The 56,051-nt window shown below is 42.3% G+C and overlaps 2 protein-coding genes across 2 annotated transcripts; one reads left to right on the top strand and one right to left on the bottom strand.

The window, feature by feature from the left end:
- Window positions 1-466: 466 nt before the first annotated feature.
- On the bottom strand, window positions 467-27,428 carry itpa (inosine triphosphatase (nucleoside triphosphate pyrophosphatase)). Its single transcript, XM_080195907.1, has 8 exons — window positions 27,307-27,428; window positions 22,624-22,681; window positions 22,467-22,531; window positions 20,095-20,168; window positions 9,156-9,187; window positions 3,729-3,844; window positions 829-905; window positions 467-705 (listed from the first exon to the last, which is right to left on the bottom strand). Exons 1-8 carry the CDS (start codon window positions 27,367-27,369, stop codon window positions 573-575), a joined length of 618 nt encoding a protein of 205 aa, XP_080052033.1. The 5' UTR covers window positions 27,370-27,428; the 3' UTR covers window positions 467-572.
- Window positions 27,429-27,513: 85 nt separating this feature from the next.
- mettl13 (methyltransferase 13, eEF1A lysine and N-terminal methyltransferase) lies at window positions 27,514-55,573 on the top strand. The gene is made up of 9 exons (XM_080195906.1): window positions 27,514-27,885; window positions 29,217-29,374; window positions 30,174-30,924; window positions 34,318-34,517; window positions 39,088-39,283; window positions 43,227-43,406; window positions 45,747-45,959; window positions 50,986-51,117; window positions 54,334-55,573. Exons 2-9 carry the CDS (start codon window positions 29,225-29,227, stop codon window positions 54,606-54,608), a joined length of 2,097 nt encoding a protein of 698 aa, XP_080052032.1. The 5' UTR covers window positions 27,514-27,885; window positions 29,217-29,224; the 3' UTR covers window positions 54,609-55,573.
- Window positions 55,574-56,051: the final 478 nt, after the last annotated feature.

Below are 56,051 nucleotides of genomic sequence, written 5' to 3' on the forward strand. Positions count from 1 at the left end.
CCATTTGAGCCATCAAGCCATTATTGACAACAACGCCACCTAAGCCCCATCCCTGCATCCACCCTGCTAATCCTTCTGACACTAAGGAGCAATTTAGCATAGCCAATAAACCTAACCTGCACATCTTTAGAATGTGGGAGGAAACCAGACCACCCAGCAGAAATCCAGGAGGACACAGGGAGAATGTGCAAATTCCACACAGACAGTCACCCACGGCTGAATCCAGGTCCATGGTGCTGTGAGAGAGAAATGCCACCCACTGTGCTGTCCTAAAGGATGGTTTTAGCAAGTCGACAAAGTGATGTGGCAAAATAAACTGCCTGGATTTCTCTGCAAGGATGTGCACCGGGGTGGTCCAACTTTACTTGTCTTCAGAACGTTCCACCTTATCAGGCTTAGCCAAGACTATTTAACACAGATGAGCATATGAACATGGAGTTACTTCGCTAGTCCATTATCATCCAACAACTTTTCCAAAATAGTACCACACTTTAAAATATTTATTGTCACCTTTTTGATACAAATCACTTTAATGCATTTTTTTTTTTACAAAAGATTTTTTACATGCAACATTAATTGCATTCCTCTTCTAGCCTGGCTTTTTTTGTAGAATCATTCTTCTCAATAAAATAATCTGCCAATTCACGAAGTGCTTTGTAACGGTGGGAGATCGAATTCTTTACCGCTTTTGGCATTTCTGCATAACTAGAGAGAGTCAGTGAAAGACACATTATAGTATTGGCAACGAAAATTGGATAAAAAATATCCACGTACACATTTATAAAAGTGTAGGTGTCTCAGTAGCCTGAAACATGTTTCAATACTTACGTCTGATCAAAGCCGTCAGGCTGAAAACAAGGATCCCAACCAAAGTTTCTGGGTCCCCGAGGATCGACTATCTTGCCCTACACGATGGAAAAGATTGAGTCATGTAGATTAAAAAAAAATCAATCATTTTCAATCCATGCCATTGACAATTTTCCAGTGCACTTTATTGCCATCCAGAGCCTTGCATCCATCATCATTTCATTCATGGGTGTTGGCAGCTAGGCTAGCATTTATAGCCCATCCCTAATCAACCACCAGAAGGTGTTAGTGAGCCTTCTTCTTGAACTGGTGTAGTCCATGTATTAGGGAGTGAGTTCCAGGATTCCAATGAAGGAACAGCAATGCAGTTGCAAGCGAGGGTGGTGTTTGGCTCATAGGGAAACTGGCAAGTGGTGGCATTCCCACGTATCTACTGTGCTGGTTCTTCTAGGAGTTAGAGGTTACGGGTTTGGAAAGTGCTGGCTAAGGAGCCTTGGCGAGTTGCTGCAGTGCATCTTGTAGATGGTACACAGTGTTGTGAGTGTGTATCAGTGGCAGAGGGAGTGAATGCTGAAGGGGCGGATGGCCTGCCCATCAAGCGGGCTGCTTTGCCCTAGCTGGTGTGGAGCTTCAGGAGTGTTGTTCGAACTGCGCTCATCCAGGCACCCAGACCATTGCCACCATCTCATCAATTTATTCCTTTCTTGCCGCCAGAGATGACATCTGCTAAACTTTCATTTGTAAATCTGTTCCCGAGAAGAGAAGGGCGTTGTTAGGTGAAAGGGCAAAAACAATAAATGATTCTTTCACAATTTTAAACTTCCCACTCACTTCCCATTCCCTCTCACCTGAAGTCAGAAATTCATCTCATCTATTAATTTGTTGTGAATATGCACATCTGGATTGGACTCTATCCACAGCCAAGACACACAGCTCATTTCATTTAATAGTCATCAGAAGCAAAAAAAGCTTTCTGCAATCACCCCACCCCTTCAAAACTATGAAATGCCAAGGAAAATTATAGTATACCCTCATTCCCTAATGCAGTAAAGAGTGGTTGGCAACACACTCCAGGAGCCAACTCAGCCAATGTCATTTTGACTATTGCTCTATGAATCGTATTTACCTAAGATCATCCTAACCTCACAGCCTACCTGCTTTCACTCTTTGGATAGTTTCACAGACAAGAGGGGTTAACACAAGAAATGGACCAGGTAGGCTGGTGGAGACAGGGCCTCAAATTATTCAACAGAAATAGCTTGCCACTTTGGAGACAATGTTGGGTTATTTTTGAATAAAGGGCTGAATGGTCTTTGCCCAGATTTGCCTCAGGATATCCACACAAACTAATGTGACCCATCATTCTCCAGCTCAATGAGCTGCAACGCTCAAGTAGTGAGGGACTTGGCCACAGCCCTTCAATCACCGGGAACAGGCCATTCAGCTGTGGGCTGCATGGTGGCACAGTGGTTAGCACTGCTGTCTCACAGTGCCAGGGACCTGGGTTCGATTCCCGGCTTGGGTCACTGTCAGAGCGGAGTTTGCACGTTCTTGTGTCTGTGTGGGTTTTCTCCCACAGAGCGAAAGACATGCTGGTTAGGTGCATTGACCATGCTAAATTCTCCCTCAGTGTACCCGAACAGATGCTAGAGAGTGTGGTGACTAGGGGATTTTCACAGTAAATTCATTGCAGTATAGGTGTAAGCCTACTTGTGACTAATCATTTTTTTGACTTTTGAGCCCTTCAGCCTGTTTTGGCTATCAATTAAATCATTTCTGATTTGTATTCTGCTTCCATTTACCCACATTGTTCCCGTTGCCTAATACCCTTGCTTAACAAAAAACAAACCATCTCATTTTTGAAATTTTCAAGTTACCAAGACTCAGCAGCGTTTTGGAGGAGAGCGCTCCAGATGACAGATGGCACCTTAGAGAAGGGGGCTGTTCAATTAATAAAATGATTAATTTTAAATCTGAGACTGAAATTTTTGTTATCCACAGGTATTAAGGGATATAGTGCAAAGGTGGGTATGTGGAGTTACATTACAGATTAGTACTGATGTCATTGAATAGTGGATAAGCTCAGGGGTAAAATGTCTATTCATGTTCCTATGTTCTCCTTGTGCCCAGCTGCCAAGAAACACAAAAGGTTTACATTTATTTATACGCCTTTCACAAACTTGGGATGTCCTAAAGCAATTTACAGCCAATGACATGCTTTTGAAGTCTAGTCAACGTTGTAGGAAATCCAGCCAGTTTGCACAGCTAAAAAGAAAATGTACCCCAATTTTGCACAATACAGGTATGAACAATATGGGAGAAAAATCTACAGTATTATGAATAGCTGTTAGCCATGGTTGAGTTGGTTGCACTCGCTTCTGAGTCAAGTTCTGAGTTCAAGTCTCACTCCAGAACTTGAGTACAAAAATCAAAGCTGACACTCCAGCACAATACTGAAGGAGTGCTGTGCTGATGGAGTTGTTGTTTTTGACTGCTGAGATGCTAAACTGAAGCTCCATCTGTATTCTCCGGTGAACGTAAAAGATCCCATGGTACTATTGTGAAGAACAGCAAGGGAGTTATCCCCAGTGTCCTGGCCAATACCTAACCTTCAATCAACACTACAAAATCAGACTAACTAGTCATTATACATTGCTGTTGGTGGGAGCTTCCTGTGCACAAATTGGTTGCCACATTTCCTACTTTACAACATTGATGACACTTCAGAAGTACTTTATTGGCTGCAAACAGTTTTGGGAAGACCTGTGGTCCTGTAATGTGCTATAAAAAAAAAATCAAGGTTTGTTTTTGTTCACTCAACACTGACTGATAATGCATCCTGATTTTGCATGTGTTGCTGTTGAGAGACAAGAAATGGGTACATTCGCACACTACTGCACTGTTCCTTTATAAATACATACCGGCGTTTTCCCTCGAAATAGCTTCACTGGGTCTTTTGGGTTTCCTGTGCTGTACGCAAAGGTACAGAGGGCATATGCTGATTTGTCTTCAAAGCCTGCCAACAGCTTGTACAAACCTGGGAAGACAAATACAAAGGTGGTGCAAATGAACATCAGTTGTATTTTTGTATTACCTCAGTAAAAATTAGGTGTTCTGATCTGTTAACACTAATAACATGAATTCTCCATACAGTTGGAGGGTAGAAAATCCCCTGCTACAAATTCATTTACGACTCGGATCAACATTGCTGTCTGACTGAATGATAGGCGATGCCTTTTATTTTCCTTCTTACAATTTTTAATATTTAATTAAATACTTAATATTCAAAATGATGAGGAGTTTTAATAAATGAGATATGGAGAAACTGTTTGCATTTGCAGAAGGTTCAATGCAACCAGAAGAGCCAGATGAAAAATAATAGGCAAAAAAATTCGTGTGGCATTAAGAAGTTTTATTTACGGGAGGCAGAGGCATAGTGGAATTCTCACTGGACGAATAATTCAGAGACTGGGGACTTGGGCGGGGTGAGGGGGGTAATGCTCTGGGGAACGGGATTCAAATCCCACCATGGCAGATGGTGAAGTGTGAATCCAGTAAGATCTGGAATTAGAAGTCTAGTGAAACTATTTTTTTTCCCCCTACTGACGATCATCTGCCCAGATCCATGGCAACGAGGTTGACTCTTAAATGCCCTCTGAAATTGCCCAGCAAGCCACTCAGTTCAAGGGCAATCGGGAAAGGGCAAAAAATACTGGTCCAGCCAGTGATGCCCATATCCCATCAGTGGATACAAAAACGTGCTCAGCGAGTTATGATGATCATAAAGGCACTGCCTAAAAGGGCAGCAGAAGCAAATTCTTGAACAATTTTCAAAAGGGAAATGGTGTATTCATTCATATGAATGACGAGGAGATGGTGGTGTAATGGCAATGTTATTAGGCTGGCAATCCAGAGGGCCAGGCTAATGTTCTGAGGATATGGGTTCAAATCCCACCACAGCAATTAATAAATGGAATATTAAGATAGCTTCTGTAATAATGACCATGGAACGATCATTGTTTCTCCTGGTATTCAATCTGGTTCACTAATATCCTTTAGGGAACAAAAATCCACAATGTGATTCTAGACCCACAGCAATGCAGTCGCCTCTCAACCGCCTCTGAAATGGTCCAGCCAGCCACTCAGTTTAAGGGCAATTAGGGATGGGCAACAAATCTTGCCCTTGCCCATGATGACCACATCCCATGAAAGAATAAATAAAAACATTATGTACATTAATTATACACACGTGCACATACATGAAGGAAATATTTTCAGAAATACTGGGCAAGTGTGTGGGAATGGAACTAATTTGTAGTTCTTTCACAAGTATCGTGGTCCAAATGGCCTCCTCTGTGCTGTATGGTTCTACTTATTTGTCTCCTCGAGCTCTCATGTACAGTACTCACTCCAGGGACTGTCAACCTGCACCCAGGTTCTTGTAATGCCCATCAGTAGTCTCCATTCTGTATCTCTGTGCACTATTAGAGTCAGTTAAATTTAGAGGATCATAGAAATCCACAGCACAGAGGGAGGACATTTGGTTCATTGTGCCTGTCCCAGCCCAAACAAAAAACTATCCTGAATAATCCCACCTCCCAGATTGATTTTGTTCTGTAACACTGTAGAATGTGGCACGTCATGTTCATATCCTACTATATATTTTTTAAAACTGTGACAAAGATTTTGATCTTTATCACCCTTTCAGGTAACTTGTTCCCAACCTCAACTATGTTCAATCCCCCTACTTATACCAATCGCTTCAAACCTCTCTGCTAATGTTGTCCTTCATATTCTTTCTTATACACCCAAATTAAATCCCCCCTCAGTCTCCTCTGTACCCAATCCTTCACCATAGCTAAAATTCTGTAGTCTTATCCTCTCCAGTGCATTGTATTTTTCTGTAATGCAGAGATCAGAAATGTGCACAGTGCTGTGGCCTAACTAGCTTTTAGTACAGTTCGAGCAAAACCTGTTCACTCCCACTTTACTTCATTAGCTGAGCCATAGGACTTATCACACATGCCTTTTGGACCATTTTATCTGCCTGTCTTGCTACCCTCAAGAATCTATGGATGTGCACTCCAACGCTTCTTGCTTCCTCGAATTCTCAGGATCCTACCAGTTCTTGTGTATGCTCTTGACATTCCTGAGCCGGTTCCACTATTCAGAGATCAATCATGATCTGTGATCTAACTCCACATCCCTGCCTTGGTCCACGTCATTTAATACCTTTGGATAACAGAAATCCTAATCTCAAAGCTAGAATTAATAATTGATTGAGCAGCATTTGCCATTTGCAGAAGAGAGTTCCAAACTTCCACCAATCTTTGCATGTACAAGTGGTTGCTAATTTTGCTCCTGAAAGCTCTGGCTTTAACATTTAGACTACATTCCCCCACTTGTGTTTGACCCATTTAAATGCGTTGTTTCATATTTCTGCAGATTGAATTCTTTTTGCCACTTTTCTGCACCCCTTTACCAGTCCGTTGCTATCTTTCTGCAGACTATAGCTTTCCTAATTATGCTGGCTGTTTTGCCGAGGCAGTGGGAAGTGTAGACAGAGTCAATGGATGGGAGGCTAGTTTGGGTGATGGATTGGGCTACATTCGCCACCTTTTGTATTTCTTTGCGGTCTTGGGCAGAGCAGGAGCCATTCCAAGCTGTGATACAACTAGAAAGAATGCTTTCTATGGTGCATCTGTAAAAGTTGGAAAGAGTTGTAGCTGACATGCCAAATTTCCTTAGTCTTATGAGAAAGTAGAGGCATTGTTGGGTTTTCTTAACTATATAGTGTCAGCATGGGGTGATCAGGACAGGTTGTTGGTTATCTGGACATCTAAAAACGTGAAGCTCTTGATTCTTTCTACTTCATTCCCGCTGATGTAGACCTGTTCTCCTTTACGCTTCCTGAAGTCGATGACAATCTCTCTTGTTTTGTTGAGATTGAGGGAGACATTATTGTTGCCGCATCAGTTCACCAGATTCATGCACAGTTCTCACTCCAGACAGCAGGGCTGGCAACTTGCAGCCAAGCTCCAGGTTCTTATATGCCCACCAACAGTCTCTCTTCCCCATCTCTATACGCTGTTACTAAACCAACTGGCCTGCCAGTAACATTTCTGAACAAACTAATAAAACCTGAAATTCAAAGATCAATTTAGTGCATATTGAATTTATCAATTTATTGTTCTGCCACATCATCATATTATGTGACAAGCTTTCTTTCTTGGGTTTTGTCCCAAATTGCAGTGACTGACGATGGCAGTTCAACTTGTACCCTGTCACCCTTCATTTACAATCTTGGACAATGATCAGCAACAGCGGGGGCGTTGTTGTAAAATTCGATTCTGCCCACACGAGCACAATGGAGAGTATTCAAGATCAGGAACCTCAGCTGGTTTCATTTTTCTTGCCGCTCTCTAAGCCAGAGATGTTCAGTCAACATTAGCTCACGGAAAACAAACGACCAGGGATCGAACGAGGTGGATTTCTGAGTCTGTATTATTCATTATAACAACATGCAATCTAATTAAAGGGTGGTGGCGTGGTGGGTGGGGCTAAGCTGTAGGGTATACACTTTTCTGACGTACAGCTTTGACCAGCAACAAGTTTTTAGATCTTCACCAATTGAATGAGTCAAAACTGAGTTTGATGGAGGGATTATGGAACCAAAATGGATAAATGGATTTAAGATATAGGCCAGCCTTGACCCAGATGAGTAGTGGAGGAGGCTTGAGGGCTGAGTGGCCTACTTCTGCCCCTAACAAACCTCAAACAAGCTTATGATCGATTGCATTAAAATAAAACCATGAAAGAGAGTTGTATCCTCTAAACTTGAGACCAAAAGGAAGCCATGGCTTCTCATAGCAACAGCCAGTCATTCAAATCCACTTCAATTAATCCCGCGTCAGTAAGTGGGAACTGTGCCAATCTATCGAGGAGTTATTCAGAACAGTTGGCATACTTGACTTGAACCACGCCTCTTGCAAGCTGTTGCAGAGTGACATGGCTGGCCGTTACAGAACATACTATCTCCCTTCTGGTATGGAGAGGAAGCATGCTGGCAATTTGTCTGGAAAAAATATACAGGGGAAAATTTCGAAAAACAAACCGCTATCCCTCAATACAGTTTAGCCATGGACTGCCAGATACAGGAGTACACGGGCTTTCTTACACTCTAAAAATGTCACTCTAGACAACATACATTATATATAGTTCTCATAAATAATTGGGTGTTTTATATGTAAATTCCCCCAGTGAGATCTCAACCTGTTTTTTAAACCCAGAGATCAATTATCTGAGTGTCTACTTGATACTTTGCCATTTCTATGACCGTTAACCTCCGATTACCTTATGCTGGAATGCTCATCCTAAATGCAACACAGTCCGCAGCAAACCTCGACCAATCAACACAAAAAACACTTGGAATTAAATGCGACACATGCATGCACATTGGGGGAAACTTATTTTCAATCTGACCACCAAATTTAGATCAGAAACGGTAATGGAATTGGGGTAGCATACGGGCATGGTGGCACAGTGGTTAGCACTGCTTCCTCACACCACCAGGAACCTGGTTCAATTCCAACCTTGGGTAACTGTGTGGAGTTTGCACATTCTCCCGGTGTCAGAGTGGGTTTCCTCTTGGTGCTGTGCTTTCCTTCCACAGTCCAAAGATGTGCAGATGAGGTGGATTAATCATGCTAAACTGCCCTTTTGTGTCCAAAGATGTGTAGGTTAGGTGGATTACAGGGATGAGGTGGGGAAATGGGCCTGGGTAAGATGCACTTTTGGAGAGTTGGTGCAGTCTTGCTGGACTAAATGGCTTTCTTTTGCACTGTAGGGTTCTATGGATTTTATTGTGGACTAAAAACAGTTGCGATAAATGGGTCATTTTTGGATGAACAGGATGTTGAATGTCACAAGCATCAATGTTTGGATATTTACAATCAATATTACTGAGCTTGATAGATGCCAGTGTAAGATAGTAAATAGGCACATTACAATCAGAATTGGATATACCCTCTCTAACACTAACTGGAAGATCTGGGCCTTTGCATTTTTTTTTCCCTCAATCCAATATTCCTTTCTCCCTCTATTTCACTCTTTGTAACTGAATTGACTTTGAATTAACCTACCCTAATTCACCTTTGTCCTTCTAACTTCTCAAAGCGCTCACCTTGTTGGTTAAGGTGAGGAGCTATCAAACACACTAATTACCAAAATCAATACTTTTGATTTGTCATCATCTTATATTGCCTCTCCAACTCATTACTGTATACTTGTATCATTTACAGAAAATTAAGGTTTCAAACAATTGCTTTTAATGCCCTAAAATTACTAACCTTCAGGATGTAACTTTTCCAGGAACCATTTTCTAGAAGGAAATAGAAAAGAAATTATTTAGAAATTCCAAGTATGTCACAGTTACACAAAGTCAGAATTTCTGTTAGGAAAGGGTGTCACAGCGCTAATTGGGGTAAACTGAACAGGTACAAATCAGCAATGATCAAAAAAAGCCCCACAGGAATCAATAGATGTGCCAGGATCTGTTTTCCACCAAAGATGCCTTAATGGCAGGGTATTTCCTCCTTTATTTTTTGTTTTCTTATTTTTATTTTCTTCCACCCTGGTTCTGAGTTAACAGACCTCTGTCAGGTAGTGCCATTTGTCAGTGGCCTGAGATTAGAGAGATATTCAACCTCCCCCGCCCCCACAGTAATTTGTACTTGAAAGGCCACATTTGCGGAGACCAGGCAACACCAGAATCCATCAAAGTAAATTGTCGTACAGTAAACAAGATTAAGGAGTTGAATGCATGGCTACCAAAGATTGTGTGGGAAGAACGGGTTTTAATTCATGGGGCATTGGCACTGATGAAAGTGGAAGCTGTAACACAGGGACAGTCTACACCAGAACCACACTGGACCCATTGTTCTGGCAAGTTGCATAACTAGGGTGGTAGAGAAGGCTCTAAACTAACTAGTGGGGGTAATGGATCATACAAAGGAAGCTTAGTAACTTAAGAGGAAAGGGGAAGTCAATAGAACAAGATAACAATAAGGACAATGATAATTAGAATGTAGCAGGAAGGAACAGATGTACGAACTTAAGAGTATGACAGTGGACAAGACCAGAGTTTGCAAAAATATTAAAAAGACAGAATTAAAGGCTCTGAATCTGAACACATGCAACATTTGTAACTATTTGAATTGAACTGTCAGCACAAATAGAATATATTTGGCATGATAGCCATTATAGAGATATGGCCACAAGATGACCATTGGGACCTGAATACGTATGAGTATTTGATATGTCAGAATGATAGGAAACTAGGAAAAGGAGGTAGGGAATCTCTGCTAATTAAGGATAACATTAGTGCAATAATGAGATATAAACTTGGTTCTAAGGATCAAATGGAATCAGTTTAGATTGAGATACGAAACAGTAAAGATTTTCCAAAATTCCCTAGATTCTGGAAAGGTCAAATCTGATTGGAAAAAGTGAACATCACTCATCCATTCAGGAAAAAAGAAGGAAACAGAAAGCAGGAAACAATAAGCCAGTTTGCTTAACATCTGTCATAGGAAAAATGATTGAATCTATTACTAAGGAGGCATAGCAGCAGGGTTTAGAAAATCTTCAAGCTATCAGGCAAGTTTTGTGAAAGGGAAATTGTGTTGATTAATTTATTAGAACTCTTTGAGGAAGTAATAAGTAATGTGAATAAAAAGGAACCTGTAGATTTGCTGCACTTGGATTTCCAAAGTTGTCACTTCATAGGTTGCGACATAAGATTAGAATTCATGGTGCAGGAGTTAACATATTAGCAAGAAGAATTGGTTAGCTAACAGAAAGGAGAGAGTTGGGAAAAATGGGTCAATTTTGGTTTGGCAAGCTCTATGTAATGGAGTGCCATAGTGATCAGGGCTAGGGTCTCAACTATTTACAATTCACATCAATGACAGATGAAATTTGTTACGGTTGTTATGACAGAATGTATGATTATTAAATTTTATGATATGAAAATAGGTAGGAAAATAAGTTGTGAAGAGGACATATGGAGTCTACAGAAGGGATACAGATAGTTTAAACGAGAGGGCAAAAATTCAAACAAACGGGAGTATAATGCGAGAAAATGTGAACTTGCCCATTTTGGTAGGAAGAATAAAAAAGGCAGCGTAATACTTAAATGGAGAGAGATTGCAGAACTCCGAGGTTCAGAGGAATCTGGGTGTCCTGGTACATGAACCAGAAAATACTGATATGCAGGTACAGCAAGTGATTCTAAAGCCAAATAAAATGTTGGGGCAAGGGGAATGGAATATGAAAGCACGGAAGTTCTGCAACAATTGTACAGGATGTTGGTGAGACCCCATCTGGAGCAGAGTACAGTTTTGGTTTCCTTACTTAAGAAAGGATATAACTGCATTAGAAACTATTCAGAGAGGGAACAGGGTTGGGCTTTTATCCATCGGAGTTTAGAAAATCGAGAGGTGATTTTATTGAAACATACAACATCCTAAAGGGACTTGACAGCATAAATGCTGAGAGGATATTTCCCCTTGTGAGGGAATCTGGAAATAGGAAACATGTTTTAAAAATAATGGGTCTCCCATTTTAGACAGATGAGGAGAATTTTTTCTTTCTCATTGGGTCATTAGTCCGTGGAACTTTCTTCCCTACACAGCAATGAAGGCAGAGCCACAATAATTTTAAGGTTGAGTTTGATAAATTCTTGACTGACAAGGGAGTCAAAAGTTATGGGGCTGGGGAAGACAGAGGGCCGGATTCTCTGACCTCATCTGCTGCTGGGAATCTTTGGTCCCGCTGCGGTGAATGGAGATATGGCCAAGGGCCAAATTTTCCGTTCTTGCTGGCAGTGGGGAGTGAACGGCTGGAGAACTCCGGTCAGAACAATAGATTTGTGGCCACAATCAAATCAAGCATATTATCAAATGGTGGGGCAGGCTTGATGGGCTGAATGGCTTACATTCCTGCTCCTACTTTGCATGTTTGCACTTCTGCCAACACTCACCATCAAGGTTTGGTTCAAGATCTAATGCAAAACCAAAGTGGAACAGCCTACGCCAGCAATAGAGCCACTCCACACTAAACCTCCAGTATTTCCTGTGGGGTTCTCATATTTGTCCCTGATTATATAGTTCTCAATGGTTTACAACTAGTCTCCGTGACTCATCACCACTTAGTCACATCAATAATGCGACTGTAAGGACAAAGGCTACAGGCTTCTCAGTTGACTGGTTTATCTTTGACCTCTAAAAACCTGTCTAAATCAGGAGTGCAATGAAACAACTCTCTGCATGGGTGCAGTGGCAACAGATTTCAAGAAAACTTGACCATTTGATTTACAGGATGCTCCCACCACAACAACTCCAATCTATGATTCCCACCAATCAGCAGGGCTAGATTGAGTCAAATATCTAGCATTCCCTACCCAACTTCATTGCGGGAGGACTAGTAGAAAGATGCTAATGCTGCAAGTAGGTCCAAACACCACTTCCACAGGACAACTAAGGTTGGGAATAAATATGACCTTGCCAGTATAGTTCGCATCCCGAGATCCAAGAAAAAATATCTTTGATGATATGCAGAATGGTGACCATTTAGGAGATTTTGTATAGAATTTATATAGTACAGAAACAGGCCAAAGCCCAGCAGATCCATGCTGTTGTTTATGTTTCACACCAGCCTCCTTCACCAGAGCTCATTTCACTAGAAGCATACCCAACTTTGGCTTTCCCTCTCCTTTACTTAGTTAGCTTCCTCTTAAATGCATCTATGCTAGCCACCTCAGCTATGAGTTTCGGCTTTGAGGGGAGGTGATGGCCGAGTGATATTGTCATTAGACTATTAATCCAGAAACTCAGCTAATGTTCTGGGGACCCGGGTTCAAATCTCGCAGTGGCAGATGGTGGAATTTGAATTCAATTTTTTAAAAATCTGGAATTAAGAATCTACTGATGACCACGAAACCATTGTTGATTATTAGAGAAACCCATCTGCGGCACTACTGTCCCTTTAGCGAAGAAAATCCCAGTCTGGCCTAAAGTGACTCCAGAACCACAGCAATGTGATTGACCCTCAATTGCCCTCAGACAACTAGGAATGGGCAATAAATGCTGGCCAGCCATATCCACGTCCCACAGATGAATTAAAAGAAACTCTCCTTTGGTAAAGAAGTTTCTCCTCAGTCACTTGAGCAGTGAGAAAGGAATCCTGTTCATCAGCGAGGGGCTCTTTCTTTTTCTTCAGTTGGCTCTAAATAAGGATAGCAGTCCTTTGTTCGAGGAGATGACCACAAGAATAAAACTTGAGTTGGTCAAGTCTAATGACACCCGATCTGCACTGCACACCAGTGGCTTTGACAGTTTGGGGGTTGCATACATTGTCCTCAGAAAATCACTTGGGTGAATTTGGGAGTATTCAGCCTCACTCAAAAAGAATCTCTCAACCATATGCTGCAAAAGGATTTTCAAATCAATAAATTCCCAAAGAGAATTCTGAACCAATAAAAAAGTTCTAGAGTCATTGCTGAAGCAAGCACACTCAGCAGTAGGTCTTCCTTGCTCTGGCCTCATATGATACTCGGACTGGACTGTTAGAACAATTTCCAACCTAAAAGCAGCCAAACGATGCAAGCTTGACTTGGAAGATCAGGATGTTGGCAGCAGTGACCAGCATAACTTTCAGGATGCTTTTCAAAATCTTCCAAAGTGACTCGATGCCAAGGCAAGTTCCCAGACTCTCGTCTCGGAGCTTTGACTGGAATCCGGAGATGCTGAAAACATGGATAAATGGACAATTGCGGGATTCCTCAGGGTGTTCTGGTTTGCTCCCACAATCCAAAGATTTAGGGGGAATCAGTGAAGTAAATATATGGGGTTACCAAGGTAGAGCTGCTCTGTTGGGAGAGTCTGTACAGACTCATGGGTCAAGTGGCCTCCTCCTGGTCTGGAGGGATTTTAAGGTTTAAACATGAAAAACATGTTCAGACAGATCCCTAAATACCACTGTTACTTTAATCCTCTGAAGCCAACCCATCCCTGTCACTGAAGGTGCTCCAGTGCACATTATCCAGACCTTGCCAACAGAATATAACTATTTTTAGTGTCTTATGATTAAGTCACATTTTTACATATCTAAAATGTATACTTGGCCTTTTGTCTAAGATCAATTGTAGTATTGATATGCTGCACTTGATTAAAGTCATTAGATTACATTTTAGCTTCATTTGAAGCAATTTTTTAAAAACGGCATCTCGGTCTTTTGGCTAAGATGCAAATGAGATCAAGCCTTGGAGGAGGAGCTATGCCTACTCCAATCAGCTTGGATCATGTAGATCAAGCCCAAGACAGGTAAGAGCCCTGTCTTGTCAGCTTGGATCGGGAATATCTCAACTTGTTGAGACTCTGAATTGGATGCGATTTGATTGAATTGGAATAAAAACAATATATATAAAATACCGATCTCCATTTCTCCTCGCTCCAGCCTGGTATTAGCAGAACATGCAGTTCACTAAACTCACTTGCAACCTACAAGGGTATTCCTCCTGCATATATTGCAATGTAATATTTCTGGCTTATGGTTACAGCCAGTAATAAATTCTTACAAAAGTTCCTGTTAAATGTGGCTACAGAAATGTTGTGTGGTCTGGAATGTGTGTTTGCTGCCACCTGATGGTGATGTGCATATTTAGTGAAGAAGCAACAGCATCTCACGCCCTGTTCAGAATCGACCACCTCCAGCACAGCAAGAGTTGTGAATGATAATAAGCTGCACTCTGGTAACTGTCACCTAAAGATTTGGGTTCAGTCAACTGTGACCCTAAATGTGTCTGCGTGTCGGCGAGATGTACAATGCAGTGCACTTCTTATTTTCTGGTCATGGGATCCATTGTCAATTACTGAATATGAAATATACACAGTACTGCAGAATGCTTTTTTCCTCATGTTGAAGCAGAAGTCAATTGACTGATTAACAAAACAGAGAGGGTGAACAATGTAATTTTTTTTTTTAAAATGTACTTCTCCCAAAAATAACTTGATAGTGATCCACTTGGGTCACTAATGTCCTTTAGGGTAGTCTTCTGCCATCCTTATCCGGTCTGCTCTAGATGTGACCCCAGATCCACAGCAATGTGATTGAGTCTCAACTGCTCTTCAAGGGCAACTAGGGAGGGGCAACAAATGCTGGCCAGCCAATGATGCCCATGTCCCATGAATGAATTAAAAAAAAAATGCCAATAAACAAATAGGCTTGCCGGAAACATTAAACTATTTCTAGCCTGTTACCAAGTAAACAGGGATGGGCTCACCTCCTGCCCTCTGGCTATTAATCTCAGTACTTGGGTATAAGTCAGAGACTCAGTCACCGTTGGCATGATTCTCCTGCATATTTCCTGCCCAATAGGATTTCCCAGTCTTCCTGTCCAGTTCATGATGCTTTATCCCACATACAGGTTATACTGAGGCATGAAATGTTCAGCACAGTGATATGTGCTTGAAAAAGTTGTCTGTCATGGTTCATCCCCACCACCAAGTCAGACGTTTGTGGGTTTAAGCCTGACTTCAGCACAAGATCTGGGCTGACACTGAGGGAGTGCTGCTGTCTTTCAGACAACATTTTTAAAATTAATAGAATCCTTACAACGCAGAAGAAAGCCATTCAGCCTAGTGAGCCTGCACTGACAAAAATCCCACCCAGGCTGTATCCGAATAACCACATGTATTTACCCTGCTAATCCCTCTGACACTCAGGGGCAATCAACCTCACCAGCACATCTTTGGACTGTGGGAGAAACCAGAACACCTGGAGGAAACCCATGCAGACAGGGGGAGAACATGCAAGCTCCACACAAATAGTCACTCGAGACTGGAATTGAAGCTGGGTCTGTGGCACTGTGAGGCAGCAGTGCTAACCACTGTGCCAACTGTCACCACAGTGGACTCTAATGGTCCCATGGCAGTATCCAAGGCACAAGGGAGTTCTTTGGGTGTCTTGGCCAACATTTATTGTTCAATCAACATCACTGAAGCAGTAACTGGTCATGATCACACTGCTGTATGTAAGAGCTTGCGGTTGGATACTGTGCTTCTTGACATTACAGCGGCAAGTACTAGTCTCCATCAGTAGTACAAAACTTTGGGGTGCCTGAAGGTTGTGAAAATAAAATTAAAAACTATAAAAACGAATTGCTTTTGCTATGTTTTTTTTAAATCTGCTGAATTATTCTCATTTCTGTACAACTTTAAACAAATGATTTGATAGATTTTAGCCTGGCAAATCAAATTGTCAGACTGGCAATTTTTCAGCATTTTGGAAAGGTCCAAAGAATGGGAATGCTGTTGTATTTCTGGTGCACATCTCAGGGGTAAAAGACTTCACTCCTAAGGCTATGCTATCCCAGTTGTGGTGTTTGCAGGACAAGTTTTGTTTCTATAAGAAGCTTGGCCTTGCTAATGGCATCTAATTTTGTGTGTAATTCCGAAAACGCACTGGTGCGGAGCTCAAATTATAAGAGTACAACCTATGAAATGTAGAAGGTAATCTCATTGAAACGGACAAGATGCTGAGGGGCGTTGATAGGGTCACCATGAATAAGTTGGAGAATCTTGGAGGTAGCATGGTTGAACATGGTGTTCATCATTTAAAGACACAGGTGAAGAGAAATTCTTTCACAGGGTTGCGGGTCTTTGGAATTCTCTATTCTAGAGGGTTATGGATGCTCCATCGTTGAGTCTATGCAGGGTCACAAAAGGCGGATTCTTGGTCTATCAGACAATCAAAGGGACTGGGCGGGAAAGCAGAGTCAAGGCAGAAAATCGGCCATGATCATATTGAGTTGTGAAACAGGCACATGGTGCCACATAGTTTACAGCTCCCATTGTGTGCGTTCTTAGAACCGGCCAATACGAAAGAAAAATCACAAGCAATCCTTCATGCTTTCAAACTCCATCGGTTTCTTCATTCTTTTTTCACATGAGGTAGCAGTCAAACTCTTATTAAAAATAATGCATAACATTAATCAAGGCCACAGTAATCTCCTGGGCTAGATTTGATCACCTAAGAGCAGCACAGAGGCACAGTGATTAGCACTGCTGTCTCAGAGGGCCAAGGACCCAGGTTCGATTCAAGGCTTAGTGTGTGCATGCAGAGTCTGCATGTTCTCCCAGTGTCTGCGTGGGTTTCCACTGGGTGCTCTGGTTTTCTCCCACAGTCTGAAAGACATGCTAGTTAGGTACATTGGCCAGGCTAAATTCTCCCTCAGTGTACCCAAACAGGTACCAGAGTGTGGCACTTAAGGGATTTTCACAGTAATTCATTGCAGTCTTAATGTAAACCTACTTGTGACACCAATAAATAAAACTTTAAACTTAACTGTGTTTGGAGAAGCATTTTCCAGAGTTCCCCCCCAAGCCATTTTTAACCTAATTTCTCACCTCTCCCAGGAGATTCCATGTAGGATGAGGAGTTTGTACTGTGATGTACAGCACATCATGGTTGTGTGGGGTGGATTGCTTCCTGTCATTTAATTCTATCAAACCACCTTGCTTCCATACTCCTTTAATACCTTCGCCTGTCAGCGTCCTTCTATTGAAGTTTCAAAACTTTCAATTGGTCTATCTACAAAAAAATGTTTGGAGTAGAGATAACCAGATTTCCACTCCCCCTTTGCACGAAATACTTACTGACATTATCCCTGAATGATCTAGCTTTAATTTCAAGGGTTTTGACCTCTTATTGTAGACTCTTCTGCCAGAGGGTATAGCTTCTTGCCCCATCTATCTTATCACATCTTTAATGTCATTTGGATTATACATCTCCCTAATCTTCTATAGATAAGGAATTATAGGTCTAGTCTGTACAACCTGATCTTAAGATTTAAACTCTTTTTGCCTCAGTATCTTTCTGACTAACCTGTGCTGCTCTCTCCAAGACCAAAATATCCTTCTTGAGATCTAATGCTAGAACTGAATGTGGTACTCTAGATGGGGTTTAACCAAAGCTGAAACATGACTTCTACCTCTTTGTATTTCATCCCATCAGCTTTAAACTGCGTTTGTACCTGAACACAAGACCTCAGTGATTTCTGTTCTTGTACCAAGTTCCATTCCCCTTTGACCTATGTGCTCCTGACCTACATTGGTTCCTTGTCAAGAAAGGTCTTCATTTTTAAAACACTCACCCTTATATTACTATCCCCTCATGGCCATGCCCCTCCCTATCTCTGTAACCTTGGCCAATGCCACAACTGTAGTGTGGTGTTTGAACTGCTTTAATTCTGACAATTGGGAACGTCCAAGATACAAGTGCTCCAAGCTGGTCCCAAGCTCTAGCATTCACTTCCTCCCTCACTTTCCTCCTTTAAGACATTTCTTAAGACATGCCCCTTTGGCCAAGCTTCTGATCATCTGGCCCAATCTCTCCACTACAGTTTGGTGTCACACCTGATTTCATAACGCTGCTGGGAAGCACCTTGGGACATATTCATTATGTTCAAAACGCCAGGCAAATATATGTTTTGTAGATTCCCAAATCTCTCTATGCCTCCACAGTTCCGAGCTTCTCACCTTTTAGAAAATACACTGAACTCTCTTTTAAGTCCAAAAGTGAATAAACTCACATCTGTGTTTTGAACTCCATCTGCCAGTTTTACTCACTCAATTCATCTATGCCAGTTTGCAACTTTCAATTCTCATAATTTATGTAGTGACACCAGGAAATTTGGATATGTGACTTTCTATTCTTCATCCAATTCATTTAGAAATACACAGTGAAAAGCTGTGGTCCCAAAAATCCCTGGGGGACACACCACTAGTTACAACCTGCTAGAGAGAGAGTATACATCCATTATTTAAGGGGAAGTGGTGTCACAGTCATAATGTCAACAGACCAATAATCCAGAGGCCCAGGTTAATGTTCTGGGAATGTGGGTTCAAATCCTGCCAAGGCAGCTGGTGGAACGTGAAATCAATCAATAAATCTGGGAAACAAAACTACTCTAGATCATTGATGGTGACCATAAAACTAGCATTGATGGTCAGGGATAACCGATCTCATTCACTAGAATCCCCACAGTACAGATGAGGTCAGGTGGCCCATTGAATCTGCACCAACTCTCTGACAGAGTATCTCTCCCCCACCCAATCCCCGAAATGCAGCACATTTATCATGACTAACCCACCTAACTTACACATCTTGGGACATTAAGGGCAATTTAGCATGGCCAATCCATCTAGCCTACACATCTTTTGATTGTGGGAGGAAACGCATGCAGACAAGGGGAGAATGTGCAAACTCCACACAGACAGACACCCAAGGTTGGAATTGAAGCATGGTCCCTGGCATTGTGAGACAGCAGTGCTAACCACTATGCCATTGTGCCAACCTTTAATGCCCTTTAGGGAAGGAAATCTGCCATCCTTGCCTGGTCTGGCCTACAAGTTTTGTAGTAAGTTTTTCACTCAAGAGGGTGGTGGTGCGTGGAACTGGCTGCCGGTGGTGGTAGTGGAGGCGGATTTGATAGGGTTTAAGAGACTTTTGGATAAGTATGTGGGACTTAGTAAGATAGAGGGTTATAGAGAAGCCTAGTAGGTAGGGATACGTTTGGTGCAACTTGTGGGCTGAAGGGCCTGTTTATGCTATAGTTTATTTATGATCTACATGTGACCCTGGATCCACAGTAACGTGGTTGACCCTTAATTACTCGCTGAAATGGTCTAGCGAGCTATTTAGTTTAGGGCAATTATAATGATTACAGTGATGCCCACATCCTATTAAAGAAAAATAAACCCTTATTCAGTCTTTTACATCACAATCAGTTTGCTATTAAATATGGTAATCTAGTACAGTGGCCCTTTGCTCTCCAAAAGCATGGATTCACATTGTGGCATTGTTCCACAGGTACCAGTAGTCCGCACCTTCATATCCAATATTGGCAAGCTAATCAGGTATGGAGGTCGTCACAGCAGAGCTCAACCCTGCCCTCACTGAATACCAATTTTTTTTTTTAAGAACACACCTCTTTGGAAAAATCAATGTATGTTGGGCTGAAACATTAGGTGATACAGTCCAGACGATACTGAAACCAACTGTAATGACTGCTCATCACTACCTCCAACGAGGGCAAGTGCCTCAGCACAGGCTAGACATTAAATCCAGAATTTGTGATCTGTATGGCTTAGCGTAAAGTAATAAATGTCACCTTGAAGAATAAACAGGGAGGAGCAGTGAGTGTTAATACAGCAATATGTTACTTACATATATGGACCAGGCAGTCCGCCAAGAGCATTGAAACATAAACATGTGTCTTCCACTATAACAGGACCCTGAACCTAAAGAAAGAAAACTGAATCTGTTAAAGGTCCCCAATAAAACAGATCTATACTTAAACATTAAATTTGCTTAAAATCAAATTTAAGTTAGAATCCACAGCCAAATGCTCAGTTTAGGCCCACATCTTGCATATTAATTAATGGCAATATCATGAATTGTCCCCAGAGCTAGCAAGCAATGGCAATGCTCAGGGTAGCACTGATCTGAAAGACAGTTTGTTAAATAATCATAGCTAAGCTACAATTATTGTACTGGGCGGCACAGTAGTTAGCACTGCTGTTTCACAGCTCCAGGGTCCTGGGTTCAATTCCCAGCTTGGGTCACTGTCTGTGTGAAATTTGCACGTTCTCCTCATGTCTGCGTGGGTTTCTTCCAGGTGCTCCGGTTTCCTCCCACAGTCCAAAGATGTGCGGGTTAGGTTGATTGGCCATGCTAAGAAATTGCCCCTTAGTATCCAGGGTAGCGGAGGTTAGAGGGCTTAGTGGGTATAATAAGTAGGGATATGGGCGTAGGGCCTGGGTGGGATTGTGTTTGGTGCAGACTCGATGAGCCGAAGGACCTCTTTCTGCACTGTAGGGTTCAGTGATCTATCAACTTGTCAGTGAGAAGAAAATCTGTTCCTGCTGCTAAAGGCTAATCCTGTTAGAAAATAATTGCGCGTGGATGTGGTGCGAATGAGATTGGGTTTGGCTGCAATGCAGCCTGTGGTTGAACAGCCCACTGACATTCACTTTTAAACGAGGTACTGGAGGGTTGCTCATACCCCAGAAATAGTCATCTCAGAAACACTAAGTGACTCCGGCAAGGCATCAGAATCCCTACAGTGCAGAAGGCTGCAGTTTGGCCAATCGAATCTGAACCAACCCTTCGACAGAGCATCTTACTCAGACCCTATCCCCATAACCCCATGTATTTGACCTGCTATTCCCCCTAAACTATGGGACAAATTAGCGTAGCCAATAAAACAAACATTAGTGACAAATTCACACCTTAGTTAATTAAATGTTTCCAAAGAATTAGCAATTTCAGAAAAATTTGCAAATTACCTATAATGAGATCACTAACCAATTTGTAATGTTGTATCAGAAATTATGCAGGGCACGGTGACAGGGGTGGCTGGCATGGTCTGGTTGCAACACAAGTGAAGCATTTTGTGTTCATATTTTGGTTTCTTTCTTCCCATCACAGTACTAGCCTCACTCACAGTAAAACATCTACAACTTGTTTTGATACAATAAAGACCCCAGAACATAGTCACCATCTTTGGTTCGATATCCTAGGAAGGACGCATTAAATATTTTATAGGTTTTGTCCAAATATACTTTTGACTTATAAATTCACGAGTTGGCAGTAAACATTCACTTGGTTGCAGCGCCTCTGGTCACTCATAACTGGACCTATTATCTCAGAGAATGCTTTCCCTATTCAAAATCTAATTAAATTATAGCATGACTCACAGATCATGAGACTTATTATGTGCACTGGATGCTATGAATTTGCACATGTTGCCAACATTTCAAATAATTACAGTTTAATAGTACCAATTGGCTATGAAACACTGGGATGTCCTGAAGTTCTGAAAGGTGCTATTTAATTACAGGTTGTCTTATCTAAAAGCATTAGATAAGCAAAATTCAAAGAGCATGGACTGACAAATAGCACTGAAGGTTCAATGTTGAGTCCAGAAGGCTGTAACATGCCTAATTGGAAGATGAGAGGTTGTTTTTCCAGTTTGCATTGGAAACGACTGGAGTATTGTCATAGGATAAAGAGAAAGTGGGCATGAGCGCAAAATGCTGAATTTCTTTGTACATTGTTTTAAAATATCATTTATGGAATGTGAGTGTTGATGGCCAGGCCAGCATTTAATGCTCAAGTTTAATTGCCCTTGAGAAGATGGTGGTGAGATGTCTTCTTGAGCTGCTGCAGTCCGTGGTGTAAATACACCAAGGTGGCTGTTAGGGAGGGAGTTCCAGGAATTTGAGCCGGAAACATTGAAGGAATGGCAATATCTTTCCAAGTCAGGATGGTGAGTGACTTGGAGGGCAAGTTCCAGATGGTGGTGTTCCCACATGTCAGCTGTCCTTGTTCTTCTAGACGGCAGTGTTTTTGTGTTTGGAAGGTGGCTGTCTAAGGAGCCTTGGTGAGTTGCTTCAGTACATCTTGAAGATGGTACACACTGCTGCCATTATGCATCGATGGTGGAAGGAGTGATAGTATGAATGGCACCCCTTTCTCAAACAAACTAGCAAACATATTGAGACCAAACAAGAAAGGTGTTAGTAATTGGCACTTACTTGTATGGCTGCTTCCTGACATTTCTTTATTGAGATTTCATCAGTTTCCCCCTGGTACTCTGGTACTGGAGAAGAATTAATAATTAACTTATAGGAAGTCTCAGCATCGGATTTTCAAATTTTATGATCAGAATAAATGAAAATGAATCATACTTACAGTCAATCTTTTTGGAAATGAGTGTGAAAGGAAACTTGTCACCCAGAATTTGAACAACCTGTTTTGCAGAGAAAAAGCAAGATTGGTCCCAGCTTAGAACTAAAGGCTTTTTATTTGTAGCAAAAAAGGAGAAGACCCTATTTAGCCAAAATACTAGAAAATTCTGGATAAACTCAGCAGGTCTGGCAGCACAGAGACAGTTAATGTCTTGAGTCCGTAGAAGAGAAACGTATTGAATTATGTACTTGGAGGAGGTGGGGGGTAGAATGGAAAGTCAGTGATAGCTTGGGGTTAAGGAGAGATCGTCTCACGAGGTGGTCCACTTTGGTAGGAAAAATGGTAGGAAGGACTATTATTTGCGAGGCGAAAAACTGCAGCAGGCGACGGTGCAGAGGGACCTCGGGGTCCTTGTGCATGAGTCGCAAAAACCCAGCCTGCAGGTGCAGCAGGTGGTCAGGAAGGCGAATGGGATGCTGGCCTTCATAGCGAGGGGGATTGAATATAAAAGTAGGGAGGTCTTGCTGCAGCTGTATAGGGCATTGGTGAGGCCGCAGCTGGAGTACTGTGTGCAGTTTTGGGCGCCGCACCTGCGCAAGGATATTTTGGCCCTGGAGGGAGTGCAGAGGAGGTTTACTAGGCTGATACCGGAGTTGAGGGGATTGAGCTATGAGGAGAGGCTGAATAAACTAGGCTTGTACTCGTTAGAGTTTAGAAGAATGAGGGGAGATCTCATTGAGACGTATAAGATGATGAATGGGATGGATAGGATAGAGGTGGAGAGACTCTTCCCGCTCAAAAAAGACAGTAGGACTAGGGGGCACAGCCTCAAGATAAAGGGGAGGCGGTTTAGAACGGAGTTGAGGAGGAACTTCTTCACTCAAAGGGTGGTGAATCTCTGGAATTCTCTGCCCGTTGAAGTGGTGGAGGCTGCCTCGCTAAATATTTTTAAGAAGCGGGTTGATGGGTTCTTGATAAGAGAGGGGATTAAGGGTTATGGGGAGAGGGCGGGAAAGTGGAACTGAGCCACGACAGATCAGCCATGATCTTATTGAATGGCGGGGCAGGCTCGAAGGGCTAGATGGCCTACTCCTGCTCCTATTTCTTATGTTCTTATGTACATCTTTGCCAAAGGGGCGGTTAGGTGCCATTAAAGACTGAAGAGTGTTAATAGTGGCAAAGGTAGGATAGCAGAATTTGTTAATAGGAGAACAGAGGTCAGTGCTCAGTGGAAGCAAAACCGAACAACCAGGAAGTGGTCTTATAGGGAAGAGGTGGGCTGTGTTAAGACAAGTCAGGGGAACCAGATGACAGAAAACAAATGGAGGGGAAAGTTCAGTCTAACCTTGTTGAGCTCAATGTTGAGTCCAGATGGCTGTAACATTCCTGATTGAAAGATGAGGGGTTGCGTTGGGCGTGACAGGAGCATTTTAAAAAATTCATTTGAGGCACATGGGCACTGCTGGCTGGCCAGCATCTATTGCCCATCCTTAATTGCCCTTGGAGGCCAGTTTAGAGTCAACTACATTGCTGTGGCTCTGGAGTCACATGTAGGCCAGACCAGGTAAGGACAGCAGATTTCCTTCCCTAAAGGACATTAGTGAATCAGATGGGTTTTCCCCGATAATTGACAATGGTTTCATAGCCATCAGTAGATTCTTAATTCCAGATATTTTTGATTGAATTCAAATTCCACCATCTGCCTTGGTGGGATTCGAACCCAGACTGCCGGATTAATAGTCTAACGATAATACCACTAGGCCATCACCTCCCTGTAGCAGGGCAAGGATGGACAAGTTGGCATGAGAGCATGATACTGAGTTGAAAATGACAAGCAACCATAAGGTTGGGGCCATGCTTGCAGGTGGAGCGAAAGTGTTCCACAAAACAGTCACCCAGTCTGCATTTAGTCATGAGGCTGGATGTGCTGTTGAAAGTAATTCAGCAACAGGATTTCACCCCCCGCTCCAAAACCTAACCTATTGAGGAAAGAGACAGAGACAGACAAGACAGCAATGCATCAAACCATTGCAAAGTAAAACATAAACCCAAGTTGTGTAAATGACTCAAAATTTGCTGGGGCATGTCCTGTTCATTAAACTTTACTCTGCATCCTTCAGCTTAAAACATTGTCCACAAAACTGCTGAGAATACAGCCCAGCAAGAGGAGCAATGTCTGGGAACTTACTGAATGTTAGGATCATTGGTCTAACTCTTTATCCAAGAAGATTTTAAGGACTTGGGAGTGAGGATGAATGAGAAGTGTGTGAAATCAGTGTCAACACAGATACAGAAAAGAGAAAAAGGAGGAAAGAACCATTGGATTTAAAAAAAAGTACAATTATGGAATGATATAGGATCAGCTGTCTGTACATGATAAAGCACCAGAATTGGATGAGATGCATGTCAGAATATTGAGGGAAATGAGGGTTGACACCATGGAGGCAATGGCCATCATTTTCCAATCTGCTTTAGACTCAGGATGGTGCCAGAGGGCTGGAGAATTGCAAATAGTACATTCCAGATCAAAAAAGAATGAAAATAAACCCGGGAACGACAGGCTAGTCACTAACTTCAGCAGTGGGGAAACTTCTAGAAACAATGGTCTCATGAATAAATGCAGATTAATTGGAAAAAAAAAAGCCAACATGTATTTGTTAAGAGAAAATTATGTTCAACTAACTTGCTGGATTTTCCTTGAAGTAGTAACAGACAAGGTTAATGAAGGCAATGTTGTTGATGAGATGTACATGGACTTCAAATAAAGTGCCACACAGACTTGTGAACAAAGTTACAGCTCATGGCTGAGTGACAGGAAACAGGAGAGAGTGACAATTAATGGATGGTTTTTGGGCTGGAGGAATGTATGTAGTCAAGTTCCCAGAGGTCAGTTTTGGAATCCTTGCTCTTCCCAATACATATTAATCACCTAGAGCTTGGTGCACAAGGCACAAATTCAAAATTTGTGGAGGATACATTGGAAGCATCATTAATTGTGAGGAAGGTAGCGTAGAACTTCAAAAGAAGGTTGAGTATTGCATCCAGTCTGGGCACCACATCTTCAGAAAGATGTACAGACGTTGGACAGAGTGCAGAAAAGATTCATGAGACTCATTTCAGGGATGAGGAACTTCAGTTATGAAGACAGAATGGAGAAGTTATTGGAGAAAGTTAAAGAGATTTGAAAAATTTCAAAATCATGCGCGAGCTGGTCAGAGTAACAGATCAGAAACACCAAAGGTATATTTTGAAGCCAGACTGGACCTCAATTTTTTTTTCTATTTTGGCATTGTGAGGATAGGATTTTTCACTCCAAGCATGTTTATGACAAACCAGAAAGCTTTTATCAAAACAAAATTTAACAGCATGGTTTAACTATAATAATAAACTAGCTAAACTTTTAACAATTGAACAAAACTGAAACAATACACAATACTTAAATGCTAATCTATCACCACGAGATCCAATCAAGCAAAATTTATCTTATAGACTTAAATCTCTTTTTAAAATTAGTTAGCAAAACACTAGTAAATAGTTAATAGTCATGGAACTGTCAGAGAGGGGAAAAAAATAGTTTCAGTAGCTTGCTGTAAACTTTTGACTTCAAGCAATTCCTAACCAGAACTCCAATTTAGTTACCAAATACAGGCATATTTGGAGCTATCAGAGCATCTCTGGAGAGAAAGACACTGCTTTCTTCAGGCAGCCAAGGCAGTAATTGCTTACATTTAAAAAATTAAACTGGAACTCTTTCCTTGCAAGCTTAGCGCTTCCCTTTAATCACATGACTCTCTCTCTCCATCAGCCTAATCCTAACTTTACCCTGAAACCCCAGGGGGAACCTAAGCAACGTTAGCTCTGCTTAAACAAACAGTATGTCTAAAATGATTACTTATCTTGTTCTCCCAGCTACTAAGTGTCTATCAAAACCTTTAAATCTGTCACCCTGCAAAACCGAGTTGAACTTTAAACATACCCCTTACAATTTAAGAAATATATTTATATCATGTTTCTTGTATCAGCACAATAGATAGAAACCATTCACACTCCTGAAAGAATGAATGAGGGCACAGAGTTAAAGTAAATGACAAAAAAGTAGTGAAAACTTTTTTTTTTGGGCAGCAAGTGATTAGGATTTCTATTGGAATCCTTAAAATAACTGATAAGTGCCAAAGGAGGCCATTTGGCCCTTCATGTCTGCAGCAACTCTCTGACAGGGCATCTTTTGCAGGCCCCCCACTCCCAACACTATCCCCCTGTCTAAGAATGTTATCAGGGCATATTCAATCAAAGCAATCAAAAGGGAATTATCTGAAAAGGACTGTGCAGACTACAGAGAGAAAGTGGGAGAATAGCACTAGGTGCAGTGTTCATTCAGAGAGTCATCAGACAGGATGGGCCGAATGACCTCCTCCTTTCTGCACTGTGACAATTCTGTTGCACCAAATGCATCAACAGCCATTTGAAAATTAAATACAATTTTCACTCTTGCTACTCTGATATACGTTGCTGCCTGAAAGTAATGACACATCTTGCTCAGAATAGAACCTATTCAGATGAATGAAACTCGTAAAACCTCAGAGGGAACATTTCCTGCATGTTCTCAGCCCAGGAAGGCACTGCAGTGCAGCTAGGAACACATCAGCAAAGGAGAGTGGGTGGAAACAGTGTTTTACCCTGACCTACCTCCTCTAGTTTCCTCACATTACCCGTGACAAACACCACATTACCAGCCGGGTTCACAGCCATTCCAACTTCTCTAGAGAGCGTGGAGCGAGAAAGAACCAACACTTCCGGGTGAAGGTACAGGCAGCGCCTGCCATTGGCCCAGAAATTGTAACTACATGATCGCGTCCTTCCAATGGAACGTTGGTACAGGAAATCAGCCAATGGGGAGCAGACGCCGGTCCAATCAGTTTCTTCACCCGGAAGTGCTGGGAGGAATGGTTATTGTACATGTGATGGGAAAGGAGTAGGGAATGGACAAGATGTTTAAAGTTCACTAGGGCTTCTGTATCCCCCAAAATATCCATTCACATTTCTCCACTCGCACATTGAAATCCATCAAGAAAAGCATTTCGCGTGGAGGAAAAAAAAGACAATATTGAAAAATACAGAGTAAGCCGGTCAGTATCCACAGATCAGAAGTTCAGGTATTCACGCCATACTCTTCATTAGAATGAACTGACCGTCACATTTTGCCAGACCCGGGGCTAACCGTGAGACAGAATCTACCTACAGGCTGTTTGGACCCTTTCCACTAAGGTAGGCACTATGGTTAAGGTGCGTTTGTTAACTAGTGTTTCAATTGTGCATAGCTTTGACTTCAGCCTTTTTGGTTGTTTGCTTATTTTTTAAGACATTTACATAGAGATGACAACTCAATTCAAATCAATTGAATGAGAACCAAGCCATATAAATGAGACTATTGCCAGTGTGGAGCCTTTGAAAATTAAGAGTAACTGATATATACAAAGTGAAATAGCCGCATGTAGAAAGAGTGAAGCCTTGGACTTTAAAAAAAAAACAGTGCCATGATCAGCTTTCATTGTCCTGCCTTTTAGGTTCCAGATGTGCTAGCTTCCCTTTTAAAAGTCAAAATATTCAAAGGATAAGACTAATTAATGATGCTTACCCTTTCTCTGGTTCCTTACTCCCAGCAAAAGAATACCTATTTAACTTTTTTTTTATTCATTAGGGCTAAGTGACTATCGTGGGCTAGACCAGCATTCATTGTCCATCCCTAATTGCCCTCGAGAAGGTGGTGGTAAGCTGCCTTCTTGAACCATTGCAGTCCATGTGGTGTAGGTACACCCACAGTATTGTTAAGGAAGGAGTTCTAGGATGTTGACCCAATGACACTGAAAGAACAGTGATATATTTCCAAGTCAGAGTGGTGAGCGGCTTGGAGGGGACCTTCAAAGTGGTGGACTCTAATGCCCTTGTTCTTCTAGATTGTGGTGATTGTGTGTTTGGAATGTGCTGTGTGAATCAGAAGGTGAAGTGAATCAGGAACAACATGATAAATATTAAGGAGTTTGGAGAGGAATTTTCCAGTAATTAACAACTGAGTAAAAACCATGTTCTATTGCAACAATTCTTTAAACTCTTGTAGTGTTCCATGTGGTGTTACATCTTTCAGGTGAATTTTTCAATGGAGGTGGGCTGAATTTGTCCCTCGGAGGTGGGCTGAATTTGTCCCTCGGAGGTGGGCTGAATTTGTCACTCAGAGCTAGCAAGTCTTAGCAGTGTTTTTGTTGGAGTCTGAGATCAAATAAACCCAGCAGCAAAAATCTAGTTGCTTTGGGTGCTTTTGGTGCAATGTGGTATTTAGTTTAGCCAACCCAATACCAAAATTTAACTTCTCTAGATCCCCAAAATAAATCTTGCACTTATTTGCAGTTTCTATGTCAATGTTTTAAATGGCTTTGCACCTTCCTGCAAAAGCCTTCATTTATAACCTTGCTTCTGGCAGCTTTGAAAATTTAGCTTGTTTTGCCTTGTGCTACTGTTTTACTGAAATGTGAAGATCCTTTTAAAGTTCTGAATTCTGCCACTTATGAAATATTAACATGCCATTTTTAATCTTTACCTAGGTTTGAAAATGAACTTACTGCCAAAGAGCTCAAAAGAGTTCAGTTCTGCTGAATATTGGGAGACGTTCTTCAAAAAACGTCAAAGTGCCTTTGAATGGTATGGAACCTATATGGATCATTGTGCCGTGCTGCACAAGTATATCAAACCTAAAGATAAGGTACAGTCATAACTTTAACCTTGTTTTGTTGTGTGTGGTAAGCGATAATTTCTTTGTTTCAGCAGAAAAGTACCTACAATTTTCGGTCTTAAAAGCATAGCTTTTGCATCACAGGTTTGCCTTGTTTGAAATAAACCAGTTGAGCTCTCCTTTCCTTCCTGTGTAAGAAGCCTTGCATTTTTTGTTTCTAAAAAAAGAACTGGTCATAGCTTCCAAGTGGGTGCTTTGTCCAATAACTTAGCACTGCTTGCTTGTGTACATGTCCAATTTGAGCCTATGCTATAAAAGGGGTTTTTGCTTAGATAAGGTGTGGGTTATCGAGTGAAGCCTAAGCATGCCCTGCTTGGGTCTGAGGCATGTTCAAGGCTGTTGGTGACTGTGTTACTTTCCATCGCCCAGTGCTGTCATTCTTTCTATTTTTATAAATAATCATAGCCAAATTGTGGGCAGCACTTTTGCCTCAGAGTGTCAGGGACCCGATTTTTAATTCCTAGCTTGGGTCACTGTCTGTGCGGTGTCTGCACGTTCTCCGTGTGTCTGCGTGGGTTTCCTCTGAGTGTTCCTGTTTCCTCCCACAATCCGAAAGACATGTTTGTTAGGGGTATTGGCCATGCTAAATTCTCCCTCAGTGTACCCGAACAGGTGCCGCAGTGTGACTCCTTGGGGATTTTCACAGTAACATAATTGCAGTGTTGATGTGAGCCTACTTGTGACACTAATAATTAAGCTTTAAACCTTTTCATTGAAAAAAAATCTTCTTTAATCAAATAATTCAGATTCTCCCTCCTTCCAACTTTAGGTTCTGGTTGTTGGCTGTGGTAACTCAGAACTAAGTGAGCAGATGTACGATGTGGGTTACCAGGGGATCACCAACATTGACATAAGTGAAGTGGTGATAGATCAGATGAAGGAACGCAATGCCACTCGCCGACCGACAATGGTCTTCATGAAAATGGATATGATGCAGATGGAGTTTGAGGACTCCCAGTTTCAGGTTGTGCTGGACAAAGGGACCTTGGATGCCATAATGACGGACGAGAGTGACGGGACTCTGCACAGCGTTGACCAGATGTTTGCGGAGGTGGCGCGTGTCTTGCAGCTTGGAGGCCGCTTTGTGTGCATCTCACTGGCTCAGGAACACATTGCAAAGAAAGCTGTGAGCTACTTCTCGCAGCAGGGCTGGCCAGTAAGGATACACACAGTTGAGGAACAGAGCACAGCTGATAGACAGTTCAAGATGCCAGTGTTCATCTTCATCTTCACCAAGTTCAAGAAGATTCCTGAGGCTGGCCACAAGATCCTGGAAATGTGCATGGAGGAGCAGGACAAGCCTCTGCGGTTAGCCAACATGGAGCAGCTGCTGGAGGCGGTGAAGGGAAGGCAGCAGTATGCACTACTTCGAAACCACTTGACCAAGAACTCCAGCAGTGGTGAGAATGTGTCCCTCACTCTTAGTGACAGTGTGTCTGGGAAACCTCGCTACACCTTTTACGTTGTCGATCTTCCCTCTGTGAAAGCTTCTCGCACTAACCACTTTGGAATTTTCATAGGTGAGCATAATCCTGATGTGCTGCTGGATATTGTAATTCTATATTGGTACAAATCAATAAGTCGTGCTTAAAAAGGTTGTTGGGTGAGAAAATATTGGAGTAGATAACGATAGTTTCACCATCTGCTTTCATGAGCATTACTCTCCACTGAAACTGACAGTAACTTCAGGAACTTAGACACTTGCAGAATAAGGTGACAATCCGGTAAGTTACTGTCAGTGATGCCACTCTTCTGTAGGATAGCAGTACATACAAACTCAAGAAATAGAAACACTAGCAGGTCACCAGGCCGTTCAAGCCTGCCCCGTTATTCAATATGATCGTGGCTGCAATCACATTTCTGTAATAGCTAGTACATCATACTCATACATTGCAATTTGTGCTAGCAATTCATCTGTCTTGTTGCAAATGCTTCATGCATTCAGATAAAGAACATTTAGCTTTAATTTTTTTTACACTTGTTTACAAGTCTGGATTTGCTTTGTGTTGAATATTTCCTACCCTGGACAGTCAAGCACTATGCTGTGCTACCACTCCCTCATGTATTCAGATTTTTTTAAACTTTCCATTCTGGGAACCTCCCTCCTCCTAGTTAGGGTTCTTATGAGTCCTTGCTGTAATATAATGTTCAGGTGATCTGTCCCAACCAGTAGTTTTCTGTTGACACTCAGACTGATCGCTAATCTGCACTCCTATCTTTAACTTTGACTTACCAATTTTCCAAGCAATTGAAACCTCACCCACACCCCCTAGTTTAAAGCCCACTCTATGTCCCTAGTTATATGGTCCACAAGAATACTGGTCCCAGCATGGTTCAGGTGTAGGCCATCCCAGTGGTGCAGCTCCCACTTTCCCCAGTACTGATGCCAGTGTCCTCCGAACTTCTCCCACACCAGTCTTTGAGTCACATATTCACCTCTAATTTTACGTACCTGTTGCCAATTTGCACATGGCTTGGGTAATAATCCAGAGATTATAAAGTTGGAGGTTCTTTAATTTAGTGTCTAACTCCTCAAACTGCCTACACAGAACTTCCTTCCTCGTTCTGCCTATGTCGTTGGTACTGGCATGGAACATGGCCACAGCATCCTCTCTCTTCCATCACAGGTTCCTTTCCAGACCAGAGCAGGTGTCCTGAACCCTGGCACTGGGCAGGCAACACAGCCTTTGAGACTCTCAATCCTTGCTACAGAGAACAGTGTCTATTCCCCTGACTATACTGTCCCCAACTACGACTATGTTTCTCTTTTCTCTCCCCCCACTTGAATGGCTTCCTGAGCCATGGTCGGTTTGCTCATCCACCCTACAGTCCCTGCTTTCATCCACACAGGGAGCAAGGATGTCAGATCGGTTGGACAAGGACAGGGGCTGAGGCCCCTGCAGTGCTATACCTTAGATCCCTTTACCTGCCTCACTCGCAGTCACACACTTTTGTCCTTGACCACTGGCTGAATTCAAGGTCGATAATCTAAGGGATGTGATTGCCTCCTGAAACACAGTGTCCAGGTCCTTGCACTCTTATCCTGTGTCTCGGGTGCTTTCCTCATGCTGCAGCAGTTCCACAGACTGCAATCTCCCTTGCAATCATGAATTGGTGAGAATTTCCACCCTTATGCTGTTGGTCTCCCTATCAAATCCCTTGATAAAGCTACATTTTGGTGAATGTAGTGTAACTTTTTTTTTCACAGTATACTCCTCCTCCAGGTGCTATGTATAAGGAGGGTGATGGCGACTGTGGGTTCCCATTGGATTGATCCATGATTATGCTTGGCAAAGTATTGCAGTTGGGGTTTGGCTGACCAGGAAACTCTCCTGCTCTTGCCACTTGCTATCAGACACACTGGAAGGCTTTACGGGCTGATGTTCACCCTTTTTGTCCACATTATCAGTGCACCTTCCGTAGCCATCAAGTCCTAAGTGGGACTCGAACCTGAAACTTCTGAGCCAGAGATAAGGATGCTATCCACTGTGCCACAAGATCATCATTTAACATGATAATTATGACTAACTGCCCTTATTTGTCCTAATTTTAAATTTTTGGAATGTCATATTTCTCCACAATGATGCTGCATACTCATATTTTTAAAAAGTTTTTTTTGTTAAAAGCCTGTTTACCTTTGACTGCATTAAAATAAAGGCTTTTATTTCATAGAAACATAGTAAATAAGAGCAGGAGGAGGCCATTTGGCCCCTTGAGCTTGCTCTGCCATTCATCACTATCATGGCTGATCGTACAACTCAATAGCCTAATCCTGCTTTCTCCCCACACCTCTGATCCCATTTGCCATAAGTGCTATATCTTGCTTTGTAAGTGCTATATCTAGCATGGAAGAAATTTCTCTATCTGAACATATAGAAGTGAAGGATTTTGAGTACTTTTAACTACCTGGTTAAAATGAAAAGATTTCCAAGTGATTGGTTGCTTACCTACTGGATGCCATCACTGCTGCTGCCCGCCAGCAGATACCTCTGACCTGCTGCCAGATGTAAAATGTCGTCACGGTTTTTAAACGGTGTTTAAAAACAAAATAACTTCAGTTTGAGGGAGAGAGAGAGAGTTGCTAATCACCACAAATTGCTGGAGAATTTGTTCCATTCTACCTTGCAAACACAGAGTATCGTCCTTGGCCTCTACGTTTGCGCCATAACAATAAATTGAGCTCGTGTAGAAACCTAAGGTTGGCATTTCATGGGTTTAAGGGTCCTTTTAATGACCAGATTTATTTTTCTGCGGTGAGACACCATTTCTCGATGCAGAAGCGGGACAATTAAGAACATGAGAAACTGTGACAGCTCAACCTTGCGGCTAGGGAATCGGTCACAAGCTTGAGATCCGAGGTTGCACACCTTCACACTGATATGGGGAGAAGAGGGCATCTCCTGAAACACTAAGTGAGCCGACTTGAACATCTTCAGGTAGCAATCCAGTGGTGGCTCTGGTGGGTGTTGTAGATAGTCAGTCACTTCATGCACTCGTAAGATTTAGGAGCAGAATTAGACCATTTGGCCCATTGTGTCCGCTCCGCCATTCGATCATGGCTGATATGTTCCTCATCCTCAGTTTCCCACCTTCTCCCCAAAACCCTTCAACCCATTACTAATTAAAAATCTGTCTAACTTCTCAAATTTACTTACTATCGCAGCTTCCACCGCACTTTGGGGTAGCGAGTTCCACAGATTCACAAGCCTGAGGGAGAAGTAGATTCTCCTCAACTGTTTTTAAATTTGCTACCTCTTATCCTAAGACTATGACCCCTTGTCCTAGAATGCCCTTACTGGGTGTCTCCCATGTGGCTGGAGAAGTGTGTGTGCTGGAAGCAGGGAGATCGATACAAAACAAGGGGAGGTAGCACAGAGTGCCTTGAATAGTAATCTGATGCAGTTTGACGGCAGTTCCACAGGGCAGGGAGACGGAATGGCTGTTTGGAAGTGACGAAGGCCGGAAGCAGCTTGGAAAATCAGCAGGATTCAAGCGTTTACTGGTGGTGGAGTTACACCGTGACCAGCTGTATGAGAGTATGGAAGCCATTCAGTCAGAACTATCGGGAAAAGTGATGGAGTTCGCTCCTTCAGGACTTCCAGCGAATCAACAGGTAAATACTTACATATTTATTTGTGTGTGTGTTTGTGCATTATCATACTTCAACTATCTCTTTTTGATTAAAAAATGGATTATCTTTGCCTTATTAACTACTGAACCTGTCTTTAGTCTTTCACTCGAGGGGAGAAGGAGCAGGTTGAACTAAAATAGATTATTTCAAGTGTGGTCAGCTATTCATATGTTCACCTTTTATTGGTTTGCCTGGTCACCGGTTTAATTCGTCCTGTCATGGGGAAACCAACCATGGTATATATCATTTCTGACTTTGAGAAAAACACCACCAGTTTCTTTCCCTTGTGCAACTTGAGGACAGCTAGGAGTTTGAAAGTAGCAATTCCCCATAATTTTCCATATTGAATCTCCATCTCTTCCTCTACTGCACTCCTTCCAACCGAGCAAAATTCTCAGCACCTCCAGTCCTGACTATTTTAACCAACTATTGGATGATACCCACATTGTACTTACTGTAATCTTGGGGTCATCCAAATTCCTGCCTATTTCTTACCTTTTCTCCCCCTTTTCTCAATTTTACCTCTCCCCCACCCATCTCCCCACTTCCCTCACATCTTCATCTGTAACAGTTTACCTTCTGATTTCACTTCTCTGCTGTTTGGCCATTCACACCTTCTATTCTCTCTATGGGCTGCCATTAGCACCTCTTAGCATGTCCCCTTGTTTTTGTGGCTACGACTCATCTTTCATTCCCTCACCCTGCGGTATAAATATTTACCACTTTCTATGCCTTTTATCTTTGACAAAGGGCCCTCTGGACTTAAAACAACAGCTCTTTTCTCTCCTTACAGATACTGCCAGTCCTGCTGAGATTTTCCAGCACTCTCTCTTTTGGTTTCAGATTCCAGCAACCACAGTAATTTGCTTTTACCTGCCTATTTCTTAACTGACAGCAAGTCCTTGTTTCACTAACGTTTGTGTGGTCGCTAATTTACATTGGCTCCCCTGCAAGCAGCATCTTGACTTTTATTTTGAACAGCTTAAAATTCCTCATCTTGTTTTCAGATCTCTCTTCAAGCTTTGCCCTTCCTGTTGCCATTATGTCCTCATGCCCCTCAACCCTCCCAGATATCTCTGCTCCTCTAATTCTGGCCTTTTGTACAGTTGGGGTTTTAATCATTCCACCCTGCACCTCTCTTTCGCCTGAGGGGAAAAAAGCTTGCATTTATGTAGTGCTTTTCATAACCTATGCATGTCCCAAAGCGCTTTACAGCCAATTAAGTATTTGTTGAAGTGTGGTCACTGTTGTCAGAAACGTGGCAGCTGATTTGCACTTGACAAACTCCCACAAAGAGCAATGTCTTTTGGTGATGTTGATCGAGTATATATTAATGTAAAAGTTGGATTTTGGAGACTAATTGTTTAGGCTAAATGTCAGGGAGTCCACATTTATGCAGATTTTTTTTGAGGGATTAACATGTGATTGACATATGGGTGGCTTGGTGGCACGGTGGCTGCTTCACAGTGCCAGAGACCCAGGTTCAATTCCTGCCTCAGTTGACTGTCTGTGTGGAGTTTGCATGTTCTCCCCATGTCTGCATGAGTTTCCTCCAGATGCTTCAGTTTTCTCCCACAGTCCAAAGATGTGCAGGTTAGGTTGATAGGCCATATAAAATTGTCCCTTAGTGTCAGGGGGACTAGTGCGGTTACGGGAATAGGGCAAGGTGGGATTGTTGTTGGTGCAGGCTCAATGAGCCAAATGGCCCCCTTCTTCATTATAGTGATCCTATGTGCTTGATTTAGGTCCAAAAATGACCTTCGCAATGAAACAAAGTAAAAACCAACAACACTAAAGAATTCATATTAATTTTCTAACATTTAGTTCTGTACATCGTTTGTAATCTTACTCAACTACATACCATCACAGATTAGTGACAATACATCACATCGAAATCCTTCAAATTGAAGTCTTCTTCATGCATGCTACAACTTTTGTTTTTAATTGATCAGCCTACTTGTTAAATTTTGTGAAGGAATTGTGGTGAGTCACATGTCATACATTAAACTTATCAAATTGCTGGGAGATTATTGGTAGAATTGATGGAAGGAAAACCGAGAGATTCCTGTGTGTACCTTCAAATTAGTGAATCATCGCAGTAAGCCTTGAGACACAGTGGATGGCACTCCTGTCTCTGAGTCAGAAGGTCCCAGTTCAAGTCCCACCCCAGGACTTGATAGTCAAAGAAGGCGGTTTCAAAATGCGGTTGAACGGGTTTAGTGGCTGGCAGTAAGGGTGGGAGAGACTCCTGGTCAGCCATGCTTGATGTGGAATGGCACCCCTCAAGTTATAAGCCTCTGGCAACAGACTAGTGAGCTGTTCTGAGAATTACTAGCAATGGAAACAGACAAAAGTCTGCCATAGTGCATTACTAGGTGCAGGAAGAGAATTGGACTGGAATTAGTAACCACAGTGTGGCTTCATCCCTGAGAAACTAGTGTTGAATTTTACACATGGTATTTGAAAAATGCTTTGTTATTCAATCATAGGTCATGGGGTCCACGTTTACACAAGTCCCAACTTTTACATGAGTAAATAGAGTAAATATTGGTCAAGACTCTGGGGCCTTCCCCTATTCTACTTCAAAATGGAGCTGTGGGTTCTTTCACATGCGTCCAAGGAGGCAGGTGAGGCCTCGGTTTACTGTTTCATTCAGAAGACAGTACAACTCTACCTCACCAACGTACCAGAGTCTCAGCTTGGTGTTCAAGAGCCAGAGTGGGACTTGAACCCAAATCTTTGTGACTCAAAGGTGCATGTGGTATTGACTGAGCCTCACTTTCCTTCTTTAAACCACTCCTTAAAATATTACTTTGACCAAGCCTTTGGTCAGCTGACCTAATATCTGCTCATGTGCCTCAGTGTCATACTTGGTTTAATAATGCCCCTGTGAAATGTCTGGGGATGGTTCCTTATATTAAAGGTGCAATATAAATATACGCTGCTGGAGTCCTAAATTGTGTAATCAGAGTTACAGAATTGTTACTGCACAAAGGAGGCCACTCGGCCTGTCATGCGTGTGCTGGCTCCCTGAAGGAGCAGTTTACCCGGCATCACACCCGTGCCTTCTTCCTGTAGCCTAGTACATTCTTCTCTTTCTCAGAAAATAATCCAGCTCCCTCTTGAATGCTTTGATTGAACATGCTTCTCCCACATTCTCGGGCATCGCATTGCAGATCCTAACCATTCACTGTGTGAAAAATCTCCTTTGCTTCTTTTGCCAATTACCATACATCAGTGTCCTCTGCCCTGGTCTGGTCCCCCAATGCTGACTCTATAGTTAAGAAAGCCCACCAACGCCTCTACTTTCTCAGGAGACTAAGGAAATTTGGCATATCAGTTACAAGTCTCACCAACTTTTACAGATGTACCATAGAAAGTATTCTTTCTGGCTGTATCACAGCTTGGTATGGCTCCTGCTCTGCCCAGAACCCTGAGGAGCTACAAAAGGTCATGAATGTAGCCCAATCCATCACGCAAACCAGCCTCCCATCCATTGACTCTGTTTACGCTTCCCGCTGCCTCTGCAAAGCAGCCTGTATAATTAAGGACCCCATGAATGCTGGACAGTCTCTCTTCCACCTTCCACCTTCTTCCTTCAGGAATAAGATACAAAAGTCTGTGGTCACATACCAACCGACTCAAAAACAGCTTCTTCCCTGCTGCTGTCAGACTTTTGAATGGACTTATGTTGCATTAAGTTGATCTTTCTCTACACGCTAGCTGTGACTATAACACTACATTCTGCACTCTTGTTTCCTTTTCTATGAACAGTATGTTTTGTCTGTATAGTGCGTAAGAAACAATACTTTTCACTTTGTTAATACATGTGACAATAATAAATCAAATCAAGTCTTATTCTTGATGCTTTCACCAGTGGGAAGAGTTTTTTTCTGGTTATTCTACCCAGATCCCTGATAATTTTGATTGTGGCACAGTGGTTAGCACTGCTGCCTCACAGCGCCAGGGACCCAGGTTCAATTCCAGCCTCGGGTCACTGTCTGCATGGATTTCCTCCAGGTGCTCTGTTTTCCTCCCACATTCCAAAGATGTGTGGGTTATGTTGATTGGCCATGCTAAGTTGACCCTAGTGTCAGGGGGATTAGCAGGGTAAATACGTGGCATTATATGTGGGATTGTGGTCAGTACAGGCTCGATGGTCTGAATGGCCTCTTTCTCCACTGTAGGGATTCTTTTCTATGAATCTCATTTCTTCAAGGAAAACAGTCCCAACTTTTCCAATCTATGCGTGAAGTTCCTCATCCCTGGAACTATCTTTCCTTTTACCGTCTGCTGTTGTTTGGAGGTTTGGGAGCTTTCTACATAGTTTGTCTCTACTCGTCCTTTTGACTTGTCTGAAATGATTACTGATCGCAATTTAACAAAGCGATAGATCACACTTGCTCTTTGCTTCACCATTTATATTTGACATAGCAAAGGTTCCTTGAGTGTAACAGTGAGGTTTCTTTGTCTCTGCATTTTGCATTTTGTAAATAGACAGCTTGAGCCGTCAACGTTTCCCTTGACCAGTAATGATTCTGTTATTGTGCAGGTTCCGTTTCTATCAGTTGGTGGAGATATCGGTGTTCGCACCGTCCAGTGTCGTGGTACGAGTGATATGAGTGGGGAGTATGTTGTTGAAGATGTCAAGGGAGAAGACGGCAACTATTTCCGGCACCTTGTATTCCTCAATAATGTCAATGTGGTGCAGTCGGAGGCTAAGCTACTGCACACCATCTCAAAGTCAGGTATTGTTTGGACATTTAGCTGTAGCTTGAGATTAAAAAACACTAGTGCAGTGCTTCTGCAGTTGAAAAACTGATAATTGTACTCAAATGTGGAATAACGGAAAGCAAATAGTGATCAAGAGATGGAACCTAACTGAGGGATTTTCATAGCCTCTTGCTGAAAGAGCTCTTATCTTTAGTGTTTCAATTGCTGGAGAGTAGAGCTAGGTCTAGCTGTGCGCCGAAAACCACTGTCCACTTTTGGAGTTATTTGGGTTTAAAAATTGTACTTGCACATACATGGTATGCTGTGTCCACAAATGGCACACATGATGGATATTATGTTTGTGATGCTGCTATCCATTAATTGCTCTGTAATCTTAACTTCAGGTTTATGAGGAACTTTTATGTGCAAATATAGTAAATCAAAAGGAATTAAGTTTATTTTTCGCTCAAAGTGGAGGAAGAAATCTAAACACTTTCTCAAGTGTTTGCAGCAAAAGAGAGACATGTTGTTGGGTTAAGGAAGGCACTAAGATCGACTCACTGCATAAACTTGAAATGAATTTGTCAAAACGCTGGTTAGATTTTGATTTGATTTGATTTATTATTGTCACATGTATTAGAATACAATGAAAAATATTGTTTCTTGTGCACGATACAGACAGAATATACCGTTCGTAGAGAAGGAAAGGAGAAAGTGCAGAAAGTAGTGCTACAGTCATAGCTAGGGTGTAGAGAAAGATCAACTTAATGCAAGGTAGGTCCTTTCGAAAGTCTGATGGCAGCAGGGAAAAAGCTGTTCTTGAGTCGGTTGGTATGTGTCCTCAGACTTTTCTATCCTTTTCCTGATGGAAGAAGATGGAAGGAATGTCCGGGGTGTACGAGGTCCTTAATTATGCTGACTGCTTTGCCGAGGCAGCGGGAAGTTTAGACAGAGTCAATGGATGCGTGATGGATTGGGCTACATTCACGACAGATACTTTCTTGCCGTCTTGGGCAAAGCAGGAGCCATACCAAGTTGTGATACAACCAGAAAGAATGCTTTCTATGGTGCATCTGTAAAAATTGGTGAGAGTCGTGACTGACGTGCCAAATTTCCTTAGTCTTGCGAGAAAATAGAGGCGTTTGTGGGATATCATCAACTATAGTGTTGGCGCAGGGGGACCAAGACAGGTTGTTGGTGATTTGGTCACCTAAAAACTTGAAGATGTACAGTTTTCCACAGCATTCAGGAAGAGATCTGTACTTGGACAGTGGGTACTTTCACCCACTCAGAGTTATGACTTGCAGCGAGGATGAAAATATTTTTAGATCAATATTAATTTTGTTTAATGGAAGCTGGACTGGCTCAGTGGATAGCTCTCCTGGCTTGGAGCCAGAATATCTTGGTTTTAAGTCACACTGCAAAACTTGTGGCTACGAAAGAGGCAACTGTATTGTGCTGGTGCTGGGATTGAGTAAATGGGGCAGGTTAGTGGCAGAGGGTATCTGGCTGTAAAACAGCCTGCCAAATGGAAAACTAATGGTTGATAAGTAGGTGCCCAACAAGCATTACATTAACCCATATAACATGGGAAAAGAGAAGCCATTAATATCCGATTAATTTGTGCCATTTTAAAACCCCCCTCTCCCCCATCCTCCAGTGAAACCACTTTACGCTTTTTGGGTAAATATTGTATGTATTGCTCGACAGATTTATGGTATGTTATGAAATTAAATCAGTTCCCTCGTTTGGTTTTTTTGAAAAAATGTTGCTGTGGCATTACAAAGCAATTGACTGCTGATAACTATATAGTTGTGATTATTCTTCACATGTAATGCAAAAGAAGGATCAGAAATGTTATAAATGACACCTAAAACTGTTAAAATAATTGTCAGGATGGAGCGGCCTAATTTTCAACTCTTCTTTCCTCCTCCCAGTTTGTAGAGGAGTGCTAGAATACTGGTCCAAGTGAAGAGAATGTTGCCTACCAGGGGTGTGGTGTGGTGGTGAGATGGAGGGGGGTATTCTCTCACACTCTCAGTCACACTCACTCTTCAGTTTAATTTTCAGAGCACAAATGTTTTTCCTCATCATAGAATTCCTACAGTGCAGAAGAGATCATTTGGCCCATTGAGTCTACACCAATTCTGACAGACTATTTCATCCAGTCCTTATCCCTGGAACCCCACACATTCACCATCTAATCTACAGATCTTTGGACACTAAGGGGCAATTTAGCCTCGCCAATCCACCTAACCATCATATCTTTAGACTGTGAGAGAAATGGCGGAGATTATAGTGGATGCCTTGGTGGTTATTTTCCAGACGTCGCTGGATTCCGGGGAAGTGCCGGAAGATTGGAAAACAGCTAATGTTACGCCGTTGTTTAAGAAGGGTGCCAGGCAAAAGGCGGGGAATTATAGGCCGGTTAGTTTAACGTCTGTGGTAGGTAAAATGTTAGAATCCGTCATTAAGGAGGAAATTGCGAGGCATCTTGAAGGGAATTGCTTGATAGGGCAGACGCAACACGGTTTCATTAAAGGGAAGTCGTGTCTGACAAATTTACTGGAGTTCTATGAGGATGTGTCTAGGGCAGTGGATAGAGGAGAGCCGGTGGATGTGGTCTTTCTGGATTTTCAGAAGGCGTTTGACAAGGTACCTCACAAGAGGTTATTGCAGAAGGTCAGGGGACATGGAGTTGGGGGTAGGGTGTTAGCGTGGATAGAGGATTGGTTGTCAAATAGGAGGCAGAGAGTGGGGGTCAATGGGTGCTATTCGGATTGGCGGTTGGTGACTAGTGGGGTGCCCCAGGGGTCGGTGCTGGGGCCTCAGCTATTTACCATTTATATAGATGATCTGGAGGAGGGAACCGAGTGCAGGGTGTCGAAATTTGCTGATGACACCAAGATTGGGGGAAAGGCAAATTGTGCGGAGGGTGTGGAGAGTCTGCAGAAGGATCTAGATAGGCTGGGCGAATGGGCCAGGAAATGGCAAATGGAATTTAATGTTGGCAAGTGTGAGGTGGTCCACTTTGGTAGGAAGAATGGTAGGAAGGACTATTACTTACGTGGCGAAAAACTGCAGCAGGCGACAGTGCAGAGGGACCTCGGGGTCCTTGTGCATGAGTCGCAAAAACCCAGCTTGCAGGTGCAGCAGGTGGTCAGGAAGGCGAATGGGATGCTGGCCTTCATAGCGAGGGGGATTGAATATAAAAGTAGGGAGGTCTTGCTGCAGCTGTATAGGGCATTGGTGAGGCCGCAGCTGGAGTACTGTGTGCAGTTTTGGGCGCCGCACCTGCGCAAGGATATTTTGGCCCTGGAGGGAGTGCAGAGGAGGTTTACTAGGCTGATACCGGAGTTGAGGGGATTGAGCTATGAGGAGAGGCTGAATAAACTAGGCTTGTACTCGTTAGAGTTTAGAAGAATGAGGGGAGATCTCATTGAGACGTATAAGATGATGAATGGGATGGATAGGATAGAGGTGGAGAGACTCTTCCCGCTCAAAAAAGACAGTAGGACTAGGGGGCACAGCCTCAAGATAAAGGGGAGGCGGTTTAGAATGGAGTTGAGGAGGAACTTCTTCACTCAAAGGGTGGTGAATCTCTGGAATTCTCTGCCCGTTGAAGTGGTGGAGGCTGCCTCGCTAAATATTTTTAAGAAGCGGGTTGATGGGTTTTTGATAAGAGAGGGGATGAAGGGTTATGGGGAGAGGGCGGGAAAGTGGAACTGAGCCACGACAGATCAGCCATGATCTTATTGAATGGCGGGGCAAGCTCGAAGGGCTGGATGGCCTACTCTTGCTCCTATTTCTTATGTTCTTATTTCTTATGTAACTGGAGCACCCGGAGAAAACCCACTCAGACATGGGGAGAAAGTGCAAACTCCACAGAGACAGTCACCCAAGGCCGGCATTGAACCCTGGAGATGTGAGGCAGCAGTGCTAACCACTCTGCATTTTGTTTCTCTTTCCCCAAAATAGTTACGTCGCAAAAAAAGAAAAAGAAAGATAAGAGGAGGGGGCAGTCATGCTCACAAACTGAGAAGACTTCGAATCCCAAACCTGGTCAGACTGTTGACAAAAGCTACCTGTGCTGTGATCATCATCGAGCCATGGTAGCTGGCCTGGCTCTCCTGAGTAAAAAAGGTGCTTTACTTGCAGGTAAGGAGCAGTAAAAGGAACAAGGTTAAAGTAGAATCGAGAACAGCTTTCGTTTATGAAGCACTGTTAAAGATAGTAAAACACCCCATGGTGCTTTGCAGGAATGTGACCACAAAAATATGACACTGTGACCAGAAAAATTTGACACAGTCAAAGGAGACATTGAGACAATTGATAAGAATGGCCTTAAAAGAGGTGGGAGAAAACTACAGAGTTTATGTAAAGTTTACTTATTAGTCACAAGTGAGCTTACCTTAACGCTGCAATGAACTTAACATGAGTATACCCTAGTTGCCGTGCTCCAGCGCCTGTTCGGGTAGGAGGGAATTCCAGAGATCAGGACCTATATGTTTGGAGCAGTGGCTGCTAATGATGGAGGTGAAGAGAGGGGGAGCATGGTGGATGTGTTGCCTGGGTTGTAGGGCATGGGAAAAGGCTGGAATTCAAAGTGTGCACGTAGTTGTAGGGCTGGAGGTGTTTGGAGATAAGAAGAGAGGAGAACACAAGACTGAGAATTTTAGAATTGAGGTTTTAGTTGATTGGGATCAGTGGTCAGTGAGCATAGGTGTGAAGGCTAACTGCGTGGGAGTAAACGGAGGCGAGACTGACATTTTATCTTGACCGTTTATAGCTAAGTTATAAATCTGATAACTGGTTTACTTCACACATTTTTCACCGAGGGAGGCAAGTGGGAAAACAAAAGTTAGTCATATTTCCATCATATTGAGGATGGAGGCTGAGTGTTACTTTAATATGTCAATATTCTATTGAGTACAAGCCTAAGTTGTTTTACAAAATGGCCTTTTTATTGGAATATTATCTTTCATGCACTTGGAGAGGTGATGTTCAGAAACACATTGACTTAGAGAGGTTGCCATTAAATGCAAAGAAGCAGAGAGTATGAGAATATTTGGCTTTGTCAGAAGAGGGAGACAAAGCTTATGACAGCATGCTTAATATTATTTGTTGCTGAGCTGCTGCAGTGATATGAATTATAGCTTGGGTGAAGCATTCTTTCACCTTTATCTGAAAGAAACATCCCCTCTTTCCCCCAGTGTTCAGTGACCTGGTAATTATGTGACGGGACTAGTGATCCAGAATTAATGATGTCCGGAAGCCTTAACAGTTGAGAGCTTTAGACATTATATGGCAAGAGCTTTGTTCCCAGATTGTGGGTGATGCTGCCAAGTCTATGGTTAACATTCATCCCTAGTTGCCCTGAGAAGTTGGTAACAGTGCTAAGTTATCTTGAACCTTTTGAAGTATCAATGACAGAATGCCCGTGATGATGCTTGTGTCAGAAGTGGCAACGATGCATAACTTGGAGGGAAACTCAGAAGTGATGTTGTTCTCACAATGTTGCTGCCTTTGGCCTTTTCAGCCGTGCAATCACAGAGAAACAAGGTACTGCTGAAGTAATCCTGGTGAGTTGCAGCGGTATATATGACGTGCAGCTACAGTGCACCAGTGGCCGTGGCGGTGGGTATTGAGTTTAGTGGCACGGGTCACCCATCAAACAAATTGTTATGATCTGGACGGTGTTGAATTTCTTGAGTTGATATGAGTACATACTGCTGCTAACCTTCCATCCGTAATACTCCATAAGCCTTGTCCAAGGCAATACTGGATGCACCCTGAACTGTAATAAGTGGCACTTGGCAGTCATACCTGATCTTGCTGGAATCGAAAGTTTTAAACTACTTTAACTCCCTCCATTGTCTTGTCTTGTCCCATTCTCTCTTGGTTATTTCATCCAGTTCTGTATCACCTCGTGCCACTGTTCTGTTCTCCAACCTTTTTGTGCACTTTGCTTGATCACTTGGCAGCAAAGCTTCCAGCTGTCACCCAGGAAATTCCTTGCTAGGCCCTAAATCTCTCAATTTCTCTTTCCTCCTTGGATGCCCTAACTCGGGCTCAGTGTATCATGTACGTGAAGTAAGTGCCTTTTAGGTCATCTAATTCAAGCTGTTTTGCTGATGCCCAAATTGTGCACAAAGGTAAAATCGCCACAGTCCCAGATGACCATAGGCTGCTCCCCCTTTGAGGGGTAGAGCTGACAAGTGACGATTTAACCTGAGGATTACCACATCTCAGGACAGACAAGGTTGAAAAGGCGGGCCTTCAGTCAGTCCTGGAATTGTAACTGCACTGCTGGCTTCACTCTGCATCACCAATCCGTCAACTGTCACTGTCCAGCCAACTGAGCTAACCACCCCCCACCCCCAAATCCCCAGATTGGGCATAGAAATGCAATTTCCACTTTGAGTTAAATGTTACATTGATTTAAATGTGTTAGCTGAATGTGTGATAAGCTTTGCATTTTTTTTGTATTGTCCGTAGACACCCCCTTTTCTCTGCTAGTGGTTGGCCTCGGTGGTGGCAGCCTTCCGTCATTTATTCATGACTATTTCTCCCAATCGACTGTTGATGCAATTGAAATTGACCCCATGATGTTGGAGGTGGCGACTGCGTGGTTTGGGTTTTCCCAGGACGATCGAATGAAGGTGATTCTGGCAGATGGCTTGAACTACATCCGTACAGCAGCGGACAGTGGTAAGAAACATTTGGGAGTGCACGTGCGCCCCCTCGCCCAAATTATTCTTGCTTCTCCTCCTCGTTGCTAATGAGTCTGTAATTCTCCAACCTTGACTTGTAATCAATCTGAAAAAACAAACATGTACGTGGAGGTATTGTCACTGGACTAGTAGTTAGGCCCAGGATATTGCTCTGGGGATGCGAATCCCACCACAACACATGATGGAATTTGAATTTAGTAAAAATCTAGAATTCATATAATGATGACCATGAAACCACTTACATTTGTAAAAACACATCCCGTTCACTAATGTCCTTTTAGGAAGGAAATCTGACGTCCTTACCTGGTCTGGCCTGCATGCGGACTCCAGATCCGCATCAGTGTAGTTGACTCTGAAAACGAGGCACTCAGTTCAGGGTGCAGTTAGGGATGGGAAACAAATTCTGGACTTACCAGTGATGCCCACATCCCATGAAAGAATGAAAAAGCATGCATTCACACATAGCCTTCTGATTAGCAAGAATTTGGATGTTGTTACCAGAGTCCAGCACTATCTGATCTGATCATCTCAGGTTAGCATGGCATGCCATTCTTTATCATGAAAAGATGATACGACAAAAGTTACGAATGAGCCATGGAAACAGATTAAAGAATCTTCCAAGGAAGGTGGGGAAAAATAGTATGGAGTTTTTTGAGAGGAGAAAGATGAAGAAACCAGGGGTTATGACAACAACACTGCAAAAGATGGAAGAAAGGAGAAAATGGAGGAATATTAATACTGAAGGCATGCTGAAATATTGACGCCAATAACAAGTTAAGAGGAGAAGCAGAACAGGCACGAGAACAACAGTTAAAAGAGCAGAATGATTTACTCAATTGGATTGACTAGGAGGGAAGAAGGATGGACTGTATGTGCATACAAGCAAAGGAGATCGGTATTACCATAAGAACATAAAAAATGGGAGCAGGAATAGGCCATTTGCCCCCTCATGCCTGCTCCGCCATTCAATAACATCAAGGCTGATCTTTTTGTGGACTCAGTTCCATATACTCATCTGCTCATCATAACCTTTAATTCCTTAACTGTTCAAAAATCTAGCTAGTTTTGTCTTAAATACTTTCAAAAAGGTATCCTCAACTGCTTCACTCGGCAGGGAATTCCATAGATTCACAACTCTTTGGGTGAAGAAGTTCCTCAACAACTGTCCCTGCTCGTTTTGTAGAGTGGGAAATGGAAAAAAGAAGAAAGGAGGTTCTTGCTGAAGAAGCATTGCATTAGCATGAAGGACTGAAAACAACAGCAAGACAGCATAACAGAAGTGTTTTATTAATAAATCCTGATGAAATAAAAAAAGAAAGAAGCATAGTGAAGAACAATATGCAAAAAAAACGAAAAACCTGAAATGATTAAGGTTGACATTCATTTCAGTTGGCCAGAAATACTGTAGAGCGAGCTAATGAATGCGATAGAAACCGGAAACATGGCTGGAATAGATGGAATTGATTTTTAAATATTTATTCATATGGTATGAGCCTCGCTGCGCAGTTTACTTCTGGAACAGCATTTACTGTCCATCCCCGAGCGCGTTTAAGAGTCAACCACATTGCTGTGGCTCTGGAGTCACATGTCGGCTAGACAGGTAAGGACACTTGAACTCCTTCCCTAAAGGACATTAGTTAATCAAATGGAATTGATTACAGGATTATTAAAAGGAACTCATCTTTGCATAGCTTAATATTCATCAATGGTATTTATTCAGGAAAATGGCCAGAGGCCTTTATGCAGACAATAATGATCACCTTGAGGAACAGGCCAAAGGCATGTTATGAAGTGCATGCAATTAATGTGATTATCTATGCATTTAAGGCTGTGTTGAGAATTATAATAAAGACTGTGGGTGGGAAGGCACAGAGCTACATCAGAGATTACCAAGTTGTATTCCAGGGAGGAAGAGGAACATGAGAAGCAATCAGTATTGTAAGGGTAATGAGTGAATGCAGTTTAGTGTTTGCACAGGAAATGTGGCCAGGATGTTTGGACGGAACCGGAAATTCCCACTGAAAGTCAATAGACTGCTGGTTGCCTCTCGAAAGTTCCCAGCCTGCTCCCGATGTTTCCTGCCCTCGGTATGACCGGAAAATCCCATTCCACATCTTTGTTTTGTACATTTTGGGAAAAGCTTTCAATTGGGTTGACTGGATTAAGTTCTTCAGAGCACTGAACAACATTGGAGTATACTGGAGAGATAGACGACATGAGACATCTGTACATGGGGCAAATTGTAGGAGACAGAATAATGTATAATTGGAAGAGGAGTTCAACAAAAGTGCTGTTTATCAGCAGTGCTCTTCGATGTCTGTAGAAGCATGGAAGAAGATCAAAGAAGCATTTGAAAACAGAGAAACTAGCTTTAATATTGGGGGGAGAGATGAATGAGTATAACAGTTAGTTTAGCAGATGATAAAATATGTATGGCTAACACATAGGATTACAAGAACTAAAAAACTAGTAACAGCAGACATGAACTTTGGAATGAAAATTAACGTTGGCAAAACAAAAGTGATGCTTAACTCAGTTTTTCCAAGAAATATTCATCTAAATGTAGGAGGAAGAGAACTAGAATAAGTGAAAGAATTCAAGTATTAATGAAGCATAATATCATAGAATCCCTACAGTACAGAAGGAGGCACCAACAGCAATCCCACCCTATAACTCCACATATTTACCCTGCTAATCCCCCCGAAACTGACGTCAACTTAGCATGACCAATCTACCTTACCTGCACTTCTTTGGGAGGAAACTGGAGTACCCGGTGGAAACCCATGCAGACAGGCTGCAGACGTGCAACCTCCACATAAACCGGGAATAAAACCCAGGGCCCTGGTACTGTGAGGCAGCAGTGCTAACCACTGCATCACCATGCTACACTGCAGATGGAATTTGCAATAAATAAGTAAGACCAAGGATAACAATGGGAAAGGCTGCATCTGGTAGAAACTGTTGCTATGAATGAGCAATTCAAGAAGTAACTTGTAAAGAGCTTGAATTGGAATGTTGTTTTGTATGGGTGTGAAAGTTGTACCCTGAAGAAGACCAACTCGCTAAATACTTGGAAATGTGGGTTTGGAGGAGTATGGAATAGATCAGCTGGACAGAAAAAGTAACAAATGGTGAAGTAATGTGGAGAGTGAACAAACAAAGACATTTGGGGAACGTAATTAGGAAAAGGCAGAAAAACTGGGTGGGGCACACATGACAATGATGTGGAGTTGCTTTGATTGTTTTTATTGTGGGAATTTTTATTATTCCTGAGATTATAACGATGACTTAGTTATCAGAGAAATCAGCTGAATCCCTTGTATGGTTTCTGAGTATTCTACAATGCCTAACTTATTCCTTCACACTGATGTTTGCTTTCGCATTTATCATTTGTCTCTAGGCCTCTGTCCTTTCTCTGACTCCTTCCCAGAATTGAAGACTCATTCTAAATTTTTGCGTAATTTCTGTTTGAAATTTTCTTACTGAGCGCGTGCTTATTCTCCTTGAATTGGTCTGCAGCTTTAGGCCCGGGGGTAAGAATCTTGGACTTCATCAGTCTTTGACATCTACTTAGTTTTTCTGTTAACAGCACAATGCTTATCAAAACCATCTTAACTTACTGCCTGCCTTGTAAACTTGTGCAGGAGAGTATCCAAGGTAACAGAGTAATTTTTTTAACCTGCTCAGTTCCATTTTATTACCTGCAGCATTGCTCCACCTGCAGAGTGTTCCTTTCAGTTTGCATTTTCTTACAATCCCATGCCATTTATCTTTGTTTGAAGATGCTTATTAGGGGAGAGTAGGCAGATAGCATACTGGTTGCTGCTGCTGCTTTTTACTGACTTTCTTTCCAGACGTGCGCAGATTATAATTAATTTTATCCTGGATCAGAGACATATTTGCAAAGTAGAAGGCCTACCATTCAAAGCCAGTCACATTTTCACCTGCATTTCAGCTGAGTCTATTCTTTGCTGTCCCTGAAGGCTGCCTCATTTACCAGTGAGCAGCGAGATCCACTGGTGAATTAAATGTCCTTCTGTTCAAACTAGCCAGGGTAGGCGATGGCCTGGTGTTATTAGCACTAGATTATTAATTGAGAAACTCAGCTAATGTTCTGGGTTCGAATCCCACCATGACAGATGGTAGAATTTGAATTCAATAAAAAAAAAATCTGGAATTAAGAATCTGCTGATGACCATAAAACTATAATCTATTGTTGGAAAAACCCATCTGGTGCACTAACGTCCCTTTAGGGAAGGAAATCTGCTGTCCTTACCCGGTGTGACTCCCAACTCATAGCAACGTAGTTGACTCAAAACTGCCCTCCAGGTCAATTAGGGATGGGTAATAAATGCTAGCAGTCTGTGATGCCCATGTCCCATAAAAGGATGAATCCTTTTATATCTGTCACATTTTCCCAACTGATGGGTTGAAAAATATTGCTCCTCTCTGGCCTGCAGAGCCTTCCATTTGTCTTCTCATTCAAATCTTCAGCTGGCACACTGCACCAAGTATAGCTTTATCCTTGTCTACTGCATCAGCAAATCTTAGACAGAAATTGGATACTCCTGGGCTTAGTGTTATCATGTTTCCATTGATGGAAAAGATGTGTGCTTAGTGTTCTTTTTCCTCCCTCTGCTTCACAGTTCAATTGTAAATGTGCACTAAAAGCCAAACTGCAAATGGTTAAGCCAGCTGAATGCTTTAAAATTTTAACCCCTGCAATTTTGGGCTGATCATGCGCTTCTTAAATTCACAGTCAAAATAATCTGCAGCAGCACTGCATTTCTTTGGTTTAACTGTTGCTGCCTCCCCTCCAACCTAGACGTTCAATTTGAGACTTCTGGAGCTTGGAGCACTAAAGCCAAAAGTTCCGATTTTTCTGATGGAAGGTTGTGTGCTTTCTATTTTTCCCCTTAATCAGATCCCTGCAGCCACTGTCAACAAGTTCATAGAGAAAAAAGGGTGATTAAAATCAAAATGTGCTTATTTCATTGTCACAGGGAATGGTTCCTATGATGTTATTATGTTTGATGTGGACAGCAAAGACACCACCCTGGGAATGAGCTGCCCTCCTCCAGCTTTCGTAGATGATGTATTTCTACCAAAAGTACGAAATCTTCTGGCACCCCAAGGTTAGTGTCTTATATCTTTTAAAAACTTAATAAGCTATGTTGCGATCATGCTTGTATGACAGGTATATTGTGTGCATTTTTGCCAGAAAACCGGTTATGCAGTACAGACTAAACCTCAGTGCCTGCACTCTTTCTACAAAGTTTCATTTGTGGACCTCCCTTTTCCGAGTGCAAGGTTCTGCTGCTTAGTGCTAAAGGAGCAATACAATCTGTGTGCAGTTTAAGATGTTTTGCTCACGAGGATGACCTTTCGGAATGTCTCAGTGCATCTTCGCTTTTCACATACTGGAGTTAAAATGTTGTGCTTTCTGGAACCAGTTCTGATCCAGCAGGAGTGTGCTTATTTCTGAGGCACAAGGTCATGTGTTCAAGCCTCACACCGGGATCTGAACACTTCAGCCTTGACTGACGCTTTAGTGCAGTATCAAGGAAGCGCTGCATGGACTAAAGTGTGGTCTTTCAGTTGAGATATTGAATAAATAAGACCCTGCGGCGCTAGTTGAAAAAACAGATGCCTGACAAACACATCTCCGTTAAGCAATGTGGGTGAAACATTAAACATTGAGCTGCCCTCCTTCAGCTTTCGTAGATGACATATTTCTACTAATCTTCCAGGTGGCACAGTGGTTAGCACTGCTGCCTGATACAGCCAGGAACCTGGGTTCAATTCCAGCCTCTGGTCGCTGTCTGTGTGGACTGTGTGCGTTTTTCTTGTGTCTGCGTGGGTTTCCTCTGGGTGCTTCCGTTTCCTCCCACAGTCCAAAGATGTGCAGGTTAGGTTTATTGGCCATGTTAAATTGCCCCTTAGTGTCAGGGGGATTTGCAAGGTAAATAAATGAGAGAGAGGGCCTGGTTGGGATTGTGTTCAGTACAGACTTGATGGGCCGAATGGCTGCCTTCTGCATTATAGAGATTCTGTGATTAACTGGTTTCTACTTCATCCCCATAGAGGTATGTTCAAATCCCATCATGGTAGCTGGTGGAATCTAAATTCAATTCATTAAATCTGGAATTGAAAATTGGTCTCTGTAATGTTGACGATGAAACTACCATCGATTGTCATGACAAAAACCCCTTCCCTCTCAAAAAAAACCCCTCCTGGCTCACAGATATCCTTTAGGCAAGGTACTCTGCTATCCATACCTGGTCTACCGACATGTGACTCCAGACCCATAGTATTGTGATTGACTCTTAACTGTCCGCTGAAATGGCCCAAAAAACCAGTCAATTTAAGGACAGTTAGTCGATGGGCAACAAACGCTGACCTTGTCAATGACACCTGCATTCCATAAAAGAATACATAAAAATAAAAGTTCTTTCCCATATTGCCTTCCTTTCTATAAAACCACTTTTTATATCATTGTGCCTTTTCTTGGTTTCTGTGATGCGTACACTATGGAGGTACAGGAGGACAGGGCAGCTTCTCTCAAGGCAGTACTTCTAGTTGTCTCCAGCGGATGTACGAAGTGACTGCAATCTCCCTCTCTAGACAGTGACAGTCCATCTGTGCGAAGAAGGCATTTGGCACACTTGTGTCATTTTTTGCTTTGATTTGTCGGAAAAGCTATGGCGTTTACCCAGTTGCTTTCTATCTCTCCACTGCCTTTGACATCATCCTTCAGAAATACCTTTGCTTTCTGCTAGTGGCTCTTGTTTGATTTTGCTCTTACTTATAGCCAGTGCATCTCCAGGAATTGGTTTCTCTCCCAGCTTTGCACTGTTACCTCAGCGGGCCCACTTGTGTTTTGATTAGCATCTTATACGTCTTCGGAATTTCCCAAAATGATTCTTCACCAACGAGATGCTTTTCAAATATATCACTGCTACTCTGTGCAAATTCAACAGCACAGAGGATGATCCCTCAAATAGCAATGAGATAGATAGCCAAATAATGTTTCATTCATATTGTTTAATGGACATATGTTAGCTCGGACATCCTAACTTTTCTTTGAAGAATGGCACCTGATCTTATACATCAACCAGATTTAATGTCTCAACTGAAAGTCAGCACCTCAGTCGGCGCAGCACTCCCTCAGTATTTGTCCCCCTTCCATGTCTACTTTCCCAACTACATGGTATCTTGGGTGGCACGATGGCACAGTGGTTAGCATTGCTGCATCAGAGTGCCAGGGACCTGGGTTCACTTCCAAACTTGGGTAACTGTCTATGCGGAGTTTGCATGTTCTCCCAGTGTTTCTGTGGGTTTCTTTTGGGTGGTCCGATTTTCTCGCACAGTCAAGATGTGCAGGTGAGGTGGATTGGCCATGTTAAATTACCCCTTTTTGTCCAAAGGTGTGAAGTTAAGTTGAATGGCCATGGTAAATGTGCAGGGTTACAGGCATAGGGTGGGGGTGGTGACCCTGGATAAGATACTCTTTTGGAGAGTTGGTGCAGTCTCGATGGGCTGAATGGCCTCCTTCTACACTGCAGGGATTTTGTTGTTCTATGACTCCATCTGTAGATGTGGGATCAGCTTCCACATGTACACTGACTCTCTCCACTACCTCAGCATCGATTCTCTATTGGCAATGTGCTTGCCCGGTGCTTCGTTCTCAGTGAGATGCATGCTTTTTTCTCAGATAAACAATGGCTGGTCTGAAGCCACTCTCTTCGACCCCTGCTCTAAAATCTTGCTACTAATTCCATTTTCTACCCTGGAAATGGCTCCCCCTCATCCTAAGGTTCATCCCTTCATGGACTTACCTTCCCCAGTCTCTAACTAACTACAGCTCTACACCTTACCGATCACACACCCACCATCCTCCTTCACTCCCACCGCCAAACTCTCCTTTGTTACTATTGGCAGCAAAACCTTCAGAAACCTAGACCTCTCATTCTCGAATTCCATCCCGTGCCCCATGCCTCACACAAGATCCTTCTCAAAGCTAATTTTTTTGCCCACCGGAGTGATGCTTTCCACAAGGAATTTGAAAAGAGGTGAAGAAAATATATTTTCTTTGGGGCTGGAGGCAGGAGGGGTTGCAAGGCCTAGGTTTAACAAAGAGAAATTGATTCTGCATCTGGCCTGTGTGATATACTTCCAGGGAAGTTAGTTATGAAGTTGTTCCAGACTTGGAATAGCGTCCCCCTACCAGCATGAACCTAGTTTGTCACCATGATGATTTTGAGAAATTAAAATAAAACCACGGGATGTTTTTGTCAAAGAGAGAGAATGCACATATGCATATTAATACACGTTCATTTTCAATGTTTCAGGACTCTTCATTCTGAACCTGGTCTGCAGAGACAGTACACTGAAAGAGAAGGTTATGGGAGTGATCAAAGAAGTATTCCCTCTTATTTACCTCCACAAGATTGAGGGTGAGGTAAATGAAATTTTGTACTGCCAGTTAACCATGGAACTTAAAGCTAGATCAAAGGACCTTCTTGAAGCTGGTCACACACTGGAAAATACTCTGAAGAAACAGAACAATTATTGGGATCAAACCTATAATCTTGCAGAAATGTTGAAGACCGTTACAATCCTGTGACGATCCCTACACTGCTGGACTAGATGTGTTCATGGTATAATTTCTTGCAGTGACTTTTGTTGCCATTTGCTGAGAACATAGATATTTATGTTTTCAATGTTCACCATATTCTCAGCCAAACAAAGTGGGTGTGCCTTAACATATTACTGCAGTATCTATGAAATACTGTCTCCAATTCTGTTTAAAAGCAAAACATTTCTTCCAAAATTTATTTTCATAATCTGGTGTGTGATGATATAGCTTACCTGACGATTTTATGGCTGTTCATAGTGCTACATATTTACTGAGACACCCTGAACATGAAGTCTCAGCTCTCCTTATCATTAAATGCTGGTATTTTCTCACCTTTTCATTTATGCATTTTGCAAGAATTCATTGTGCTCTTCAAACCGAATTGAGCTATCGTCGATGGCCGCATCCTCACCTTTACAAATCACAATGTCCAGGTTAAGAAGGAGACTGTCTTTGATTCTTGTATATGTCTCAAGGAATACTGCAAAACTATATTTCCAAACTTTATTTTTAAAATATGTAAGATTTTATTGTTCCCAAAAATACAGGCGTCCTTGACATAGGACTAATAACTGTGGATATGAGCAACTGTTTAATTCACAGTGTTGCAGCATGTGCATTTGATATTATAGGCAGATCTAACCAGTGCTAGAAAACATTTAGTGGGAAATGCATTGCACTTGAGTAAAAGAGCATGAATAAAATTGGATTCTTTAAAATGATTAGATTTAAACCAATCATTTGAAATAGCATCAAAAATATTCAAATAAGAAATGCTAATCCCCTGAAATAAAATTTTTCAGAACATTAAAACTTTTAAATAATTTTCAGGGGCTCAACATTGAATTATCAATTCATGTTTGCAATTTAACCTCCCAGGCATCCTCTTTCTATCCAACCCATGGGTCCATTTTAGCAGCAAGGTACCTCTCAAAAGTTTCCTAGTTTTCCTAGTCCAGGTTAAGTTGATTGGCTATGCTATGAAATTGCCCCTTAGTGCCCCGGAATGCGTAGGTTAGAGGGGTTAGTGGGTATAATATGTAGGGGTGTCGGCTTAGGGCCTGGGTGGGTTTGTGTTTGGTGCAGACTCGATGGGCCGAAGGGCCTCTTTCTGCATTATAGGGTTCTATTCTATAGTTTGATGTATTGTAGATTTCTCCATTTGATTCTCTTTACTTCTTTATTATTAAAATAAAAGGTCTTATTTTCTGACAATTAGTAATAAATTAGTTACAACCCACTATCTCAGATATTGCATATACAAAGCATGCTTTGGTTATGGGTGACTATATCAAGTGTAATTGTGAACTCATTTAGATGTGCAAAAATGGTCCCTTGTAAGTGGTGAGGATGTTATAGGGATACTGGAGATGTAGTTGTTTGCAAGGACAGGGATTTGGAAATAGTTTGGGAAGCTGGAGGGTAGAGTAC

This window comes from Carcharhinus amblyrhynchos, chromosome 9, assembly GCF_965287045.1.
Source record: "Carcharhinus amblyrhynchos chromosome 9, sCarAmb.v2.hapA, whole genome shotgun sequence".
Lineage (NCBI taxonomy): Eukaryota > Metazoa > Chordata > Chondrichthyes > Carcharhiniformes > Carcharhinidae > Carcharhinus > Carcharhinus amblyrhynchos.

Bases quoted from the DNA above. Each gene is read 5' to 3' on its own strand.
- itpa (XM_080195907.1), bottom strand. From the start codon at position 27,369: ATGGCTGTGAACCCGGCTGGTAATGTGGTGTTTGTCACGGGTAATGTG. The intron at 3,845-9,155 runs GTTAGTAATTTT...TTGTCTTCCCAG, and splicing joins GGAAAAGTTACATCCTGAAG to GTTTGTACAAGCTGTTGGCA. The intron at 906-3,728 runs GTATGTATTTAT...TCCATCGTGTAG, and splicing joins TATTTCGAGGGAAAACGCCG to GGCAAGATAGTCGATCCTCG.
- mettl13 (XM_080195906.1), top strand. From the start codon at position 29,225: ATGAACTTACTGCCAAAGAGCTCAAAAGAGTTCAGTTCTGCTGAATAT. The intron at 29,375-30,173 runs GTACAGTCATAA...TTCCAACTTTAG, and splicing joins ATATCAAACCTAAAGATAAG to GTTCTGGTTGTTGGCTGTGG. The intron at 45,960-50,985 runs GTAAGAAACATT...TCATTGTCACAG, and splicing joins CCGTACAGCAGCGGACAGTG to GGAATGGTTCCTATGATGTT.